Source organism: Choloepus didactylus, chromosome 11 (assembly GCF_015220235.1).
Source record: "Choloepus didactylus isolate mChoDid1 chromosome 11, mChoDid1.pri, whole genome shotgun sequence".
Taxonomy (NCBI): domain Eukaryota; kingdom Metazoa; phylum Chordata; class Mammalia; order Pilosa; family Megalonychidae; genus Choloepus; species Choloepus didactylus.
In genome coordinates, this window is record NC_051317.1 from 81,514,478 (window position 1) to 81,586,566 (window position 72,089).

The 72,089-nt window shown below is 41.1% G+C and overlaps 1 protein-coding gene and 1 pseudogene across 1 annotated transcript in view; one reads left to right on the plus strand and one right to left on the minus strand.

Moving 5' to 3' along the window:
- The window catches only part of LOC119506066, a 26,340-nt gene extending 14,835 nt beyond the window's left edge, over window positions 1-11,505 (minus strand). Inside the window, exon 1 of the mRNA XM_037798955.1 lies at window positions 11,372-11,505. Coding sequence (XP_037654883.1) covers window positions 11,372-11,505 — 134 coding nt within the window. The remainder of the gene's footprint in view (window positions 1-11,371) is intronic.
- A 27,914-nt stretch (window positions 11,506-39,419) lies between these two features.
- LOC119506067 lies at window positions 39,420-40,275 on the plus strand (annotated as a pseudogene).
- Window positions 40,276-72,089: the final 31,814 nt, after the last annotated feature.

Genomic DNA, 72,089 nt, shown 5'->3' on the forward strand with positions numbered 1-72,089 from the left:
AGGAAACTCTGGGTTACACCTCGTGAGTTTTCAAGAAGGGAGGTCTGCCTGGAGAGAAATGGGTTGAGTGACAGCTTCTGGTCATCCCAGGAAAGGTGGAGAGAGTAGGCTGGAGACAGAAGAAGGGACCAGAAAGGTGGCTGTGGCGGGGGACGCCATGGTGCCAGCCTTCAGGGAACCAATCCCACAAAAGAGCCTGCAAAGACCTGTTCTAGGGCTTGAGAATTTGGAGGATTTCCTTTTCTCTAGGCGTAGAGTTAACCCTGCAGAGGCATTTCAAAGGACAACTCCCACAGACCTAACCCCACCCTTGGCTGAACATTCTTCCCAATAAGTGGGTGATGGAGGTTCATGCCTGACAGTTTGCTCATGTTGAAATAGGGCTGCAACAGGGACTTTCCTCTTCTCTCCCAGTTTTGTTGCTTTCCTTTTTTTTTTTCTTCCCCTTAAGTAATTGCTGCAGCATGGGATGCCTGGAAGCAGCTCCTGATTGGATCCATTCCTGTCCTACCTGTAGAGGAGGGCAGGCAGAATCTACCAGGAAAGGAAGGAAGACTCTTACACAGGGCAAAAATTAGAACCTCAGCTGCTCTTGGGGCTGCTCTCAGGTCCCCACTGGTGCTGGCTGTGGTACACCCAGGACTGAGAGACTTGAGCTGCACTCTTGCCTCCTCCACTGGCCAAGCTCTGACCATGGAGGCTCATCTGAGAAACAGGGTGACAGCAGAATCGTGGGATTCTGGTGAGCAAGATACGACAGTGTTTTGCAAAGTGAAAACACCACCCCATTCAAACGTATAGTCTTATTTTTGCTGAATTTCTCTTTGTACCACCTCCCTGATTGCTCCAGAGACAGTAAATTGACAATTTTGGATTTTGTTCCCCTCTTGTTAGGGGCTTGTCATCCAGAAAATATCTTTTAAGAGACAACAATAAAATATTACATTGTTTTGTGACTGAAATGTCTCCTAGTCTATCTCTTAACCTTCAGAGAGATGGACTCTATGAAATTCAAAGACCCCTAAAGATAGTATCCAAAATTTCATAATTTCCTGTAGAAGTTTATACAAGTAAATAATTATTCCTCTAAGGTTAATTAAGAAGCTCTTAGTGTATCAGAACTTTCTGAATGGTGAAGATGGAGATTCAATGAACAACATTTTCCTACAACTACCTAGATTCTAAGGCTGGCTAAGAACTTATCAATCATTTTAATCCAAACTGCTCATTTTTTGGGACGTAAACTGAGGCCCAGAGTAGACCCAGGTCTAACCCCTGGCTGCATTCTATTCACATAGTTTTCTTTTTTTCATACCCATAGAAAGATGTTAAATCCTGGTTATAATTTTCCTTACCAGGCTAAAGACCTTTACCCTTTAAACACGTCCCTTATTTTTTATATTCAGTATCACTTCCTAAGCAGCAGGACCTTATCATTGTCCCACTAGTTTGGATCCACTACGACTACTCTATCATTTTCTGCTAATCTGACTTGCTTCCTGAATAGGTTCTTGTTTTCTTATTTCTAGGTAGTCTGTTTATTCTCCCTGCCATTGTACTATCTTGAGCTTCTTACTAATGAGCTTCATCCTGTTTTTGACAGACCATTCTCTAATTTGACAAGGTAAAATTGACCAGTGAATTAAACACATGTGAAACATCTCTAAATACAAACCCACTGTAGGGAAAGCTGTGAATGTCCTCCATTTCCTTGCAGATAATGACTTGGGAGGCAATTTTAATAGCTAGACCAATTCTGAATGGAGAGCTCTGTTTAAACTTTTTGTTCCAGAAATAGAAACAAAATACAGACATCCTGCCTCTTGACTTAGCTTCTTTTGTCATTTGAGGCTTTCAGAAGGAGGTTTTTATTTCTTTTCTTGACTCTCTCTCTTCTCTTCTGCAACTGGGGAGCACCCACAGCAAAACCAGGGTTCGAGTGATCCTTCCTCACTCACCCTCCACAGGCAGCCCCCCTGTGAGGCCCTCCATCAATCTCTTGATATCACATGGTTGTTTGAAGGTGCTGAGCCTTTATTTGAATCACCCACAGAATCGTGGATTTGTTATCTTGATTCCAAAGTGAGACATTCCATTCAACCAAATGGACTTTCCTTATTAACCCGGGGAGGGATTTAGGTGATTCAAGAATCTGGAATTGCATTTATAAGTTTTGTCTCACAGACTCATAGACTTTCAGAAGTGAAAAGACTTTTAAAAGTTATTTGGACTTGGGATTGATAACTTGGGGACTATGGAAAACTCCAGGGTCTACGGATAGATTCAGGGATTATGTCAATTGGGATGGGCTACATTATGCTACAGTAACAAAAAAAAAAACCCTCCAAAAGTCTGAGTGGCTGAAATAGAGGCTTATTTCTTACTTGTGCTTCATGATAATCTAAATTTGTCTGGGGATTTTTCTCCTGCATCATTGTCATCCTCTCTCCTGCACCTACACTGTTGGAGAAGAAATATTGTTGGCCTTAATGTAGAGGAAAAGAGAACACTGCTTTTAATTTTTCAACCCAGAAGTGATACACAGAACTTCCACTCTATTTCATTGACTGATGCCCAAATCCAACAGGGTTAAGAAACGTATTCCTCCTGCAAGGAGGGAAACTACACTGGAGAAATGTCTACAACAGGGTTCACATGCATATGAGTCTATTTCTGGGGAGTATTTTTGCGCCTTTCAGCTTATTCCTAAAAGGATCTTCAACCACCACTATTCACCCCACTTCCACAAGGTAAAGAACCAACGATTCTAGTCCAAACTCATTGTTTTACAGATGGGAGAATTTTTTTTTTTTTTAACAGATGCCAGATATTTACACAACTTGTCAAAACCCAAAGCATTCTTCTCAAATTTGCAGAAACCACAGTTAATTGGAAGCAGAACCAGCCCATGGATAGGCAGAGACCTCACTTCTAGGCACAGCCAAAGACTCCTGTCTCTGCTTAACCAGCTTTCCACATCCAAATTTTATTTAGAAAGGAAGAAGAGAGGTCATGAGAAGGGTCTTCATTTCCTGTAGGTTTCAAATCCCAAATGGAAGCTGGAAACTGGTAGAGGATCCTCCTTGGAAACTTTTTGAAAAATAACTCATTTGAAAATATTTCAATGCCAAGAAAAAGTGACCCCTGGTCTTTTTTCCCTTTCCCCTCAGCCCTCTTTGCTCTGGTCAGGTAACCTGGGCCTCTGTAGTATTCATCCAGCTTCCTCATGTCTCAACCGAGTTTCCCGTTGGGGCCCGACAAAAGGCATTATCCTGGAAGAACTGGTTTTTCCATCCCTTTTCATAACTCCATTTCCTTTTCGGAAGACCATGTGTTTTCCTTAATTCATTTCAACTCCCCATCCTGTCACCTCCCTTTTTGCCCCTACCTCCATCTCAGGCTGGAATATCACTTAGCTTCTCCACCAGCATAGTGCTGTTTCATTTCAGCCTTTTAAACAAACAAAAGTTTAGAAATCTCCTGCTCTGACCCTCTAAGCATAAGGACGCTTTCCTTGGATGCATCTCCAATTGTACTAGGATCCTGTGAGGAAACTGGTCAATTTATCTGCATCCTCAACTCTTATTTGTCTTCTTTCATTTTCTTAGCATTTTCCCTATCTGCCATCCCTTTTCTATGATGGCTGTGATAGGGGACCAGGAAAACCAGGCATTGTACAAAACCTAGAGATGATTGAACATTGAAACTGAAGGAAAATAAATGAAATTTAAAAATGAGGTGAGAGTTGATTGCAGGAGACCTAGAACCCAGAGACTCCAGCCTCAGTTTAAGGACCTATCAGTAGGAAAATGGATCTAGGTTTTGAGGGCCCCCAACAAGAAAAATAATTAAAAATTACAAATACATAGTTTGGTATCAAGCTAAATATTTATTTAGAAGTGAACTCAATTACAAGCGAATATTTATTTAGGATTCCCCATCCCGACCTTCACCTCAGGATGGCAAATATAAGGGAGAGAAAATTGGACTGGAAACAGACAGCAGTCTTAGCCAATTAATGTAAAAATATCTTACATTGGGCAAATTCTACAAAAAACACACAACCAAGGTCTTGAAAGGGGGCCCCAGCAAGCAAGGATATTAAGCTTCATTAGCTTCACAGTCCATCTCTGAGAATCAGGCTGCATTTGAGATTGATGTAGCCAAAATACTTGAAAGATAACTCAAGGAGCCAGCAGCCATGACCTACATCTGAGGCAAGGTCTTCTATGTACAAATTTTAAGAAATCCACATCAGTTTTTCACCACCTTTCCATTTCTCTCAGCCACCCACCACTTGATCCCACAAAAAGTTGACTGCTAATAGCTTAATGCTCTAATGCTCTGGGATTCTGATGATTTACATTTTGGCAAGAGGGGCCCCATTTGAAAGGGTCCTTCTCCAAAAAAGTGATTTTAGGTATCCCCTGCATTGAGAAGGGAGCAGATTTTTGCCATCTTCTCCAGTGTTCCTCCAATCACACTATGGGGCACTGGGGACAGGAAGATGAGGGTTAATGAATGTGCAATGCAGGGCCTTGGACAGCCAGTAGATGAATTAAGAGCGGGAGTCAGGGGATAAGGGAAGGACAAATTGTATTCTTTGCCTGATTAACTGATGCTTCCTCCCTACATTCTCAAACATTCTGATCCATCCTACATAGACCCCATTGCCACCCCAATCATAAGGTAAGACAAAGGGATGCCCTCTCTCATCTACACAAGAATGGATAAGAGTGGAAGAATTTTGTTGAATGAATTGTTCATTGAGATATTATGAAGAGGAAAAGGAATTAGTTCCTCAAAGCCAGCAAGGGGAAGTATGAAAGTTATGTTTGGGTTAAATGTGCATTAGAACCAATGATTCTTCCTAATTCATGGATTTTTTTTTTTTTCTAAATCTGATGTGGGACTTTGATTTTTATTCAAAATGGAAATCCCTTGGCACCTGCTCCTTGGAATTCTGTTTATCACCACTCTTCCTGTCCAACCTAGACCTGTGCTCTGATTAGGATGAAAAGGTACTGCTTGCCCCCCTCCCCCATCCATTCATGCACTCAAGCCCCTGTCCCTGCTCTGCCCCCACAGCCTGGTACAATATTATGGAGGATATGAATGCAGTTGTATTCCTGTGATCTGACCACCAAAGTCATGGCCACACTCCACCAACTAGCAACTTCCACACTTCATGAACTTTAGCATGTAGTCCTTCATAATGACAAGCATTTGGAATTCCCCTGTAAGCAGTTCATTAACTCAGTTAAAAACAATCTCTTTCTCCTAGGCAATGGAAAGAGATTTTGCCTCCACTCTAAATATAGACACTAATGAGAACGAAACTACAGGGCTGATAATAACACAACCGTGGATTCTTTTAAAGGTGCATGCAACAGGAAGAACCAATGGGAGTGCTCAGTGGAAGGGGCGGGTGGTGTCAGAGAGTCAAGAAAACACCCAGGTTCCAAAGCCAGAGGCATCATTTGACTGTAATCCTGTCTGGAAACTCTGGATGACTTCTAAATTAGGTTTGTTATTATTCTGGAAGAAAATCGCTTTTGTTCCTTTGGAAAAATAGTTTTATAAATTAGTGAAGTCAAACAATTAGTCTCTAAATTCTAAACTTTGAGGTACTTTGGTGGCTTATAAGAACACACATGTGCAGAGTGTATTAAAAAAATGATCTAAATCCTGGACTAAGGGTTGCTCAGGCTCAGCCATTGAGTGAAGGAAGGTGTCTTCCTTTCTTTTCCTGACACTTACCCAGCCTTGACATTAACTTGAACCAGCCTTTTGTGAGTTGCCAAGTCCTGTTAATTGCAAAGACTGCCAGATGAGGGTCCTTTCTTGTATCCTGGGATTGGAAACAAAATCAGAGGAGAGGGAGGATAAATAAGTCCTCCCAACAGAGAACAACAGAGCTATGAACTAGACCCACTCCCCACCACTTATCTCCATTAGACAGTTAAATTGAAGTCGCACTGAACCAACTGGTTGATTCATGCTGTCCAAATAAGGCTATAAAGACATGACCTGAGACAATCAGATGAAGATGGATGAACTTGACCCATGAATGTTCAGATGCTGGTTGGCCCTGCAGAGTGAAGACCTACCCAAGGCCTTAGGGTGGGTGTCAGCGGATGGGATTTTGAATACAAACTCTGCCACTCACTAGCTATGATACCCAATCCAATCACTGCATTGTTCTAGACTTCAGTTTCCTAACTTTCAAAGTAGGACCTATGGACTAGATGATTTTCAAGGTCTCTTGCAGTTCCAGCGTTCTGACTCTAAGCACCCACCGCCAGACAGGAGCCCAAATGAAGCATAAGATAATTCTCAAGGGAAAAAAAAGTTTCAGTACTATGATTTAAAGTGGTGAAAGGATTTCCCAAGGTCACATGCCAGTTGGTGGCAAAAATTAGATCTAGAACTCATGCTTCTAATTCCCAATCTAGGGAAAAAGCAGGATTGGATCAAAAATGATGAATGCCAGGTGGCACATGTGACATATTACCCTTAGCAGATATTACTTATCAGCTAGAGCCTCAGAATAAACTAGTACAGTACTCCAAACACTATTTTTTAAAAAGCATTGTGGAATTGTGACCCAGGCATTCTTTGAAATTTACTAACTTCTTGTTAAATCATACTTTGAAAGTTAACACTGTTATGTATATATGTTAAAGTTCACAAACTGAAAAATGCATTAAAAAAAAAAGCATTGGTACATGGCATGAAATACCAAAAAATATCATTGCCAATAGGTAATTAAAAACCTACCAAGTGCTAGATACTGTTCTAAATTCTTTACCTGTATAAACCCATTTCATCCTCATAACCTCCTTATGAAGCAGGTGCTAACAGAATTCACACTATTCAGGAGAAGATACAGATACAGGGACCCAGTAAAGAAGCAGAGGAGCCTGGATTTGAACCTAGGCCATCTGGCTCCAGGGCCGTGATCATCACCACCCTGCTGAACTGTTCACCCTCCTTGGGTAGGACTTATCCCACAGAACACCAGAGGCAGAGCTAGAGCCAATGGGAGGTGGGTGGTGGTGGGGGAGTGCAGTGTGGACATGTTGCAAACAGTTAAACTGGGTCAACATAAGAAAATAACTTTTTTTTTTTTTTTTTTTTGCATCTAAATTGTTCCAGTAATGGCATTGATGACCACTTACAATATTGAACACCCTATCATTGGAGCTATTCAAGCAGAATTGTTGAATTATCTGTTAGGGTTGCTGTGCAAGGCATTCCTGAATTGGATGCAGAATTGAGTGGGTTGGATGAGATCACCTCAACTTCCCATCTGACTGTAAAATTCAAGATTTCCTTGACTTAAACAGTACCAGCATAACTAGAAGGAACCCACAAGTGACATCCTTCCTGATTCTTTCTTTTTTGCCATCTCACTTAACCCCAGCCCTGTCAAGCAGAAAGAATGTCCAGGATTTGAATAAATCACACTTTTAAAAATAGACACTCAGTGAATGGCATATAAAACACAGCTCCCAAATGCAAGCAGTAATCTTAAAAAGACTAACTTTTATTCTACAGAGGCATTGTTCTTTAATTTAGTCTGAGTAGGGTTATTCTTCCTCTTATCATGGCATTTCTGAAAAAAGGAGCAAAAGTTATAACAGCAGTAAAAGATAGGTGAGTATATTAGTGGTTGATGATGTTGACAATGTCTTCAAACATTAACTCACTCTTTATCTCTCTTGGAGAATGGTATGCTTTGCAAGGCAAGTATCCTTTTCTGGAATGTGACCTTGGCCATTCCTAGCATCAGCAAAGAAAAATGCCATCCCTATGAGGTTACCATTTTACTGATGGGAAAGAGAATTAATGGCGGGTGCCAAATCATTTGAGATGAAAATTCACACATGTCAAATACTAAGGAATCTTCTAATTCTTTATGTGTTATGCCTCATTACAACAGCCTGACTTTCCAAGACTTTTACCTAAAAGACTCTTCTGTTCATCAGAAATGTCTGCAGTGTTGCACTCTGAGCCAAGGGCTCCCTATCACTTTTGCACAGCTCCTGTGACCTCCTGTTTTAGGCCAGAGCCTGACCCTTTCCTTGGACTAGCTCCAACCAGACTGTAGATTTACTTCCTGATGAAGGAACTTAAAAGGACAAAGCTCACAGAGGAGAAAATTGACCGTCCATGGCCACTAGGATCAACTTTAGTCCAAAATCTGCTACGGAACCAACATGTGTGACCTCGGGCAAATCACTTTAGACCTCTACCTCTCAGTCTCTGAGACTGAGGATAAAAGAAAATGCAGACATTTATGAAGGCTGACTAGTGACACAGCAGTTACAGAAACCCAAGGGCAGCCTAGTATTCATCCAGTGGTTTCCTTAAAGAGACAGTTTTGATGAATCCAGCACTTGCTATTGTTTATACAGGAAAGGTCAAGACCTGTCTTGTGGATTTAGTAAATAGGCCAAACTATTGAAACTAGACAGCTAATGTCCATTTGAATAACTATGAGAAAGTATGGTTCTGTCAAAAAAGTTTTATGCATTTTTAAAATATTTTTCCAAATGTATACCCTGGGGAAGTTATAACAAATGGATTTAAAAGGAGCTAGTAACCTGATACTTGACCAATATGTAAACTTAAATAATTAAATAGGGAGAAAAAATGTTGCTTTTAACGTTGGGTTTTAGATTTAAAAAAGGACATATAAGGAGGATTTTTAGAGAAACTTATCTCCTGATTAAGAAAAAAGTTATAAGTTAATATATGATAATAATAATAATAACAAGGAGGAGAAAGAGAAGAAGAAAAACAGGGACAAGAAGAAGGAAGACGTCTTAGCTAACATTCCAAACACTTACATGCACCCTCTCTGTTGTAAGCACTTTACACATATTAACTCATTTATTCTTCATGACAACCTTCTAAGGTAGCTAATGTAATCATCCTCATTTTACAGATAAGTAACCTGAGTTAGCCCCAACTGTCACCTTCTTGCCCTCATATATGCTAGTACCTCATTCTCAGTCCAGCCTGTAGCATGTGCCTTACACATCCTATGCGTGGCTGATTAAGGAACTGAGAGCAAGTTTGGGAGGCTTTTCAGGGTCATGCAGTTGGTAAAATCAGAACTTGACCCTAATCTCTGAAGTTTGAAAAATGTCTCTCCCATATTGGGACACCTTCCATTTAAGCCACAATAACATGCTAGGAAGTCCTTGTCTAAAGTCTTGCTGAAATTAGATGGACTCTAACGCACTTAGCTCAGTGACAAGGTCCCACATTCATCTTGGCAAGTCAGACAAATCTGAATGTGTGTCCAATCCTGGGCCCTGCTGTAAGTAGGACCTCAGGCCAAGGCCGGGGCCCTGGGCAAGGGGATGTGTTTCTTTTGACCCTCCCTGTCATTGTCCCTCCGTCTTTTCAAGTATCTAGTTACAATCAGCCCCTGAATCGTCCAGGTGCGTGTCCAGTTATTCTTAAGGATAACAGTAACCATCCAACATGAATCCCAAAGAGGTGACCTGGTAAAATGATATATTGACAAATTAGCACCATGGATAATATGTATTTTTAACATATTTTAGCAACTGAGCAAAGGCTGTCACCCCTTCTCTGGTTCTCTGAGCTACTCATGTTCTCAAATTTTGCACTCTTAGACTAATAAAAAAAAAAATAAAGCTCAAGTCTTGCCAAACTTTGTCCTTTGTTAAAGCCATTGGCTGACCACTGTACCCCTGTGACAGTCACTGTGACCGAGTGTTCACCTTGGGGTCAGAGAGTGCACGGGAGCAGCTACATAAACGCTAAAAGAGGGACTCAGTGTGAGGCTGTGATTTGACAGCAGGACACGGCAATTATCAAATCTTAAACAGTTTTATTCATTTAGATCAAATACTCTTCTTTATTTGGGCTTATTTACTACAAGTTCATTCTAACATGCAGTTGGGCTAATTTTGGAAACTAGGATTATTTCCCCTGGGCTTTATTTCCCACCAGCATTTAGATGGGTGAAATTCAAATAGTATTTTGAATTAGTTTCTTCTAGTTAGTTCCTGCTCCACCCCCATTTGTCTGTTCTGTTGCTTGGTTGTGAACATAGAATATGTACAATTGTTTAATCTTGCTTTTTATTTCTTGTAATTGTTGTTTCTACATAGACTTTTGGCAGACACTGTTTTTTGGCTAACCAGCCAGCCATTTCTTCTCTGGTGCTCACCTTCCACTACAGACTTGAAAAAGTGTTTTTAAGAGCCTTGGTACCAGGAGGGTCCATGTGCTGAATGGCCAAAAAAAACGTAAGAAGTCTACTGAGGGGCCCCGGGAGAGGATTTTATTTTCCAGATAAAACGGACAGAACTAATAGGAGGAGAGCTACTGAAACTACTCCCCCTTCCCCTTCATCTTGCCTGCAACAGTGATAACTGCCTGTGTGGGTCCTGTGTCTTGACACACCTACTCTGTTAATGCCTCTTTCCGCTCTGAATCTTCCCCTGCACCCTCCCTTGCTCATTCTGCAGCCCTTTCATTCTGATAACTAGCAGTCACCACAGAACAATGGGTTCTGTGGACTCTTGGGCCCACAAGCTGAAAGTATATAAATTCCATGGTCCAGTAAATTTGAGAAAACACTGCTTACTGAATCCCTCCTCTTGGAAATTCACCTTGCTCATTAGGATAATAGATAATTTTTTTGAATTTCAATTGACCCATTATTTCCCAACTGTGTATGACTACAGAGCACTTCTCCCTTGTTGATTCTGTATATGCAAGGTCTATACATCATACTTGAGGACTAATGTGCTAAAGACATCCTGGAGTGACTGATAATAGCCACTACTTCAGATTGTCTGATTTTGCACATTCTCTTCCACCCCCCACCCCCAAATCTGAAGACTAATCCCAAACTCCTTAGTCTGACTTTTTAAGGTCCTCTACAATATCCCCCCAATCTAGTTTTGCAGCCTCGTTTCCCATCGTTCTTCTATACAAATTCTCTGTTTTAATACAACTCTTCTGTTATTTTGTTGTCAAACTAGCTATGTTCACTTCTGCCTCCCTATTTATGTACATATTCTCTAGGAGGATTTTGATTTATTCAAGAACTGGGTGAAATGTCAGAAATTCTTAATTAGTCATTTCACAAATATTTACCAGGTATTTGCTTTAACACTGTATCTCTCAGGATGCTTTGCTGTAAGCAACAGAAATAGGCTCTGGCTAATTTAGGAAGAAAAGGAATTTATTGAAAGGCCTTTGGGTAACTCAAAGAATTTCTAGGGGTCCAGAGAATAAGGCTTGAAGACCACGCAGCTAGGAGCACTGCTATAAATCCCACAGCAGGATTCCTTCCATATCTTCATGGAAGTATCTTCACTGCTGCTGCCACCCTGAGCGCCACGCTGCAGCTTGCGCCAACATCATCAGCAACACTGCTCCTTGGATGCTGATGCCGGAAGCTACTGCTGCCCCTGGCGACTGGATGTAGATGTCACTGTGTCCAGCACTCATTGCCAGAATGGATTCTGCATGTTCCCTTCTTCACAAGACTGGTAGGTTCCAAGACCAGAATGAATGCATCTGAATCGTAGAACCTAGATCATATGTCCATGTTCTAACTAAAAGAGAGGCTGAGAAATCCAGTGTCTGGAAATTTCACCTTCTACAGGTAGAGGTGCTCTGTCTCGTAAGATGTGGAATTCTCCAAAGCAAGTTTCAGATGACAGGTTGTCAAACAAAATGACAGTTGTCCACTTTGGTTATGTGATGGATAACAGGGGCACATAAGAGAAGGTTGAATTCTTTTCCATACCCCATAGGAGTTTACAGTCTACCAAAGAGATGATATGATTAGAAAATAAGATAATATACAATAATATAATAAATTGGACTGCTTAATTAAAAATACAAAAATGACATTGAGCATAACCAACAGAGTTAGAGAAAAGTGTTTTTATACTTTACACCTCCAAGCCATTGCTCTCCCAGCAGATTTTCTCTAGGGAAAAATTTTTGTAAACAAAGCTCTGTTTCCACCTGGAATAGTTCCATGTATCCTCCCAGCTCCACTTTCCAAGTTTATCTACAAAAAGTTAAGCCCCTTGGTTGCCCAACAGGATGTGTGGTACTCAGACACTGAGCCATCTGCAAATACACACACACACACACACACACACACACACATATATATATATATATTTTATTTATTTATTTATTTTTTCATTAAGCAGAAATACCAGCTCCCTTTCCTTCCCCTGAGAAGATGGACAGATGTTAAAGCTGAAATATCCAAAAACAATGGCATGAACTTGGGAATGGATGTGGGTTCTTGACCTCAAGTCAGATAGGTCACGAATGTGCCCAGAGTCCTGGAAAATCCAGCAGCACTCTTCTGCATTGTGTGGTGACCCTGTTCCCTGGGGAAGGGCAGTATTAAGCTGCACTAGGGTAAAACTACTTTGCAGAGCCTAGAGTTGAATGCTTTTCCTATGCTATTCACTGCTGCATGGGGCATTTGGAACTCTGCTTCTGCAGTCAGCCAAAGGCCACTCCAGATAAAAGTGGGAGCTGTGAGGGCAGGGCTGGAAAATCCAAGACCAGGAGCCAAGGCCTCCACCCATAGCAGCCACCCAGCCCTAAGGGCTTGCTGCTTCTTCACCTTCCTTTTTGAGGCCATGTAGCTCTCTGCTTCATGTTCCTCACCTTTCTAGGAGTCCAGAAAGAGAATGGCAGTGAAAACAAAAATAGGGAGAAGGAATCGAGTGACAGCTTCACTCCTCCACAAAAGCCAGGGATTGTGCAATATGGTAGAAAAAACACTGACTCAATAGCTTTCTCTGGTTATTACCTGGATGACCTCTGACAAGTCACTCTTCCTTGGTATCATCATCAGTACAAGAGAATTATGTGAGACAACTAGTATGAAATTATGGCAACCATAGAAAGCAATAGCAATTTCTTACCTACAAATAGGCTAGTTCAAACACTGTTCTTCAGTCCTAAGTGGCACTTAGGAGTGATTACGGCTCTAGTTGCTGGTGATGGGCAGTCAGTGGCCTTTTGCTCTGGCTCCCGTTTGCTTCCATGAAGATTCTTAAGAACAAGTTCATCTGTACTCAGATTTGTGGGTGCAGCCAGAGCACGATCAGCAAGGGGAGCTCTCATCCAGGCTGGACATCCACCACACCTGCTCAGACCCTCTTCTGTCCACATCATACACACATAGTCTCACACCCACACTCCTCTGAGAAATGTATACAGTGTGATAATAAAGGAATGACTAATTTTTCAACAAGTGCAGTATAATGTTGAGCCAGAAGTTGAGATTCTGGAGCTAGATTTCCAGGTTTAGAAATCCTGACTCTGTAGCTTACTCATACAAAGGCACATAACATAACCTCTTATAGCATCGTCGTAAGGATTCGATAAATTAATACACACAATATACTTAAAACAGTATCTGGCACAGTTGGTGTTTAATAATATTAGCTAATATTTTTATTATTACTAGTATTTTTGTGCATTAAATGAGCACAATTGTGTTCATAGGATCAATAAAAAGCAGAAAGTGTTTTGTGTGCTAGGTGCTGTAAATACATGATTTCATTAAATCCTTACCTTGACCTTGGCTCAGCGCTATTACTCTGAGTCTGATACTCAGAGAGGTTAAGTAACATATCCCAGTGCTGAAAATGGGGAGCTGAAATTCAAAGCCAGGTCCTTCTGGGTCCAAATCCCCTCAATGCCATGTTTGCCTTCCCCTGGCAAACTGCTGCCATTACTCAAGATTCCTCTTGGGAATTTCCTTCAGAGCTTGATGACCTTGTTTAGAATTTCTGTAGCACTGGCAAAACTTCTTTTGAAAAATAGGTTATTGGAAATTTCAAAAGTCGTTTTTTGTCAAGGTGAATAATCCAACTGTGTATTAATGTTTGAGTCTAAAAATAAGATGTGATTGATGTCCTCGGTGGCTGGCAAACCAGCTCTGGAGACAATTAAAAAAAAAAAAAGGAAAGTTCTGAAGTGGTTTTGAAAAATTCAATACCAAAGGAAAACTGCATTTCCAACCCTCATTTGGTTACATTGGTTCCGATGTGCTTTTGTACATAGGGTTTATGACAGGTTGGTTGTTACTCTTTGTGAAAGACCATAGAGTAAGACTGTCATAGCGTAATTGAGTAAGGTTTGGGGCTTGTGGTAGGATATGGGCGTCACTGGCTCTTTGCCTGTCTTTCCACAGAGATGTCCTCCTCCATGGTTTCTGGAATATTCTTCTGTCTCCAGGTTCTACAAGGCCCAGGGCCATTTTGGAGAACGACATGATAGGGGAAGAGAAAGGACATGTGCTAGGTGATTGACACACGTTATTTCATTTACAACTTACAACAGCCTGTTTCAATGTTAGGAAACTGAGGCTAGGAATGGCTCAATAACCTGCTCCAGGTCACAGAGCTGTTCAAACAGAGCAGAGACAAAGCTGGCCCATGTCTCCAGATTCCCCTTCATCCCCGTCTTGCTGGAGCAACGCCCCAGCCACACCAGGCCAAAGCTCCTCCACGCGGGTGCCTTTAAAGGAACCTAGATTCGGAGGCAGAGCCATGTACACAGGGATGTAATTAAGTAATTACTGAAGCTATTCAGGGCAGGGCCAGGCCTTCTGGCCCATTTGTTCCTGACTCTAGAAACACCTAAGGTACCAAAGGATCATCCCCTTTCTGGAAGTGGTTTACTCAGAAGCCTGTGCTCCAATGAGATGGTTCGCTCGGCCACCACCTCCAGCAGCTAGGGCCCCTGCTTTGGAGGCTCTGTCCCCACACGCCACTCCTGAAGGAGTAGCTGCCTTTGAGAAGATATTAGTTGCACATGCCCTTGACAGGGTAGGACATGTTAACTTCAAACTCAGCCAAATTTGCAGATTACGCAGGGAACAATCACCTTCTTAGGTTCTATGTTTATCTTTTATTTTCCCCAGATGAATAGTCTACAGAGAAATGGGGAAATGGGTGTGTGGGGGAGGGAGATACAGAAACAAGGTAGGCAAGCTTGTTCTTTAATTGGAGAAATCACAATTACTCCAAGGAAAAATAGTTGTAGACAAGAATAAATGTTTGAAAAATGAAGCTCTCCAAACCACGGTAACCATTAACACTTTTTCCTCTATCCACAAAACCTCCAGATTCTGGACTTGTTCCATTCTACTGGTTCTCTTCACATTGTACCTATTATAATTCAGCTGTGAAAAGAAGGGCTTTGAAGTCCTGTTAATATGTAACTTCAGGAAAATTCAAGGTAAAGAAAAAAATTAAACTCCTAAACTGCTTTGGGGAACTTGGCTCTCTAAGGAGACACTATTTTAAAACCAAAAACAAGCCAGAGATTACCAAGATTAGGTTTCACTCTTGGCTTCCCAAATCTTGATCCCTAATCCATTAGAGCTAACTTTGTATTATCCTTCTTCTGTACAATTTGGGGCTTGGGTGGGTTGGTTTCTCTAGACAGAGGAAGAGTCAAGAGATGGTCAGGGGAAAGGTGTAGGGGACTCGTTTCACAAAGCTGCCAAAAATAAATTCAGGCCTGTAACAGCAGGTATGATACAAACTTGCGCCTACACGTAGAGTAATCATCTGCATGGGAAGTGGCTTATAGAGAGGATGACATTTAGATTTTGGCATCTCAGCAGTTATACTTTTGTTCTTGGAAAACTGCCCAAAGTACCCAAGTCATGCACAATGGCTTGCTTGCCATTCTAGTCATTTTGAGGGTGGGGGGACACTTTCCCTCTTAATCATGCAATACCAGAGGCCTACTTTCTGATCTGAAAGCAGCAAAACGGCTTGCCCTCCAAATATGTGAGTCAATAACAACAGCACCAACTTCTTGACACAGTATCCTTATTTAAATTCCAAATCCCAGCCTGCGGCAGATCACGTTTAACAAATTTTAAACCTCTTAAAATGAAGCCTGAAACAGAAATTCAATAGGCTCTTAATTGCATTTGCCTCAGAGGTAACAGCTAACAGTGCTCTGCCTTCACACGGCTCCAGTTAAAGCTGGTTCAGGCTGCAGCTCAGTCGTTTGTGATTCTGGGCCGAGGCGGAATTGCGGGTCAGCATGGTGTTGCTGTGAGAATGCTTTGTAGATATGATTAAAGTCCACCATCGGTTGATTCAAATAAGGGAGATTATAGTAGACCATCTGGGTGGGCCTGATTCAATCAGTCCAAAGGCCTTCAGAGCAGAGCTGATGAAGAAGAAATTCTATTTGTGGATAACAATTTCAGCTTGTGCCCAAGAGTTCCACCCTGCCCTTCCTGACAGCTGCCCTATAGATTTTGGAATTGCCTACCAACTCCTCAAATCACATAAGCCAATTACTTGCAATAAATCCCTTAATATATTTCTTCTGCTGATTCTGCTTCTCTGGGTGAACCCTGACTGATACAGATATGAAGCCTGGATTCTCCTGCAGGATGGAAGGATTTGTTGCTTCAGCTACTGGGATTGCTGTGACTGAAAAGAGTCATCCTGTCCAAGGTCATATTCCCTTCCCAGCGAAGCTTGTATCCAATTATTGGTTGCTGTGAGGGTATAAAGGCCTGGCCCCCTCACCTCCCATCTGAATAGCTGTGAAGCACCACCTCAGATTTAGAGCTCACCATAAGCTTGACCGAGGCCCTCACAGCTCAACTTCTCCCTTCCTTGCCTTCCCTTATGTAGGCTTTGATTCCAAGAGCACTGTTCAATAAATCTGTCTGTGAATCCCTGTCTGCTTCCCAGGAAACTCCACCTGCTCCAGGGACCTTGCCCATGATGTTCCTCTCAATTTCCTACATCTTTAACCTTCCCTTTGTACTCTTGTCTTTCCCCTCAGCATATATCGGTGCTCAAGGCTCCCCCATGTTTAAAACAAATGCAACCAAAAAACATTATAACCTCTCCTAAATTCAATGTCATCTCATGTTATGGCTGTTGTCCCGCCATCCACCCACACATCCAAATTTCTAGTACTACTAGGCTTCCACTACTAGGCTGACACTGTCTCCGCTTTGCCTCCCATTCATTCCTTGATACAACACAATTTGGCTTCAGCCACCATCACTCCACTGAAGTTCCACTGCTGATTTAGTCAAGGTTCTCTAGGGAAACAGAACCAACAGGAGATGTCTGTGAATAGTACCAGATATTATAAAAGTGTCTCATGCAACTGTGGTGATGCACAATCCAAATTCCATAGGGCAGTGTCCTAGTTTGCTAATGCTGCAGAATGCAAAACACCAGAGATGGATTGGCTTTTATAAAACGGGGGTTTATTTCACTACACAATTACAGTCTTAAGGCCACAAAGCGTCCAAGGTAACACATCAGCAATCGGGTACCCTCACAGGAGGATGGCCAATGGCCTCCGGAAAACCTCTGTTAGCTAGGAAGGCAGCTGGCAACTGCTCCAAAGCTCCAGCCTCAAAACGGCTTTCTCCCAGGACATTCCTCTCTAGCAAGCTTGCTCCTCTTCAAAACATCACTCCCAGCTGCACTCACTTTCCTCTTTGAGTCAGCTCATTTATATAGCTCCACCGATCAAGGCCCACCCCGAATGGGTGGGGCCACGCCTCCATGGGAACATCTCATCAAAATTATCACCGACAGCTGGGTGGGGCACACTCCAAGCAAATCCAACCGGCACCCAAAACGTCTGCCCCACACAAGACCACAAAGATAATGGCATTTGGGGGACACAATACATTCAAACTGGCACAGGCAGGCTGCAAGCTGGCAACTCTGATGAAGGTTTTCAATGAATTTCCAGGAGAAGCTAGCTGACTGAAGTAGAGATGAAGGGTCTCTCTGATTCTCTCCTCTGATTGCTAATGTCATCACTCCTCCTTTTAAAGCCTTCAACTGATTGGATTAAATGTCTCTTGTTGTGAAACATACTCCCCTCAGTTGATTGTAGATGTAATCAGCCGTAAATGCAATCAACTTACTGATAATTTAAATCCACGAAATGTCTTTGCAGTAACAGGCCAGTGCTTGCCTGACCAGACAACTGGGCACAATTACCTGGCCAAGCTGACACATGAACCTAACCATCACAACTACTAAGGTCATGAGTGACTGCATATTTATCAGAATCCCATGAGAACTCTTCAGCCCTCCCCATATGTGGTTTGGCAGTTGAAAGTGTGACTGTTTTCCTCCTTTTTGAAACTATTGCCCTGCTCCAACAGCCTCCATGATCCTCTTCTGCCCTGGATTTCCATGAATCTCTCTGGTTACTCCTTTTCAGTCTTCTTCATGGACTCCGTTTAACAGCTGTTGAAGCCTCTTCTCATTCAACACTTCTTTTAGGGCAATTTGACCATGCCCATAGCTTCAACTATCATTTATGTGCTGATGATTTCCCAAATCCATGTTTCTAACCCCTACATCTGTCCTGGGCTCTAAACTCTACATTTTCAACTATTGAACATTTTCCTCTACCTTGTTTAACACTGATCGCACTCCCACTCCCACTCACACACATGCTCCTCCTTTCTAAACTCGTAGTACCACACCATTCTGCCAATCAGCCAAACCTAGGATCATCCTCAACTCTTCTCTACCACCCTCCTTCTCTCTCTGTCTTCCCACACAGCCAACTGGTCACCAGGCCTTGTGGTTTCTTCCTGTTTAACAGTGTATTCTAAAGAGTAGCCCTTCTTCTCCTATCTTACTATTTTCTTTCAGATCTTCACTATCTCACGTATTTCACAGAATGATGAACAGTACCACCCTTAGAGCTGAGCAACCTGGACTCCACAGTTAGAGGGCCCTGCTTCATCCTTTATTTGGTCAAATCCCTAACTGTGAGGCAAGGAATCCATGGGGACAAAGGGACATTGCTACCAGGGGCCCACACACTCCATATTTTAGTACCCAGGACTGTAGATTTCCTGTCCAAATGGCCCAAGCCTACTTCCAGAGCCTGTGAAGTTCTCTCTCCTGGGTCCATCCTCTCAAGAGTATATCTTCATCACTGGTGTACATACCCCTAAACATGGGGATGAACAAGAAGTGGCTCTTTTCATGGAGGGAGGGATGTGGATGGAGGTTGGACATACAGACTGGATTGTCCACATACAAACCTGCAAAATTCCTTGTGGTGCCGGAAGGAGCTAGGCTGTTGGAAGGGGTGAACTCTGGGCCTAGAAGCCTCTGATTGTTCTCTTTCCCCCAGACCCAAAAATGCTGGGGGAAGAGTGTTGATTATGGAGTGTCTAATAGATGCCAAGTACCAAGCTAAATGATGGGGAAATGGAAGATGAACTGGACACACTGCCCTCAAGAAGAATCACTGCTGCTCAGAAACAGACAAGAAGGAAAACCATTATGAAACTACATGAAGGCTGTTTTAATGAAAGCATGCTTACAGAGTTGTGTGAGCAGTGAGAAGCAAGAGTCAAGCTCTGCCAGGTAACATGGGAAACCTTCCCACTTATGATAACATTTGAACTGAAACTTAGAGCTTGAGAATAAGTTTGCCAAGCTCAAGGAAGCCTTTGTAAGCAAAGAAAACAGCAAGTGTACAAGGATTCATGGGTAGCTGAGTGAGTGGGAGCATGGGGAGATGTGGCTAGAAAGGTAGCTGGCACTGTCATGACAGACCTTGTGCCTCTTGCCAAGGAGCTTGTACTTTATCCCAAGGACAGTGGGATTTAAAGCAGGAAGTGACATGATCTTCAGCCATTATTTCTTCTAATATTCTTTCTGCTCCTGTCTCTCTTTTTTCTCTGTCTGGGATTCCCATAATATGCATATTGGTATGATTTCCTGTCAACATTCTTCACTCCAAGGGAGAAGCTGCTCCCCCAAACTCCAGTCATTGGTTGATGTCCTGCTCCAAACCCAGGAGACCCCTTGAAATAACAATGCTGCCATTTGCCCACTGACCAGCCAGACCCTGCTATTGCCCCCCCCACCCCATATCAACCCCTCCTTGGAGGCTGACATTGTCATCCATGCAACTGAGTTTTTTACATCCTTTGGATATAATGTTTGGTTATTGTTTACCTAAAAAGTTGTCTTAACTCCTAATCTCAAGTTCTGCTTATTTCCAACTTATTACCATCTCCAAACTGACCAGCAAAGGAGATTAAACACATGGTGTATGACCTATAACTAAGGTGAACATATAATTTGTCATCCAAATCATTATACTTTTGAGCCCAAAAGGGCACAGTAAGAGTTATTTGGATTTGCGGTCACCCAACACAGAGGCCAAAGAGCATTGGTCATTTCTTTGGGTGAAACAGAAGTGAGACCAGGAAAGAAACTTCCTTCTTTGTCCCATTATTGGCCGCCATGAGCTGTGGTTATGTCGCCTTCAGCTGTAGACATGTCTATCCCAATTTTAGTTTGTTCTCATCAGCTCAGTCTGTTGTTGTGGTTCACCCAGACAAGCATCCCATCACCAAAAGGGAGAAAAAAGAAATGTGTTCCACTTCCTGGAATGCCCAAGGCAAGGAGTAGCTCCTGGCTGCCCTGCCACGGAGCTCTGCTTCACAGGGTACCAATGCGGTATGTGGGTGGGAGGGGAGGCAGCTATATTTTGCGGGTCGTTGTCATTCTTATTTGACAACTGTTTGGGGTTTTAGAAACTCTTGGCATCGGGTTATAACACTCCACCCACCTACTCTTGGTAACCACCATTTGTCCTCCCTATAAGAAGTGCCAACTCTGAGATGAGGCAAGGCCATGCTCAGCAGCCCTGGCTGGCTTCTGCTTTGGCACTTGAAGGGCCTTCTCTTGATCTGGTCAGACCCAGAGCTTCCTGTGGTCCTCGGAATCAAACACTTGTGAGGGGTTTCGGTGTCAGCATGCCAACTCCCCAGAGACTGGCAATAGAAATAAGAACTTCCTTCTGCTTTTAAAAAGTATATTGAATGTTGAAATGATCTTTAGTCATGTGAATTATTGTGAGAACCAGTGGATTTGCATAAGAGAGACTGAACACATTTCTTCTGGCATTTGATAGTGTATTGCCCTTTGATTTCACCATCACATATGGCCTTGAGCCAGCCCACCACATGAATCTCCTATGAGTAAGGGTGAAAGAGAAAAAATAACCAGGCTCCTTTTGACCTATAAGCATGACAAAGATTGTGGAGGAAGGGGTACAAAAGTGATCACTGAGGGGCTCAAAAATATCCTTTAATGAGTTCCCCTGTATTTTTGCCTCTGCCTCAACATGGAGAATTATCTGTATTTTTTGGTTAACTCTTCCTACATGCAGTAATCACTGGTCTCCTGCTGTGTGCCAGCAGTTTCCAACCCACATAATTACCCTACGAACAGGCACTATTGCCCTAATCATTATAAACTTGGGCTCTCAAGCACAGAGATCTTCAAACAGTTCCCCAAGGTCACACAATGATTAAGTGGTGAGGCAGAGTCAGGATTCAGAGCCAGGTCTCTTGGCTTTGAAAGCTGTGCCTTCAATGCTGCACAATATTCCTCCCAAAGTTATGCGACGGACTTCCGGCACTACACAAAAATACAGCTCTTCATACAGTCCCTCCGTTATAATAAATGTCATTCCAGACAGAATAGACAAGGATAAAATCTCTAACTCCACCCTTTTAAAAAAATGTGCATTTCTTTACTCTGGCAGCAGGGATCACGGAGAAAGTGGAAGTGTCCAAACTGAATCATAGAGATGTGATAGAATAAGTAAAAGACACCCCAAATCTTCTTGTTTTTATGATTTTATTTTATCACTTGATTATTATTGGGTTTCTTGGGACCCCAAACATGCTTAATTTTTATCCCAGAAATTTCAGGAAAGTTTTATTCAGGAAAATGGCCTCAGAATGCATTTAACAGAATGAAAAATTTCAATTCATCATCCAAATTTCTCCATTTACTTCAAAAACAAATCTTACTTTAGGCAAAGTTGATATATAGGTGTTTGACATTACAGAAATCATAAAACAAAGTGTTAAGTCTGGAGTCGGGAACTTTCCCTACAGAATACACCTGCTTTATATAATTACCCTGTGTTAACGTGAGATCGTGCAGCCCTGAAATGCTATAAATAGCTTGTCCAGAGGGAAATGTGGGAAGCAGTGCTCAGAGCTACTGCAGCATGGTCAAAAATCCTTAAAAGTTTGGTGAAAGGAAAGAGAAAGGGGAAGAAAGAGAGGGGGATAGCCTTGGGAAGGAGATTCCAGGAGATTCCAGGAGATTTCCCGGCTTTCCCCTCCCTGGGCCAGCCCAGGTCACTTGGCCAGTTCCTGCCAAAAGTTTTCAACCCAGTGAATTGAGAAAAGGACTTTTCAGTTCTAGTCTGTGGGAATGTGGCCCTGATTTTATAACTGTAGTCAGTAGAACAAAGGGATTGGCTTTTTGAAAATTTGCTTTTCAGATACCATTACTGCAAAGCACCTATTTAAATGGCTCACCAGTGGAGCTCCTAAAACTTTGTTTTTTGTTTGTTTTTGTTTGTTTGTTTGTTTTTATTAAACAATGGCTTCTTGGTGAACAATGCACCCAAACTCTCTCCCATAACTGGAACCAAGGTCAGCACCCTCTGTGTTTGGAACACAAAGCCCTGGTTGAAGACTGCTGTTCCAATTCTCCATGGACAGTGGCCCATTGACAGAAAGTATTGGCCAAGAGTAGGAAGTATGGCAGAGGGTCAGGGTTCAAATCCTACTTCACCCCATGAGCAGATTACTTAAACTCTCTAAACCTTCATTTCCCCATCTGTAAAACGAAGATGTTAATTGTACTAATATTTGATTTGCTGGGAGGATTAAGTGGAAAAAAAAATGCATGTAAAGTACCTGGCATGGGGAAAGTAATAACCATATTTTTGACTCAGAAAAATACTAAACAGAAGACTTCTACTGTCTGCTGAGTGAATGTGGTAGTGCATGAGGCAGACTCCAAAGAGATCTGATTGGTTTTGTTGCTTGTCTCTTTCTCTACCTTCTCACAGAAAAGCAGTCACTACTAATGCACATGCTTGAAAGAAGCTGGCACAGGAGAACTCCAGCCATGACTGAGCAGGAAGCTACAAACAGCTCTCCCTGTGCATTCTGCTAAACTCAAGCTTTGACCAGGACAATAGCTCCACCCACTACTTGTCACCTCCTCAGAAGAACACATCTTTTTCTAAGTAATCTGCCAGCTAAACTATAAACCCAGGGCCTTTTTCTTAAAACATACAGATTTTTATGACTATTAAAAAAATATCTAAGATCTGTAAATGCAATTATTTATACCCTTGTAACAGTGTGTGCCAGATGAACACAAAGACTGCTGGTTTTGTTTGTTTTACTCTTACTGGGACACCCAGTGTTGTTGCTTTCAGTTGTTAGCAACTAGTTATTTTACAAATAACCAGTTATTAGAATTGAACCTGTTTGGTTTATTTTACACAAACACACACACATACACACACATGCATACACAAAAGTTGTATATGTAAATGAAATCTGAATGTCCCCTCCATGGGTAAACATGAGGAGCTGTTGCAGTTGGAATATTTGTTTTGATGGCAAAGTTATAGTTGTGTGATCTGGGGCAGAATATTTAGCTTCTCTGGATCTCAGATTTCTGAAATATAAAGAAGTAGACATAATCAGGCCCACAGATGTGTTTTATTTGGCCAATGGTGTTTTCAAAATATGTGAATGTGAATGACTTTTCTGAGTGTTCACTTTCCAGTTCCCACAGTCTGAACCGCCCCTAATATCATCCAGCTGACTTGCTTTTCCCATTTGTTTCACTTGCTGTGCACCTGAAAGCATTTGGGTTTGCAGACTCTGGATGAAATGAGGCAGAGGGCTTCCTCTAGCTAAGAGAAGAATCTGCTACACTGATTCTTATTGAGTTGCTGACTTGTTTAATCTGTTTGTCAGGAGAGTAAATAAACCCTTATTTGTCTACTGTCAGGCTTGTGGATTTATTAGGAACAACTGAAGCATGGCTCAGACAGAAAAAAAAAAAAATCATCACACTCTGATAGGAAATTGAAGTTAAGTCTCTTCACAAATATTTTTGCAGATCCCTGTTCTGTAACTCTAGATTCTCATCTGCAAGGTAGTGCATATTTCAGATAGGCAACAACTGCCTCTCCTTTTATAGATTATGTATCTGAAACTATCCCCAGAGTTACTGCTTGTCTTTCTTCCTTTGTCTTTGGCTCTCTTATTAAAGATATTGGGCATATACCCCTGACAATTTAAGCCCTGAATGTGACAAATAGAGATTTAAGTTTTAGGATTAAACCATCATGATCCCACAAAGGGATAAACTGAATTTCAGCTGGTTTGGGGTTGGAGCCAAAAGAAATTGAGTCAGACCCTCTTCTCAAGTAAAGGCTCATGGGCTCCAGCTAGACCTGAGCAGGGTAGAGAGGCCTCCAGGTGAAGAGACTTTAGTTAAAGAACTCATTGCCCCTCTTGCTGAGCCGAGATTAGTGGCTCTACCCTCCAAAAGTACATATTTTATTGACCCAATTGAAATTCCATGCTGAGAAGCACCATCTTTCTCACTTTGGTCTCAGAAGCTATACATTTGAAGCAATGAGTTCAAGTTTGCTCTCGTCACTGAACTTCTTTAAAATTAGGGACAAGCACCTCAACTTTCTTGGCTCAAATCTCATTCACCGCCCAGAACTGATAATGGCCTGGATTCGTGCACAGGATCACTGGAGGATCTTATTACAATGCCAATTCCTATTCCGTGGGTGCGAAGTGGAGCCTGAGATTCTGCATCTTGATTGCTTTCAGCTGATGCCGATGCTCCCGGTCCACGGACCAGATTTTGAGGAGCAAGAACATAGAGAGCTTTGTGCATTTCAATTAAATATTTATTTGCCTCTAAATGCCAAATTCTGTGCTAAGTGCTGGGAATAGAAAGATATATGAGATGCAGTCACTTTCCTCAAAAAGCTCACCACCTAAAGGAAGAGGCAGATACATGAATATCTAACCATAATTTACACAGTAATTTCTGTTACAATATGAACTATCCCTTGAGAGTCAAAGAAGAGAGTGAGAAATTGAATTATAATTTACAATCAATGTACATATACTCCTCTCTCTGGATTTTTTTTTTTAATTCTGTGTATGCTCCAAGATGAAAAACAGACCTATAACATAGTACCCAGATTACACCTCCCTTAAATTGATAGATTCAAGGGCTTAAGCTTTGGACAAATTGCATATAAGCAGAAGCTTTCATTATTGCTCAAGTATAATTTTTAAAAAGGTGACAACATGACTCTTGTACAAACATAAAATGAACATGTGTCAAATACTTCATCCAACTAACACTGATTCAAAGAGCATTTGAGAAGCTACGTATTTATAGTCAATGTTAAGATAGCTGGGTTAGATACAAAACTGAGTAATGTCCAACAAGGCCATAAACTGAGTTTTTGGGCTATCTTTTCTATCGGACAGACATTATTTGCATCTATGCCAGATAAATATCTACCAGGTTGCATCTACTCCTTGAGAGTTGCAAAATAGCCGAGACAATAAAAAGTAAAGCCCTACACTGAATAAACATTTGATCATCTCTTTTGCCTATTTTCAAGTTTCAGACAATTTTCCTGATTGTACACTCAGCACTCAGAAAATTATCCTGAGAAAGGAGAGGACCCCTCACCCCCACCCACACACATAGCTTTACCTCAACCACCTGTAAAGGTGGTACTCCTCTACTTTTCCTGATTGCATCTCATTCCCAGATAAATCATCTACAGTAATAGATGTCCTTCATTGAGGCACTAGGCTATGTTTTAAGTACATTATCTTTCTCAAACATCACAGCAGCCCTCAAAGTAAGTGACTTGCCCAAAGACACTCAACCAGTGGCAGAGCCAGACTTCAAACACAACAATAGTATTACAAACACAGTAAGTATTTAATGAACAAATGTGAGAAGATAATGCTGGACAAGAGTAGGTTGTTTTTGTGACAAATGTGACTTGAAAGCTTTTTGTCACAGTAGCTATAGTTTCCAGCATTAGAATCAGTCCACTAGGTAAAGGCTTTGTTTTCATATCCATGTTAGAGAGAAAAGAATAGTTGATAAAGTGAGTGGGGAAGCATGGAGCAAGCAAGGCCCTACTGGACAGGCCCCAGAACCTTCTGCTGCAGGGGGACCTGGTTTAACAGGTGTTCAGTATAGGGCCTGGATCAGCAGGAGTCTCGGCAGGGCTGGGGCGGGGTCTGCCTGCACATCCCTCCACTTCCAGCTGTTCCCTGGCTCCTGGCAGGGTCCCTGGTCCAGCCCTGCTGCTACCACCAAACCCATTTCTCAGGGCTGGGATGAATAATCTAAGCAAGAATGATGCTGTCTTCAAGGGACGCACTGTCTGGTCACTACCCAGCCACCCCCTCAGGTCCATGCCCCCAAGGCCCTATCACACAGGCTGTTCTGCTCTGAGAGTGGGTAAAGATAAATCCTAAAAGATGGACAAATCCTGGGAAGGCAGATTTCAGGATGTGCCGGTTTGGATGTATTATGTCCCCCAAAACGCCATGTTCTTTCATGCAGTCTTGTGGGGGCAGACGTATTAGTGTTGATTGGGTTGGAATCCTTTGATTGAGGGTTTCCATGGAGATATGAGTCAATCAACTATGGGTGAACCGGTTGATTGAATTATTTCCATGGAGGTATGGACTCTGCCCATTCAGGGTAGGTCTTGATTTCACTGGAGCCCTATAAAAGAGCTCTCAGAGCAGCTGAGAGTGACATTTTGGAGAGCTGCAGCAGTTTAGAGAGACATTTTGGAGACGGCCTTTGAAAGCAGTCTTTTGCTGACACTTTGGAGATGCTAGCCCAGTGTCTGAGAAGCTAAGAGAGGACAAAATGCCCCAAAAGCAACATTTTGAAGAATGTGCTGGAGCTGAGAGAGGAGCTGGAACTCAACCCAGGATCAGCAGATGCCAGCCACGTGCCTTCCCAGCTAACAGAGGTTTTCTGGACACTATTGGTCTTCCTTTGGTGAAGGTATACTTGTGTGAATGCCTTAATTTGGACACTTTCATGGCCTTCAAACTATAAATTTGTAACCAAATAAAACCCCTTTATAAAAGCCAATCCATTTCTGGTATTTTGCGTAACAGCACCATTAGCAAACCGGAACACAGGGGAAGAAGGCAGTCTCTATCACAGCAGTGTGGCACCACCACAGGGACTCAGGGGCACCCATTCCAGTAGTCACTTCTGTTATTAGAGTCCCCTTGGGCACTTGTTAAAATGCATCCTCCCAGACCCCACCCCAGATTTACTGAATCAGAAACTCTGGGGTAGAACCCAGGAACCCTCAATTTTGAACAACCTCTCCTGGGGATTCAGTCAGTCTGAAAACATTTCGCCTTAGATCATGCGTTCTCACCTAGGTTTCACATTAAAATTACCAGAGTGAGGGGGTGATTTTAATGTGAAACCTAAAAACTGCATGCCCTGGCCTGGGATTCAGTATTTATTTTTAAGTTTCCTGGGAGAGTCTAAAGTAAAGCCAGGGTGGAACTCATGGTTCTAGAATTCAGCACTAAGAAGTGTGAGAAAACTTAAATGTGCATTCAAATCACCTGGGGATCTTGTGGAAATACAGATTTTGATCCAGTAGGTCTGGGGTAAGGCCAGAGATTCTGCGTTTCTAAAAAGCTCCCGGATGGTGTAGATACTGCTGGTCTTTGATTGCACTTTGAGTGAAAAAGTTCATCATCACTGATTCTTTGGTTATTCTTTTTATTTGGCATTTATGGTATTGTCAGGCACTTCTGAACCCTTATGATTATAACCCAGATCTCACTCAGCCTCCTTTAGCTAGGATTTAAAAGCTAGGAGCTCTCTGTTAAAGCAGTCAGCTATTAAAACTTCATGGCCTTTAACAAAATACAGGTTGATAGGAGGTATTAAGAAACACTGTATGGTATAATTAAAACTACACTGCAATTGTCAACACCCATGAGTCAAGTACACTGTGTGAAGTGACAGTTGGGATCACAGTTTGTTCCCTTGCTGGAAAACCCAGGCCCTGAGGCTTTCCTAAGCCATCTCCCAAGCCTGAGGGCCTTACCATCAGCTACAAGCAGCAAAAGCCAGCCACTCAACCGGAAATCTGGACGACTCTGCTATGGCTTCTGCCCTAGTCTTTATATGTAACAGGAGTGCTGGCTTTCTACTGGGCCTTCCTTGCGGACTTTGGGGATAGCTTTAAGCAGAGGTTGGGTACTCCCATTTCTTTTTAATGATCTCAACTACTCTGATAAAAACAAGCCTTGGTTTGTGAGTATTGCAGAAAAAGTCCAGCTTGATCAAGGGTTCTGCCTGGGAGCACTGGGAAACAAAAAAGCATTTAAAATCAAAGGGAACTACTGTAGCATCCCAGCTCTGTGAATTTAAACCTATGCAATACAATATGGTAAGTACTAGCAATGTGTGGCTATTTAAATATGAATTAAAATTAAATAAAATTAAAAATTTAGTTTCTCAGTAGTGTTAGCTACATCTTAAGTACTCAATCGCTTCCCAAAGCTAGTGGCTGCCACACTAGACAGGGCAGATGTAGAACATTTCCAACACTGCAGAAAGTTCTATTGGATAGCCCTGCCACTACAAATCACTTAACCTCTTTAGAGCCTCAATTTGCTCATCCGTGAAGAGTGAGGCCATTGGACTAGATAGTACCTAATGTTCTTTCCTCCTCTGAAATTTTTGGGACATATAGAATATGTTTCTGTTTCACTTTGAAGCTCTAGAATATGACTGGTTTACTAGTGATTAGACAAGAAAATGGCCAGAGAATAAGGACAACAGAAGTTTAGCCACCCAACAAGCTAGAGACACGCCTCAGGGAAAGAGATGTTGGCTTTGGCATGTGCAGGCTCTGGCTGCCCTAAAGTTGTGCCTGGCCTCTCAGCCCTGTGGCAATATTCCCCTTCCAAACTCTTCCCCAGTCTCAAAATATTTATTCAGCTCTTTGAGCCTGTTCTCTGCTAAGGGAAAGTTGGCAAATCTGAGTAATTAAATACCATTGCATTGTAGCGTTGATGCCTAAAGGGTCCAAAGCCATAACTTAGCCTGCTGCCAGACAGGAGCATAAGCTAGGATTCACCAGAGCTCAGAGCAAGCCTTGATCTATCACTAACCAGCCATGTAACCTTGGGCACATCACCCAGTGGGGCACAATTTACTCTTGTGTACATCTATGTAAGTCTATGGACTCTAAGGACATTCCCAACCAACCATAGGCCCATGGGGACATTGCATTTAGAGAAAGAAATTTGCATTGTCCATGGAAGGGATTAGTAAAACTGTCCCTGGAGAAATGGGGAGGGTCTCCAGGAAGAGGGGCATTCCCCCTTCCAGAGCCTTAGGCTGGGTAGAACAGAACAAGCCGGCCTTGTTACTGATTGAGCTGGGCCTGCGGATGAGTCATACTGAAGAAAAGGAGTGTCTGGGCGCCCGCCTTCCCTGTCTGCTTAATGGAACTCCTTATATGGCACTTGTTTTTCTGACAGGTGATATGTACCTGGGCATGAAGCTTATTTTAAGTCAGTTGTTCAGGTGGCATTCAGAGAATGTTTGTTTTGCTTTGTTTTGTTCACAAAATATCATCTCACAGGTAACAGTCTTCTCACTGGGATCTTTTATCTGGACATGACCAACTCCCATAGCTCCTACTACCAGAGAAGTCGCTCAGATTCAGGGCTCAAAGCTAGAAGCATAGAGTCCTTCCCCCCTCCCAAAAATAGAGGGCACCACGTGGGTGGCGTTGCAGACAGCTGAAGCCCTACTGTAGCCAATGGCTTTGTGTTCCGCCCAAGCCAAGATTATATGGAAACATGGAAGTCGTACACATGGCGTTCTCTGCCTCTTCTCCCTCTTCTCGTGGCACATGAAGCCTTGTGTCCAAGCTGGGTGGGGCAAGGATAACTGGGGTCAGCACTGCACTGCCCAGTCAGGGTAACTCACTCTGCTCACAGACCAAACACGGACTCTTCAGTCTCCCACATCCCAACTTAAACAATACGAGCCCATCTCAATCTCAAGTACAAGATGCCCAGACCCCTGGCAATAGAGACTGTTCACCCACCTGCCTGAACTTGGAGTTTCCCAATACCATGTGTGAGTGCCAGTTGTGTGCCAGGTGCCACGTTAAGTGCTTTACACACCTTGTCTCTAAATCTTGCAACCACCCTGCAAAGTTGTTTTTATTAATTCCCTACTTTTACAGATGCAGAGAGTGAGGGTCAAAATGACTTGCCCAAGGCCACCCACACAGCTAAGTGGCTTTGCTGAGACTAGAACCAGTTGTGTGAGACTTCAGTACCCATGCCTTATGCCCAAAAGACTGGAACCCTCCCAATAGTTAACGAATATAAGTTCCTGCCATTGGGAAGTTTCATGAAAGGATAAAAAAAGGGGGGGATATAGTTTCCTATTGCTGCTATAATAAATTAATAAATTACCACAAACTTGCTGGCTTAAAACAACACAATTTCATTCTCTGACAGTTCTAGAAGCCAGAAGTCTGAAGTCAGTTTCACTGAACTAAAGTCAAGGTGTCCACAGAGCTGGTTCTAAGAGAAAATTCCTTTCTTTCTTTTCCCAGCTTCTGGAGGCCACGTCAGTTCCTTGGCTCAAGACCCCTTCCTTGCCACACTCCAACCTCTTGCTTCAGTTGTACGCCTCCTACTTCTTCCTTTGACTTTCTTGCCTCCCTTGTAAAGAATCCTTGTGATTAGGGTATATCTGGATAATCCAGGTTAATCTCCTCACCTCCAGATCCTTAACTTAATCACAGCTGCACAGTCCCTTTTGCTATATAAGGTAACACAGTCACAGATGCCTTGGATTAGGATGTGGATGTTTTTGGGAGACCATTTCTCAGCCTATCATGGGAGATTTCTCATTTATCTTGAAAACTAGGAATAGGTGTTGAAAATACGTTTGGGTTTCTGCTCCACCTCTGCTCAGCCCATTCCCCTTCCTCTACGGTGGGGAGCAGGTCTGCAGCGATCCCAGTGATCATAAGGAGGTAAGAGAAGACCCCAGGACAGAGGCTTTGAATACATGCACCCCCAAGCACTTCCCCTGCCAAAGGGATGGGTGGCAGCAGAGTAAGAGGTCTGTATCATCAAACAGCTGGTGGCCTGAGGATTGCTTTGTCCACCTGGGCAAGACCTCTTACACAGAGAAGCCCCTCATGCCCTCCAAACTGCCCCCCACACTCAAACTTAGCCAGGAAAAGACACACCTGTTTTCTTTAACTATCTAGCATCCCTCTGCACTTGGAAAGTGCCCAGTTTCCTTCCACGGTCTACACAAGGCCTTGCATGATGAGCTTTCTGCCCACATTTCCCACCTTGACTTATGCCACTGCCCTCTTCATTTACTGCATTCCAGTCACACCCATAAGGTTGACAAAAGGGAAGCTCATAATTTTAGCAGAACCAGCCATTGCTTAATTAGTGGCTTAATTAGTCAACTCATTTTAGGGTCATGGTTTCCACAATGCATACTGTCTCTTTGAAAACAGAAAGGTTATCTTAGCAACCAAGTGTGCTATGAAAGTTAAAACAAAAACAAAAACAAAACAAAACAAACAAACCCGAAACTAAACTAGTGACTAAACCATGAAACTAAACTAAAATGCTGTGTGGTGGGAGAGTGGTTAGTCTTTTCCACACTTTACATATGGGCAGACAGTCTCAGAAAAAGAAAAGCCAAACAACTTTTAAACAGTCCCAAGACTAGGACCCTTCTCTCTATGTGCTGTGTCTGAAAGGGCTTGAGGATGAACGGATAAGGTACCTTGTAAAGGGAGAGAGCAAACAGAGAGGTCCATAAAATGATAAGCAGCACAAATTGAGGTCGTTAATTGGATGTTAATTGGCCATAATTCAAAACAACAACAACAATAAAAAGCTATCACTGCAGCACTCAGCCTGGTTAAAGGCACTAAAAACCAGAGGGCAAGAATTTCCAGGGATCCCAGCCTACTTGGCCTACTACTTTCTGTCCCTATGTCCCCTGCACCCCTCATCTCCTTCCCCGCAATTTACCTGCACCTCTCCCCTCCCCCAGCTCCACATTCAAGGAAAAGGGGGAGGGGGAGGTGCCAGAAGCCACCTCCTCTCTGTGCCCCACCCCTCCCTCATGGTCCTTCTCTGGTGATTCACTAACCCCGGCCAGGTATTCCCCCAATGCCAGAAGCTGGAGGGCAGGGACCTAGAGCTTCCTCCAGGATTTGCGATGGGGCGAGTCTTCCAAACACATTGCAGGGATGTCAGAATGCAAACTTTTAAACTCTTGGGCAGCCACCAACTCTTATGTATGTATAGTTTTTGTTTGTGTGTTTGCTTGTTTCCAAGGTAACAGATCATAGAGGGAAGCAGGACTCTGCTCTCTGACAGACCGGCTCTAACACTACCTGCCATCTTGACAGATCACTTAACCTTTCTGAGCCTGAGTTAGCTCAGCAGTATAACTGGAATACCTACCTTTAAGGGATCATAAAGAGAAGTAGTTAAGATAATGTGTAATTTAGAGGAGTTTCTCGATTAACTATGGTTATCATTGGGTTCACCTGCCCACCATCTTAAATACAGTAATATTCACGAGATATTTGTTCAACAATTGAATGAATGATACATAAAAGCAAGACATATCATTGTATTCATACTGTACACATAACTCAGAGCTCTGGAACCCACCTGGCATTCTACTTTCTCTTCTTAGGGACAAATTTAATCTTCAGAACCCACAAACAGTGTCTGAGGTGGTGTGAGGACTATGGTTCAGCAGGAATGAATCACTAAGCCTCAGAGGATCCAGAACCCCTTTTCCTGACCATGTCACAACCATTAATAGGTTTCAAACAGTAATTTAAAAAAACAGTATAGAATGGAAATGCCACTAGTAAGGATAAGTATAATCTCAAACTTTCTTTCCATTTTATTTATTTATGGGAATTTATTTATGTGAATTCATATATATGCATGTGCATACTATACTAAACTTAATGTACCATGTAGTTCCTACTCTTGGCTATAATTCAAAAATTTTGAAAGACACTGTTCTTTATATGAGGCTTCATAGTCTTTGCCAACTATTTATAGAACAATAGCTACTATTAAGTGTCCATTTTCATTACTCTTTGTGGTTGTGTGTTTTCACAGGAGGAAAATAGCAACACTGAGAATGAATATGAGAACCCAGAGGCTGGGGAAGGCTTATGGGCTCAAGCTGCCTGCCTGGGTCACCCCATCATTTCCTCAGGGTGCAAAGTTGATCCTACATTTTGACCAATGGAATAGTAGAAATGATTGATGCTTGGGGAGTTTAGGTCAGCGGGGATATGTCAGTGGCTGTTTGCTGGTGCTGCCACTGCCCACACACATGGCAAAGGTTGAACTTCAGAGAAAGATCACAGAACTCAATGTCCTCTTATGTTTTTTGCCCTGCCAACCATGGCTCCAACTCAGCCACCTGGCACCTCCTGCGCTGTGTGGGGAGCACTCACTCTGCACTAGGAGAGACTCAAAGCAGAAAAAAAGAAACTTGTGGGGAACAAAGAAACAAGCACACATCCTGTGCTTACCACCTCCTTGCAGGGAATTAATGCAGGTAATGTCAACAATTATTCCTCTGGTACCTCAACTTATAGGTCAGTACTCAAGGTGTTTTGAAAGAGACAGAATCTAAGGGAAAACAGAGAGAAATTATGAAGAGCGCCTTCTTTGGGTGATAGTGTGGTGTTGTAGAAAGAACATTGGACCAGGAATTAGAGGCTTAGATAGTCTGAGCTCTATCACTAACTCAAAGCGCCACCTTAGCACACCATAATATCTCTGGGATTCAGCCTTCTCATCTATAAAATGTGAAGTTAGTGTAGGTGATGGGCAAAAGGGAAAAGAGGTGGAGCCTCTCATTTCTTAGACCAAAGAAACTGTTCATTGAAAACTTGACTAAAAGGTACAAAATAGAAAAACCCATCAAAATAAGGCAACTCTATCTGAAGCAAATGGGAGAGTCTAAGCCCCATCTACATTCCATCTGTGGTAGGCAGAATTCCAAGACTGCAGCCAAGACTCCAGCCCCAGTGTGCATACACCTTCTCCCAGTTATTCAATCAAGCACTAATCCAGGTACTGCTGTGAAGGGACTTTGGAGAGGTAATTAAGGTCCCAAATTGGTTGAACCAAAACTGAGGAAATTATCCAGATGGGCCTGACTTAATCACATGAGTTCTGCCTGAGATCTGAAGCATTGCTGCCTTAGAGATGAAGGGGGCCACGTGGCAAGGAATATGGGCAATCTCTAGAAGCAGAGAATGGTCCCTGGCTGAGAGCCAGCAAGAAAACAGGGACCTTGTGCTGCAGCTGCAAAAAGAATGAGCTTGGAAGTGGATTTTCCCCAGAGTCTCTAGAGGAGAACTTAGACTGGCCAACCCCAATTTCATCCTTGTGATACTCTGAGCAGAGTCCAGCCATGCCACACCAGACTGCTGACCTACAGAATTATGGGCTAATAAATAGATGCTGTTTTAAGTTGTGGCCATTTATTATGCAGCAGTGGAAAACTAATACAATCCCCAAATCCTGTGGTGGCTGGCAAGGACCTGCACAAAATGGCATGTTCTGAGAAGCCCTATGGAGGCCACTGAACTGGATTGGCTCTGTCATCTCTCCTGGCTCCAAGTTTCTACATTATCCCATCTGACTGCATCCTGAGGTCAGGTTTATGGAAGCCATTCTTGAAGCTGTAAGCTTTAGGAAGTCTTCATTTTCTTTTTAACTAGTGATGTGGGGACCATCAGAAGTAAGTAGGAATTGCTAACAAATAGCTTTGTAAACATGGAGCAGGAAAATAAATATTTTTTAGAGAGGGGTACTCTGATGATATTGAAAATTTATTGGACTCAGTAGAACCAAATTCCCTATCATTCATAGAGAGGGAGCTGACTAGATGAGGTAAGTTTACCTTCTATCTAAGAATCTGATCTGAGAATGTCAAAGTCTCCTTTTTGCTCCTCATCATCCCAAAATGAAATGGCAAGTGGCATTGATCCCAAAAACTCCCATTACAGAGAAGACATCCCATTCAGAGGAGCAGTCAGCCCACCTAGGCCATTCACAGCAAGTAAAGAATGAGAAGAACTTGCCCAAGGAAGCTGGTGGATTCCATCTGTATCCATCCATTGGATTGTTCCCTTTGAGTGTTCTCTGTTGCAAAGAGGAAATCCATGGGTAACTTACCAGTGTTCCAATGAAAACAGGAATATTGTCTGTGAAAAACTTCATAACTTAGAAAAATAGTTATGACCTCCAAGACCCTAGTTATCCCAGTCGTTTCAGTGCTCCCTCAGTGGAATTACTTTCTCAACATAATGGAGTCAGAGAAACTTGGATTTGAATCTTAGCTCTGCCATTTGGTGGCTGTGTCTTGGGTAGGTTGTTCAACTTCGTTGAGCCTCAGTCCCCTCATCTACAGGGATGGATAATAGTGACAACCTCATAGAGTTCTACTGAAAATTACATAAGATAACATACGTAAAATGTCTCATGCAGTCTTCAATACATGTCAATAATAGTAGTAGTAGTCAGTTTATTTTTATTGTCATTTATCCCCTTAACAGATTTCATATGTAAGCTCTATTGGAATCAGTTCTTTCCTTCTGGGAAATTTGTTGAGGTTTCTAGAGAAGCCTCATCATCCCACCTGCTGGCCTGATGCTCATAACTGCAGAATTTATGGAATTCTGACTACAGGCATACCTTGTTTTATTGTGCTTCATTTTATTGCACTTTAAAGGTATTGAGTTTTTTAACAAATTGAAGGTTTGTAACAACCCCATGTCAAGCAAGTCTATCAGCCCATTTTTTCAACAGCATGTGCTCACTTCATGTCTCTGTGTTAAATTTTAGTAATTCTTGCAATATCTCAGACTTTTTCATTATTATTATGTCTGTTATGGTAACCTGTAACCTGTGATCTTTGATGTTATGATTGTAATTGTAGCTATATATAAGATGAACTCATATAAGATAGCAAACTTAATCAACAAATGTCATATCTGTACTGACTGCTCTACTGACTGGTCATTCCCCCATCTCTCTCCCTCTCCTCAGGTCTCCCTATCCCCTGAGACACATCATTGAAATTAGGCCAATCAATAATCTTACAATGGCCTCTAAGTGTTCAAGTGAAAGAAAGAGTTGAACATCTCTCATTTTAAATCAAAAGCTAGAAATGATTAAGTTTAGTGAGGAAGCCATGTCAAAGGCCTAGAAAAGCCAAAAGCTAGGCCTCTTGTGCCAAACAGTTAGCCAAGTTGAGAATGCAAAGGAAAAATTCTTGAAGGAAACTAAAAGTGCTGCTCCAGTGAACACATGAATGATAAGAAAGTGAAATAGCTTTATTTGCTGATATGGAGAAATTTTAGTGGTCTGGATAGGAGATCAAACCCACCACAATATTCCCTTAAGCCAAAGCCTAATCCAGAGCAATGCCCTAGCTCTCTTCAATTTATGAAAGCTGAGGAAGGTGAGGAAGCTGCAGAAGAAAAGTTTGAAGCTAGTAGAGCTTAGGTCATGAAGTTTAAGGAAAGAAGCCATCTCCATAACATAAAAATGCAAGGTAAAGCAGCAAGTGCTAATATAGAAGCTGTAGCAATTTATCCAGAAGATCTGACCCAGATAATTGATGAAGGTAATGACATTAAACAACAGATTTTGAATGTAGATGAAGCAGTCTTCCATTAGAAGAGATGCCACATTGGAATTTTATATTTGGAGATGAGGTCATTGCCTGACTTCAAAGCATCAGAGAACAGGCTGTCTTTCTTGCCAAGGGCTAGTGCAGCTGGTGACTTTAAGTTAAAGCTAATGCTCGCTTACCATTCTGAAAATTCTAGGGCCCTTAAGAATTATGCTGAATCTATTGTGCTTGTGCTCTATAAATGGAACAACAAAGTCTGGATGACTGAACATCTGTTTACAACAAGATTTACTGAATATTTTAAGCCCATTGCTGAGACCTACTGCTCAGAAAAAGAAGATTCCTTTCAAAATATTACTGCTCATTGACAATGCATCTGGTCACCAAAGAGCCCTGATGGAGATGTACAGCAAGATTACTGTTGTTTTCATGACTGCTAATACAATATCCATTCTGTAGCCCATGGATCAAGGAGTCATTTCAACTTTCAAGTCTTTTATTATTTAAGAAATACATTTCATACAGCTATAGCTACCATAGAGAGTGATTCTTCTGATGAACTGGGCAAAGGAAATTGAAAACCTTCTGGAATGGATTCACCATTCTAGATGCCATTAAGAACAGTCATTATTCATGGGAGGAGATCAAAATAGCAACATTAACAGGAGTTTGGAAGAAATTGATTCCAACCTTCATGGATGACTTTGAGAGGTTCAAGACTTCAGTGGAGGGACTAACTGCAGATGTGGTAGAAATAGAAATAGAGTCTGAATATATGACTGAATTGCTGCAATCCCATGATAAAACTAACAAATTAGGAGTTGCTTTTTATGGATAAGCAAAAAACATGGTTTCTTCCTAGAGTGGACAGTGATGGTGGTTAATTGTACAAGTATAAGAAAGTTTTTACATGAATGAAAACAAATGTATGTCACTATTAAAAAGTGTTAAAAATGGGATAGTATAAGAGAAAATATAATTAATGCAAACTAGGGTCTATAGTTAACAGTAACATTGTAAAATTATTTCATCAATTGTAAAAAAGCAATATACCAAAGCTAAATGTCAAAAAGAGGGGGGATATAAGGAAGAGGTATGGGATTTTTTTTTCTCTTCTTCTCTCTTTTTGGAAGAAATGGAAATGTTCTCATGTAGATTGTGGTAGTGAATACATAACTATGTGATTATACCAGGAGCCATTGACTGTACACTTAGGATGGATTATATGTTGTATGAATAAAACTTTTTTTTAAAAAGTGGTTTCTTAAGATGGGATCTACTTCTGGTGAAGATGCTGTGAACATTGTTGAAATGTCAACAAAGGATTTAGAATATTTACAAAAACTTAGTTGATAAACCAGTGGAAGGATTTGAGAGGACTGACTCCAATCTTGGAATAAGTTCTACTATGAATAAAATGCTATCAAACAGCATCGCATGCTACCAAGAAATGTTTTATGAAAGGACTGAGTCAACTGATGTGCCAAACTTCATTGTTGTCTTATTTTTACAAATTGCCAGTCACCCCAGCCTTCAGCCACCACCACCCTAATCAGCCAGCAGCCATCAACATCAAAGCAAGACCCTCCACCAGCAAAAAGATTATGGCTTGCTGAAGGCTCAGATGATGTCAACATTTTCAGCTACAAAGTATTTCTTAATTAAGGGATGTACATTGTGTGGAGTTTTTTTTACATAATGCTATTGCACACTTAATAGGCTACAGTATAGTGTAAACATAACTTTTATATGCACTTGGAAACCAAAAATTTATGTGACTCACTTTATTGTATATTTGCTTTAATGCAGTGGTCTGGAACTGAACCCTCAGTATTTCCAAAGAATGCCTGGCTCTATATACACAGCCAGGTTCCTCCTAGTAACTGAAATCAATAACCTGCAAGAAGTATCCCTAATTCTCTAGGGGTTTCTATTCTTACTTTAAAAAGAAATGCCAAAATATTCACAGCAGCGTTAGTCACAATATTCACAATAGCCAAAATATGGAGACATCTGGAGTATCCATTAACAGATGAATGGATAAACAAAATGTTGTATATGCATGCAATGGAATATTATTCAGCCATAAAAAGGAATGGAGTTCTGACATATACTACAACATGGATGAGCCTAAAAAACATTATGCTGAGTGAAATAAGCCAGATGCCAAAGGACAAATATTACATGATCACACTTATATGAAATATCTAGAATAAGCAAATTCACAGAGACAGAAAATAGATAATGGGCTCCCAAGGGCTGGAGGGAGAGAGGAATGGAGAAGTATTACTTAATGGCCTCAGAATTTCTGATTGGGGCAATGAAAAAGTTTTGGTAATGGATGATGGCGATGGTAGCACAACATTGTAAATGTAATTCATGGCAGTGAATGGTACACTCAAAAATGGCTTAAATGGCAACTTTTATGTTATATAGAAATGCTACCACAATACAATTTTTTAAAAAAATATGCAGAGTTGTCGTTGTGGGCTGCGGCGGCCGATGCCACCTTGGGGTCTGCGAGTAATGGGGCGCTCTCGGCCGGCTCCCCTCCACCCTGGGGTCGAGCCGCGGAGGAGCGCGGGTGCGGGTGGGTCGCCGCGGCCCCGCGGGGGTCCAGAGGCTGCCGGAGAGGATCCGGGCGGCTGCGTTCCGGACTGGCGGAGCTGGGAAACGGCTGCAGGTTGTTAGCAAAAGATGGATCGCTTGGCAAACAGTGAAGCAAATACTAGACTTATAAATACAGTGGAAAACTGTTTTGGAGCTGCTGGTCAACCCTTAACCATACCTGGAAGGGTTCTTATTGGAGAAGGAGTATTGACTAAATTGTGCAGAAAAAAAGCGTAAAGCAAGGCAATTTTTCTTATTTAATGATATTCTTGTATATAACAATATTGTCATCCAGAAGAAAAAATATAACAAACGACATATTATTCCCTTAGAAAATGTCACTATTGATTCTATCAAAGATGAGGGAGACTTAAGAAATGGATGGCTTATCAAGACACCAACTAAATCATTTGCAATTTATGCTGCCACTGCCACTGAGAAATCAGAATGGGCGAATCACATAAATAAATGTGTTACTGATTTACTCTCCAAAAGTGGGAAGACACCCAGTAATGAACACGCTGCTGTCTGGGTTCCTGACTCTGAAGCAATTGTATGTATGCATTGTCAGAAAGCAAAATTTACATCTGTTAACAGTCGTCACTATTGCCGCAAATGTGGTTTTGTTGTCTGTGGGCCCTGCTCTGAAAAGAGATTTCTTCTTCCCAGCCAGTCGTCCAAGCCTGTGAGAATTTGTGACTTCTGCTATGCCCTGCTTTCTACTGGGGACTTGGCTGCCTGCCAGCCTAACAGATCGGACTCTTATCTCCAATCATTGAAGTCTCCTTTAAATGATGTATCTGACAACGACGATGATGATGATAGCAGCAGACACATTTTGAAATATTTAATTGGGTATGACTGTCTGAGAAATCTGCTTTGGGGGAAAAGTAAAATTCTGAGCTCTCTCTCTCAATTTTGCTCTAGCCATGAATTTGCCTGAGAAATTTTTAACCTACCTGCCTCAATATATTCTACAGAAAGTAGGGCCTCCTGCCTCCTCCCTCCCCGACTCTTCCACAGGGATAGACTATTGCAAATGTATCAGGTAAATTCGTGGTTTCTTATTCTTGTTTATTTCTAGATTATGTTCTTGGAAGATTAGGATGTTTATTTAACAGATTGTGTATGACCTTGTTTTTGTTTGTTATATGAAAAAACTAAAAGCGAAGAATGGTGAAAAAAGGAGTACAGTGTGGTTAATTAATAGTATTAGCTTTTTTCCTAACCATCTTATAGTTAAGACACCAGTAACAAAAATACATGATTTGGGAATACTTTGTTTGGCTTATTCATATACTGAATGGTGCCTTATAATAATAGCACTGTTGTATGAAATAAGCCCTTAGCTTTTCACTTTCTGGTTTGTTCACAAGATATATTGGTGCTCTTCGTGGTGATAAAATGAGTGTTTATGAATGGGTGTAATTAAGAAATACTTCTCATCTGACCGCTACAAATAAATTTAGAGATATCTTCATTCTATAAGAATAAATATTTTTCCATAAAACAATTGTTTATATATTTTACATTTTCTAGATACCAAATTATAATTGTCAAATATATGTATTTTAAATTAATAATAGGTTGCTATTCTTAGGAATTAGGTTTGAAATTTATCAAATAATTTTGAAATGTCATATTGTATTAGCTTCTAATTTTAGTGAGAAACTTTTAGATATAAATTCATCTGCTTTAACATTATTTCTAGAATGAAAAATCTTCTCGTAAAACCTTTGAAAATAATCTCTTAAAAAAAAATAATCCCATGATAGAACACAGGATATACTTAGGTTTGAAGATCTGGAAGAAATAATGTGTAAGAATGGTAAAGGCAGAAAATGTCTTTAGACCCTAAAGTTTGACTAGATTTCAATTTGTGGAAGTTTTGTCTATTTCAGTGTGAAAGTATCTTGAATTTACAAATATAGTGTTATATTTTATAAAGTTGTGTAAAGTCCCAGACAATATTTCTATTTTTGTAAAACAATAATTTGTTTAATCTGTTTCTGAAATCTTTTTGTAATCTATGGAAATAGAGTAGCAATTGGTATATCTAAATTGTGGATTTTGTTGAGTCAGTTTAGATTGCTTTTGAGGAGTGGTAAGTTTTCACTGCTTTTGAGACAACCATTAGGTTGAAAGTATATTTATCACATAAAACATGATGCATTGTGCACTACTCTCTCCATTTGTATGTTGCAAATAACTTTCTTGATTCTTTTTAAAAAAATCTTTAATTCTGGAAATATTGCAAATGTCATGAGAGTTTGACTCAATAACTTGGGATGGAGGATTGGCTCTTTGGTATCTTATTATCTGATTAAGGCACTAATTTTACTTTACTGTTAAATTTTGAAAGCATTTGAGATATACAAATCTCCCTGTAGGAAGTGTGAAAGAAAGGCACACCAGGGATTGTTTTTAATTGTTTGTTTTTTGTTATTTGAAAATATCAGATGGACTTTTGTTTCTAAGCAATATATATATAAAATCCGTCAACATCTGAAAAGGACCATGAAACCTGAGACGTGCTAATGGAGACTTGCTGATGCATAGGAACCCAGCAAATTCAGGCATCAAGGGAAGTATTCTGAGATAACTTCTCATTGTTGACCTCTATTGACTCTGCTTTTACAATAAAAATATTTTACAACTTAAAAAAAAAGATATGCAGAAATATATAAGCAAAATGGTGTAATAAAAGTTTAAGTACTTAATAAGTAAATCATGAATTTCTGTGCTAATCTTTGGGTAATCTTTGGGTATGTTGTTATTATTGTTATTGTTGCTATTACTATGAGAGGCAGCAGATTAATGGGATTACATGTTTAATAAGTATTTTTGTGGTTAGAGATTTGTGGTTGCCTAGGACAGGGAGTGGGAATGAGGTGTGACTGTAAACGGGCATGAGGGTTTTTCAGGGGGTGATAAAAGTATTCTAAAATTAGATTGTCCTGATGATTGCAAAACTTTGTAAAGGTACTAAAAATAGTTGAATTGTACACTTAAAATAGGTGCATTTTATGGAATGTAGGTAGATGAAGCTGTTAATTTTAAAAAGATTGAATAGAAGTTTGTGTTTGAAACATAGGAGATATTGGACAGGAAATAATACAAGAGAAAACTAATATGTTAAGCCCGAGTCATAGACAAGCTCTCTCTTCCTCTCCCTTGCTTCCTCCTTCTGAAAGCAGAGTCTGAAGGGGCTAGGACCTGAGCTCAGAGCTAATCTAGGTATTTCAGACACATATCAGCTAGAGAAAGAACTTACAAGGATCCTCAAGTCACGCCTTAAATTTAACTACCCTCACCACAGAGTTGATCTTGGTTAGCAACTGGGAAGTGCACCAGGGGAAGAGATAGAAACCATGGGGAAATATATAACGTAGTAATATAAATAGGTAGCTCATCCATTAACTTTCACTTATTCACTACTCAGACCTAAGTAATGTCTCTCAGATTGAAAAACTGTATATCTTCAGGTTTCCAAGGACATAATGAGTGCAGAAATTATGCTGTGTTTACCACAATCAGTACACAGCACTCAAGCTTGAAGGTTCTAAGTCAGCGTGACCCCAGGATGGGCAATATAAGCATTACCTGAGAACTCGTTAGAAATACAAATTCTGAGGCCCCTCCTCAAACCTACAGAATGAGAAACTGGTGGTGGGGCACACTAGTTTGTGTTTTAACCAGGCCTCCAGGTGATTATCTGCACACTAATTTTTGAGAGCCACTGTTCTAAATCACAGCCGTTATATATACCAACCTCACCTGGGAAACGATGACTCCTCAAGACAAGAGCTACTGCCTTGTGAAGGCGGAAGTTAGGATGGTAAATATGGGGCATGAGTGTAGCCACTTCCATCTTCCTCATCCATGCCAGACATCACTAAGTGATCACTGCTTTCTTTCACAGTGAGCCAGGGTGATGGGGGCTTGGGCTAGTCTTTTTGCTTTGAAGTCGGGGAAGAGACAGCTTTACTGGGTGCCCTGCACTAACAGGGAAATGGGCAGGGAAGGCCAGAGCAGATTAGAAATTGTGACAGGTCTGAATTTGGCAGAGAGAAAGAGCCTAATAAAGTCCTGCCGAATTCCTAAGATCTGGATGACACATAGGAAATTCAAGATTTCCTGTCTGCCCCACCTGGGAGATATGTACTAAAATTCTGGTGGACTACACAAGATGTGGGATCCAAACAAATGAATTCACAAAGTGCCATGACCTCAAATCCAGAATCAGTGGCAAAATGCCAGGTATCAATATGAGGTCCTGTAAGTCCAGGTGGGATCAGCCACATCTGGTGGAAACCATTGCAAGTTGCCCAGTGAGCAGATATGATAAGGCACATCTCAATAGATATCAGAGATGATCCCAAGGACAGCTCTGACCAAGGTTCCCTCTTCCAACTGCCATGTTTAAGAACAGCTTGTCCCCATACCCAGAAGCCATTTAGAGGAGGGGAGGAAAGGTAGAAGAGAATTTCCTTGAAGAGAGAGGTACACCCCTGATACAGAGTTTGAACTCTTATTTAACCCAACATTTACCCAAAAGAGATAGTTGTAAACTGGAAATACTGGGTTATTTTTGAGAAAGTGAGCTACAGAGATCAGTTAAGATAAGTTATAGAAAGCAAAGTTACATTTGGTTTGCAAACATCTGAAATATAACTGTTCATAAAACTATCTATTGAAACATTATTGATTTCAGATTTTTTTGTCCTTAGGTGGGTCACTCCTGATCCAGGTAAAACAAATTAGGGGGTGGGAGTGGGGAGTGGGAGGCAGAAGCAAAGGTTGGCCTGGGCCTTGGAGAATTGACCAGCTCCAGGTTTCAACACTGGGTGCCCTTGTCCCATTTCAGAATCTTTCCCCTTCAGCCTAAACTGTTCCAACAGTTCATGCCATTTGGCCCAGTCACACACTCACAGCTGGTAACTAGAGAAGGTGAACATGTGTTTCCAACATTCACTTTTCATAGAATCATTAGGTCAAAGATCATCTGGTCAAACCCTGTCATTTTACAGATGAGGAAACCAAGGTCAAAGAAGCTAATAGGCTTGCTAGCTGTGGACAAACCTGGAACTAGAATCCAAATCACTCCAATTCCAAACCCACTGCTCTTTCTGCCACACTGAACTGTTCATAAACCAGAAATGATCTATTCTACACACTGTAGCCATATATCAAACCCACAGATTCCAAATAACATATTTCTTTAAAGCAACCATTTACGTTTGCTTCCAAGTTTGTTTTGAGAGATGTTAAGAGTCGTCTCCTGATAGAGAGCTATTCTGAGAGAAGCTCACACAAAGCCTCCATGATCTATGGCTGCCAAAGTTAGCTCCTTCTCAGCTGTACCAGCACATCGGAGGCTGTGAGACAGCCAAGCTGTCTTTGTTGCTGTATTAAGAGAAGTGTCAGAGCCTGGAATTCTGCAATCCAAAAGAGCCTTCTGGATGGCAGCTGCCTTCTCAGAGTCTTTGAAAGACCACCCTGGTTTGACTGAAGGAGGACTCTGCATGACTTTCAAAGAGGGCCAGAATCTATGAGGATGTGGGCAGATCTTATACTGGGATAGGATTTTGGTGACAATTTGGAGTACATCTTATTCTATCACCTCCAGAATTTTGTTTTAATTTGTATTAGGAAGAAAAATGGAAATCAAAGAAGTTATCCAGATAATTTAATCCAAAAACACAGGTTTGCTTCAGTTTCCTGGAATGACTCATTCATGCATCTGTTCAGATGCATGTATTTCTGGTTACTGTGAAATGACTCTCATGTGAGCTGTGCTTGGCTCAGGGTACGGGTTTGGAAGCCTACCTGTAACTCTCATGGTAAGCGACCTGAGTCTTCCCAGTTGCCACAAAGAGAGGTCCACCAATCATCCTTTGTAATAGAGAAAGAATGTGAGAACCATCTCCCTAAATTGCATTTTCAGTAAAGATTGTGTGGGTATGTGTGTGTGTGTGTGTATGTGTGTTGCGGTTTATATGCTTTTCATTTCTTCTGCATGTACAGGGTTTCCTCCTCTCCATCACAAAAACAGCTGGCAGAATGAACAAATGTGGATAACTTGTGCATTTTACTCTCAGGATAAGTGCTTGCCTCCTATGAACTATAACACCAGAGAGGCAAATAAATTCAATAGAGTTTAGCCTAAGTCTTGCAGTTATCAGCTATTAACTATTTAATTTGTGATTATTTTTATACAGAGGCAACATGTACCTAGCTCTGGGGTAAATGGTGATTCTAAAGATCTCTTTGCTATCACTTAATATGCTTCAGCATTTCCAGAACTTGAGGAGAGTAGTTGGACAATGTTACATCTGCCTAATGATAAAGTTTGCAGATAATTCAACTTGAAAGTTCTCCAGCAAAAGCTGATATTGCCTTGCAATGCCTAGCATTTCAATCTGAAATCTCAGATCGGTCTGAATAAAACTATGAAACTGTACTCTCCTCTTATCTAGAAATGAAAAGAATAAAACACACACATACACATATTCTTCCTTTCAGCTCTCCTACTGCCTAAACCTTTACTCTACCTGTCAGTGCTGGGTGGCAAGTTTTCGTCTTCCTGTCATCTTACTCTGAGTCATTGGAAGCCTCTTTGGGAAGGTTGGTCCCAGCTGGAGGTTGCAGGCAGATATATGGTATATGGTTGTTCTAGAGGGCTGGTTTCCTAGAAGTCCCCATATCTGTTCACTTGTGTTGTCCTTCCATATGCAATGTGGAAGCCAAGATTTCTTGTGGGTATTATGGAGCAGCTGTCAGCTCACAGCCTTTGGCAGATAGGCTCCTTGGCATATTTGTGCCCGGGTGAGCTGTGTCCTTAGAACAGATAGTATCATGGTAGAGAAGAAATAAGAAAAGGATATCAGGGCCAAACCTCCAATGGTGAAGGTCTCACACTACCATGTGCACTGCTGGTAAATAACTCGGTGCATTTTATGGAAAGAGGAACATTTATTTCTAAAAATTCTACCTGATTTTCATGGAGGACATTATTACTGATATCACTAAACTTTTTGTTTGTTTGCTCTTTTGATTTTTGCTGATTCTTCGTATGGGAACTATGCACTTGAGGAATTTTAGGGCTAAAAAAGATCTTCGCTTCCATCTAGTTGAGCCCTCTCATTTTAAGGAAAATGAAAAGTCCAGGAGGCTAAGTGATTTTCTTAAGCTTCCAGAGAGGAAGAGCTGTGGTTAGAACTAATTGAACCCTGTACGGATAATTCCTTTAAAAAAAAATTAATTGTTAGTTGTGATGGTTAGGTTCATATATCAACTTGGCCAGGTGATAGTACCCAGATGTCTGGTCAAGAAAGCACTGGCCTAACCTTTACTGCAAGGATGTTTGTGGCTGCTTAATAAACCAGAAGGCTGGTTTATTAAATCATCAGTCAATTGACTGCACCTGTGACTGATGACATCAATGAAAGGCGTGTCTTCCACAATGAGAGAATTGAATCAGCTGGATTTAATCCAATCAGTTGAAGACTTCTAAGTGAGACAGATAAAGGACCTCCACTTCTTCTTCTTCTTTGGATGACCAGTGAAGCGTTTCCTGAGGAGTACATCGAAGTTGCCTGTTCCTTTCCTGAGAAGTTCATCGAACATGTACACCAGAGTTGCCAGTTTGCTGCCTGAGGAATTCGTCCAACATCTTCACTGGAGTTGCCAGTCTGCTGCCTGCCTTGTGGAATTTGGACTCGTGCATCCCCACAATTGCATGAGACACTTTCATAAATCTTATATTTATAGATATCTCTTGTTGATTCTGTTTCCCTAGAGAACCCTAACTAATACATTAATAAAGCAATACGTGCTTGTTTTTAAATAGATAGGTAGAAAGAGAGAGAATACAATAGCATAAAATTGAGGAAGTTTATCACAGTGGTTAACAGCACACGCTTTTGGGTTAAGCCAACCTGATTTCAAGTCTCAGTTCTGCCATGTATCAATCACATGCCCTTGAGTAATTTACCAGACCCTGCCTAGCCTCAGTTTCCTCATCGATAAAAAAAAATTGGTAATAATAGTATAGCAGACAGTTGCCAATCTTACTCTCCCCTTTCTTATTTGTAACAGAATTCTGATTCTAGTGACAAGGGTGAGGGGACAATTTACCTGGCCTAGGGTACTTAACGGGGCCTGGGACAACCATGAAGTTATAAAATCCTTTATAAAGGGTGGGGGCTTGAAAATGATTTTCCTCTGGCTTAAACCTGCTCTCATGACCCTAACTCTGATTTTATTCAGTTATCCACCTTTCTCCTCCATATGCCTCAGGGGAAATGGTGGACCTTAATTTACCTTAATCGACCTGACAGCCCACCATGATGGTCACATTCTCCTTGCAATGGTTGGTTTAGGTAGGAGCACATGAAGCAATTGTCTGTGCACTGTGTGCATTGTTTTGAGATGTGAGGGGACTTCTGGGAAAGGTTCGTAGTAAGAGAAACATTAGAGAAGAGACTGAAGTTTGTCCTGTGTGGATGTGAAGCAACTACCATCTTGGGGCCAGAAGGGAAGCTTTTTTAATGACCAGCTGCCATGTGGATGATAGTACAGCAAAAAGACAGGGCTATGAGATGCTGATGTGCCTGAACTTATCACTCTTGGAAGCACTCTATTATGGAATTTCTTAAAATATAAGGCAATAAACCTCATTGTTTAAGCCAGTTTTCTGCTAACTGAATGTATCCAAAATGACACAGTAGTACTTACCATAAAAGGTTATTGTGACTAGTAGATGATAAATTCAGAAAGGGAAATAATATATGCCAAGCAAAAGAAAGTATTCATTAAGTATTAGTTGACAATTTTGCTGCATTACTATTATTAGAGGAAAATATCTCCCACATTTCCCTATCCTATTCCCCAGTGACAAAATATTGTTAATAATTTCTTGTGTATCCTTATGTCAATTTTTTAAAAAACTAATGGAAGATACTCTGCAAATTGTTTTTCAGTGCCAAGATATTTCAAAAGAGATATGTTGATACCCATAGTAACTTGCCAACCCAGTTGGAAATTACCTCTAATCCCCAAGAGTTTACTTCCTTAATAATCTTCCAAAGATTTGGAAATATTGCCTTCCAGCTGAGAACATTTGGTTTCTCAAAATCCTCCTTTTAAATGCAGAAAACAATGTGTTTAGCAATGTCAAAGGATATAAATAAACAGCATAAACTTCCCTAGTACATATTAATGGCCAGATCCTAAGAGAGCCAGGGCCTGGCCAACTCGATGGAGGATTTTTGTTGGGAGTACATTTTACAGTATCTGTGGAAGCAGAGCGGCTGCTGCTGTATGGGACTATGGCAATGACTTGATCTGTTTCCAAGGGCAAGTAGCCCCAGTCAAAAGACCAGCAGGACATAGGCTGGGCTCTCTAAGGTCCGTGAACTGCTCCCTGCGGTAGCCAAATGGGCCTCAGAAATCAACCAAAGTTCAGGTAACTCAAGAGGAAATTGCCACACAGGGAAGGAAGCAGACAGGACAGACCATCAGCCAAAATTTCCTCTAGAAATGATGTCAGAGAAGGTTTCCAGCTGATGAACAAGATTCCAAAAAGTGAGGATCCATCCAGAAAGATTTTCACAGTTCTCTTTCTTCTCTTGGAATTTATAATAACTTCTCTCTGAGCTTTATGGGCCATAGAAGCATAGAAATTCTTTTACACTGAAAAGAGTAAAGGAAGTGATTTAAAACATACCAAGAAGTCAAACCTGTCCAGAAACTTTCTGTTTCTAAAATGTGGTCTGGCACTTTAATTGGTAAAATCTATTTGGGTAGCAGTGTGGTATGGTGTGACTTTGGAGTTAAGCCAATGGTTCTTCTAGGCTGCATTTTTGAATCATACAAGAAGCTTTGATAAAAATGTTCATGTCAGGGCCCTATCTTGGGCTACCAATTAAATCAGAATCTCTGGGACTGGGGTCTCGGCATATGTAGGTATGTAGGTGTTAAGTTTTCTAAGTTTCCTGAGTCTATTGTATAGCCAGGGTGAGAATTTACTGAGTTAGGCCCAGAATTAAATCTTGGCTCCCCTAACTTCTAAACTGTGTTTCCTCTCCATACCTCAATTTCCTTGTCTGCAAAGTGAGTATTGCAATAATAGAAAAGATTAAGTGGTATACTGCACGTAAAGGATTTAGGCTAAAACTCAGTAGATCACATCAGGCCTGTCCCTTCTATATATGACTGTTCACTGCAATCCCTTGCAGAGTGACATTTTCATGGACAGAAAGAACAGTAGGTGCAGCAGAGCACTGGGGAAGTTCATTGGGAAGAGAAGGTGCTACTTTCTCTTATCTTGCCATCAATTGAGCTTGTGAATTCCTGAAAGAAAGCAAGTATTTGAAATAGCCACTTAAAAATGAGTCCATTAGAAAGGATTCCATATTGAGGGGAAAAAAACCATCTCCATCTCTTTTTCCTGCTAGCAGTCATACAGGAAGATGATAAAAGGGCTACTGCACCCTGCTGTGGACATTGGCTAACCTTTCACAAATGTCCACAGGCAGTAAACAGCAACAGTGTTGACCCTCAACATGAAAGAGAGAGAAAAGCCGGAAGGACCAGTGTTCACCTGGCACCAAACATAGCCAGTGAGATGCTGCTGCCAACAGATTCCTATTTCCATGAGGTTATAACTTTGTACATCTGTCTCCACTGCTGCAGCATGGGGTCCCCAGAAACCAGGGGCTACATCTTAGCAATAGCTACCATTATTGAATGCCTACCAAGTATCAGCATATGTATCTTATCTCATTCTCTCCTCATAACATTTAAGGGAGGCACCATTATGCCCCACGGTGAAGAGGAGAAGCCTAAAACTTAGGAAGATGAAGAACTTGCCCAAGTTCACATAAACTCTGACAATGGCCAGTTTTGAACCCAAGTCTGTCTCTGGCTGTAAAGAGTTTATAGCTCAGGTCTAAAATAATGCCTGGCACCTAGTATACTCTGTTTACTGAATGAATGGAGTTTGGGTGTTTTTTTTTTTCCCAGAAGAAAAGCAAAAGTACTGAAAGTCAGAATCTCATATCATCCTTATAATCTACACCAATGTCTATTGATTTCTTCTGAACCACAGTCAGGAATAAATCTGCCTGGGCAGCAGCATGTGGTGGGAACTGCAAGGGGTCTACCCAGGGTTGCTACAGATTATTTTTAATTTACCTGGAAAAGATAGACTTAGGCATCCACAATTTTATTCAAAATATAAGGATAAAATTGATACTTATGCTCTTGTCTTATTCTAAAACTACATTCTCTTCCTTTTTAGTTTTTACACTGATTAGATGCCTTTGGCTCATTAGATATTTTGCATGAGTACACTTAAATAGCATTTTATGTGTTTAGGTGAAACAAATACTTAACAGGATGACAGACGACGAAAGGAGTAGGGTCCCACTCCTTAGGTAGTTGTGTCCCTGGCTTCTATATCACAAGTCTCTTCCAGTTTATTTGGGTATGCTTGTGTAATTCACCAGCATTTGAAACTTAGGAAAGTTATTTAAACCCTCGGAACTTAAGATTCCTCATCTGTAATAGGGGGATAATAATATCTGTTTCTATGGGATGCTCTAAAGATGAAGTATAATCACACATATAAAGTATCTGGCACATAATGTTTGCCACTATCTGACGGATATTATTATTTGCATAATATCTCAATTTTTCTGCTTCTTGTGCACCTGTCTTATCTCCCCAACTTGACTATAAGCCCCTGAGATGGACATGATGCATAATACATCTTGCATTTTCCTATAAGTCTAGTCAGAAATATGGTTCATCCTTGGGCAGGGTTCAAGGCTGGGCTCAAATCCTAGGGTGAACTTGGCCTTCTCTCAAATTCTTATCCACACAGACTCAAATTAGAATGAGTATTCAGGGAAGATTTAAAGGGGGAAAAGAAGTCACAAACGGCAGCTGGAGGCATGCCCATGACAGGGTAGAGAACCCCTTGTGGACTTCTGAGTTGCAGGGATGGAAGAAACATTTGTTAATTCCAGTCTTCTTTAGTACTTCAAACAGCGCACCTTACTTTTCTTTTTGCTACCTCTGCAATTCCATCTTTGAGGTTAAGTCAGCTCTACAATGGAGAGAGGGCAGGGGGAGGAAGCTGGCTGCAATCCATGAACATAGACAAACTTATAATGTTTACCTTTGAAAGGTCCCTGGGAAGTATGTAGTCAAGCCTCCTGATTTAGAACTAAGACTCCAAGCCAAGAACTGATGTACTTATGGTCGCACAATCAACTAGTGACAGGGATAGAACCTGAACCCTAACTGCCAACTCCCAATTCTCACTCTTTTGACTTTACAAAGTGAGTAGGGGAAGAGTCTATGGACTGGCATGCAGTGCTGGGAAAAGTCAAGAGGCTGCCCAGGAGTGGGAGGGTGAGGGCAGTGGATGAAGAAGCCAAGTGCAAGCTTGCCTGGATGCTTCACAAGTCATTCCAGTCTGTCCCTCCTGAGTCTGTGATTTCCTCTACATACACCAAGTCAGGTAAAGGACCATTCAGCCGGTTGCTGGGTTTCCAGGAAGATGTAGTCTGACCACAGGACCTCGGCTTCATGACTAACAAGCATGCACTGACTTGACCAACCACAGACAAGAAAGCCTAAGAATCCAAGTTTTCAGAAATTGGGACCCTCCTCTTTCCATATAATCAAATCTAGGTAGAAAATAATGGTTTTCAAAGTCTGGTCTTCCCTTAATCAGGAAAGGATATTCATGGTGTCAACGGTCATATTATTAGTCTTCTTTACAGATTGATAGCAAGAAAAGGAAAAAAAGAGGACCAAATTACTTAAGTGAAAACGTGAAATTAATAACTTCATGAATCTGAAAAGCAATAACTGTATAGATTATCCAGAAGAAAAGGAAGATTTCTTTCCTTAAGCTTCAAATACTTAAGTCATTTCATTATGAAATTGTGTCAAATTTAATCTGCCTCAGGTAGTCCCAGAATAGCCTTCCTTGGTAACCTGTGCCTATCTTAAATGAGTCTTACTCTGACACATTTCCTCCTATTAGCTAACTTAAATTTCTCAAGCTAGTTCACATCCAACATTTCCTTCTCTTGAGGAATGGGTGGATGGTAGGTTGTCACCTTCCATCCTGGTGTCATTTTCTCTGGAGCATGCTGCCTTGTGTACGAAACATCAACCTCCTGATGAGCTATGCTTGAAGGTACCTGAAAACCAAGTCTAAGGCTATAGACTTGGCTGACCCCGAACTGCCGCTGCGATTTGGGCATGACTGTCAGTGCTTGAGAGGGGCACGTACATCCAGGATGAGGCCATTGTCAGGACCTGGTGGATCTTGAAAGCTGCTTGTTCTTCTGTTTTTCCTGCAGGACCACCTTGCATGAATGCGCTTGTATTTTTGTTTATCTTCTGGCGCCAGGACTATCAAACTTTGCAGCATGATTGATTTATGTTGCAAGATCAACAACACACCCAGTGAAGCTGGCATTGACGCCTGAATCAATCCATCATGTGTGAACTCTATGCCTTGGCATCCAATTACTAGATGGTATTAGAATCATCCAGTGAAAGATCAGCTTGTGCAGTGGTCTCGAATACTCTGAGACAGACCCACTGTCAGCCCACTTGGTCTGTTCCTTCTGGAGTAGGATGGTAGAAATTTTCTCTCAAAGTATGTTTTCCTAGCACAGTGGTATTCTTTGGTAGATAAGAAAGAAATGCATCCAGAATTAGGGACCTAGTTCTTTTAGCTAACGGAATTTTCATAACCTCAAGAACAGGCAGATTGTTTGGATCTGAGACCAAACTCTTTAAATAGGAGATTTTAAGTTCTTATAGATACTTTTACTTAGGTTCATTTTTGACAGGCAATTTTGCTGTGCTTTGAATTTAAGATCTTCCTTGTGTTTTCTTTCCACAGATTACATCAATATTAGTCACTTACTCTATATGAGGTCTATTGTGTATAGTTTTAAAAACAAAAGTATATCTTTTTGAATCAGAATCTCAGTATTTGAAGCAAGGGCTCTGTCTCCGTGCAAGGGGACAAAGAGCATGGGTGATGGGTGGGGAATTGTGGGGGTGGGGGAAGGAGGTAGTGTGGGAGAGAGCTATAAACTCACAGTGTCTTCATTTCCCCTTACAGTGTGTTTTGCTTTCATCCTCTATTTTGAAACTACTAGTAATTTTACCCTGTTGCACCTCAAAAATGATTTTTTTTCCCAGTTAAATCAGCACTTTCTTTAATTGTCCAAAGTTTATTCTCTTTCAGGCTTCAAAAGAGTGTCTTGGTGAAGCTGTGTACACACTGCATGAATCCTTCCAATGTTATAGACTTGTTCTTTTACCAGATTTCCCAGTGTGTGAACTTTCCTGACTGACATTTTGGGTTTCAAAGGCTAATTTTTATTCAGCAACCCTTAGGATGCCATTGACACTGAGCTCCTTCCATGAGCCCTCAACATATTCTCACCTGTCTCTTCACGTTGCATAGAAATAAATGGAGGTTTTGGAGTCTTAGTCAAACCTCCACAGACCACATGATGCCTTGGAGCATCATTTTTCTTTAGTGTAGATGTCCTCCATCTCCAACTGGATTTGGGAGATAAACCCATCTTCCCAAATCCTGAGAACATAATCTAGTTCTTCTACCTCTTTGAATGCTTGACCTCAAGCTCAGAGTCCAGGTGCAATGCTAAGATGCTATTTAAACCAAATGTTTTCTGGACTCGGATTGCATTCTCCTCTCTCTAATACTATATGTTTAAATTGCAAATCTGAAACATCCAGAAACATCCTCTTCAGAAAAATGATCAAAGATCCAGTATATTATAGTTGGGGAGGAACCTAAACAGTCAACTGGTCTATCCCCTTATCTTATAAGTAAGAACACTTAAGTCTTTCTGAAAGGAATTTGAATAAAGTCTCCAGTGAGAGTACGTGGAAATGGCTATTCACCTTTGAAACTTAAGTACTTGGCAAAAACATGGGGGTGAAAAAAAATGTACAACTTTTCCATGTTCCGAGGGATAGTTTTAAGACCTCACTGAATCATAACAAAAATAAATAAATACCATTATTCGTATGGATGGGATTATTCTTCCTAGGATCTTGAAGTGGAATGTTATTAGGGGAGAATTTTTTTCCCCATGTTTTAATTTGAGAGCTAATAGTATCTCTACGATTGGAGGGGAGGAAACAAACTATCCCTCAGGACATGCATAGCACTATAAAGTTGACTAAACACAGCTTCACTTAAAGAATTGCTTTGCTTATAAAATCAAGTATGTGATAAGCCTAGCAATGAACCTGGGAAATTCTGCCCTTTTAAACTCGATAAAATGGATTGGGGGAAGAAATGGCTTGATTATCTGCTTAGCTAACTAATGGACCCCAGAACCAGACCTTACAGGGAGGATTCAGGACAGAGTTCCGAATTGTACTCTGTGTTCCATAATGAGAAACAATGTAATTTTTTTAAACCTCTAAGAATGTCAGTAGTTTTAAAATGCATTCTAGTTAGCAGCCATATAAACCGACACTAACATTTTGGAATGCAATTTAGAAATATGTATCAAGAGCCCTAAAAATAGTCATGCAAACTGAGTCAGCAATTCCACCTTTGGGAATCCATTCTTAGGAAATTAAGGGAATATAAAACAAAGTTTTAAGCACAAAGTTATTCATGACAGCATATTTTATAGTAGCCAAAAACTAGAAACAATCTCAGTGTCCACTGATAGGGGAATGTTAGTAAATTGTGGTATAAGCACTCAATGGCTATTATTAAATATTATGTTTATAAGCTTTTTAATGACGTGAAATGTTTATGGTGAAACATTGAGTAAAAAGAGCAGGATGCAAAATAAATACATTCATGAAATTTATGTGTGTGCATATAATATATGCATATATGTGTATATACACACATGTGCATATATGAGCATATGTATGCATCTGTATGTATATGCATATGTGTGCATATGTATTCATCTGCGTATATATGCATATGTGTGCATCTGCATATATATGCATATGGGTGTGTATGTGCGTGCATATGCATATATACATATATGTATATATGTCAAGTCCAAACAGTGCATGTTCACACAAAGATATTTGAAGAAAATACAATAAAGAGTAAAAAGTATTTATCTCTGTGTGGTGGGATTCCTTTAATCTTTATTTTCTCTATGCATTTCTAAGTTTTCTAAATATTCTACCATTAGAATGTGATACTTTTACAAATATAAAATAATTTTAACTTTAACAATCAAGCAAAAAATAAACTTTGGTGAATGCTTAAAGTTTGCAAATGTGAGTCCACAGTTACTTTATGCCTCTGTATTCTGCATTTATTTTATTGAATAGTTGAATGAAGGACAATCTCTGTGTTTGATTTTCAGAATCCATTTGAAACTAGCCCCTGGGAATTACAGGGAATCAGGGAAGATGTTAGTGAAAAAGGTGTTGTTCATTTAGCTATGACAACTGCCAACATGCCTGGAATAGCAAATCGGATTGTCCGGTGCTGGGAGCAGACTATGCTGTCTACCTGAGCAAATGAGACATAGTATTATCAGGAAAGTTATTGTTTCAGTTCATTAAACACTGACAAGCAGCTACTGTGCATCAGTTAGGCTGGACTGGTGGCTGCTGAGACTATAGGGATGAGTAGACATGATTTTAACCCTCAAGAAGTGTGTGATTACATAGGTGAGACAGACCTACATGGGTTATATAATTCAACATAGATGTGCTAAGGGCTGTGGGGGAAGCACTGGGGAAATGTTGTAGGAATGCAGCAAAGTAAGAAACAAATTCTGATGCTCTTAGATGGTGGTGTTTTTGTCCATGCCTAGATATCTAGAAAAAATAATCTACTTTATTCAGGGGACTATTTCTGTCCAGTCCATAGAATTGAATATTCTGCACTAGCAGCCATAAGAATCTTTTGTTGTTCTGGTGTTCTCTGACATATATGTGATGTCTTCTAGGTTCTAACAGTAATTCCCTTAATATTCACATATATCCTCCATAAAGTGCTATTAGAAAGTTTGGGAGCCTTTCCTTTTATCACCACTTAAAGGTCAAGCGCAAGAGGATGACAGTGATGGCCTCTGTTGAGTCATTTTACTTCTCATTGCTGTATTTCTGTCTGTAAAGTGGGAAAAGCAACATTCTCTGAGCTCAGATTTGGATCCCAGAAATGTTCGAACACTTAAGTCAAGGAACTTTACTAAGGCAATTAGTTTACAAAATTGATTAAACAGCTTCTAAGTTTTGATTAAAAACAAACAAACAAACAAACAAACAAAAGACAGGGGTTGGGGTCTGGGGAAAAGAACCAGAAGGCTGTTCTAACCAACCCCTGTCCCCATCTTGAAACCCTGACTCTCCCTGTTCCTCTGGCCTTGGAAAGAGTAGGAGGGCATCTCTGGGAAGCTGATTTTTATCCTTCCAGGGATCAGGAGAATAATAATAAAAGCTGACAAGACCTAGACCTTCTTTTCCTTCTTTCCCCTCTTTCCCCATCCTTCCACGTTAGACAAGTTTGGGGGTAAACACGAAGGAAAGAAAGTCTCTAGTCCCTTAAAGAGCTGACGTTCTAATAAGACAAATCCTACTGTTTTGCCTAATGAAGGCTCGTAAACCTGTATCCACAAGTACAACAGTGCATGGTGTTCTAAGACACCCAAGTGTTAAATATTTATGGACAGGGCTAATGAGAGTTAGCCCATAAAGACGTTAGGAAAAGAGCTGGGTTTGAGCAGAGGCAATACATCGTGTTTATATTAAGTGGAAGTGAAAAAGGGTTTATTCAAGTTTGATTCAAAATCAAAGATTCTAAAGGTCCAGCCTGGTTTCAAGTGAAGCCAAGTTCTGTCATTTTAATGATACATTTTAGGAAATAGTGGGAAAATGGAGTAAAAAAGGAGATCTTTGGTCAGTATAAACACAAGTAAGATTGCAATGCTTGAACATGGTTCACTATGTCAAAATCTGCCCTAAATATTTTAATTTTTTGTGTGCTTGAGAGTCTGGGTGGTCTGGGATTGTAAAGTGGCCTCTGGAAATACAAGTTCCCTGTTCTGTTTCTCAGGGCTCTGAGCAATTGCTCACCAGCCATGTTCCATGGACTACATAATCACTAGATAAACCATGGTGATACTGCAGAGTAATTACTTTAAAACAGCTTAATTAATTTTAGTCTGATGTTTTGCTAAAAGCACACCCTTAGAAAAATCACATGAAAGACTCAGAAGAAATTAGAGGCGTATTTGATGAAGCCACAGTTCTCAGAAAGCCATCAAGCCACTGATCCTGAAGCTTCTCTTACCCTAAACCCCACCCCAAACCAGTTTTTTTTTTTTTTTTTAGCTTGGGATTCATCCACCAAAGCAGTGAAACCTGCCCAGCCCAGGAGCTAACACAGCGTTATGGAAGAAGGTTTAATGCACAGGAAATCGCAGTGAACAAACACTGAGCCTGCACTGTGCCTACAAAAACAGTCACACTTGAGGATCACTCCCAGCTCAAAAAGGACCAGGAATTTTTACCAAGACACCAACATCAGCAATTGTTTTATTTCTAGATCTTCACTTCCTGCCCAGGACCCCACTCCAGTGTCTTCTTTTAATTCCTCCTCACACCCTGCATCTAAGCAAGGGAAGCACTTCCATTTCTTCCCCAGGGTAATTTGATTTCCCTCTCCTGTTTCTCTTGTTCTCACTGTACCTAAGACTGCTGTTTTCTAGTAAGTCATGCTTGCAAGCCTGGAGGCCTGCTTTCTATTCTCCTGAGAAAGATAGATGCTTTTCTTTGTGGTTCTCTTCCCCAGAAGAATTCTATTATCCCCGCCTAGGACTGGAAGGCAAAACCAGAACCCCAACAAGCTCTCTGGGCTGCCCTTTGGTAGGATATGAAATAAGGTGATAAGTGAGTGTGCAAAACAATGTAGCTGTTAATTAAAGTTGCAGAATATCTTAGCAGAGAGAGGGCAAACCTCATCTGTAGATGTGGGCTTGGCTTTCTTTAAATTATATTTTAATGGTTAAGTCTAAAGTGAGTTTTTCACATTTTCTATACTTCCAGTAAAACCATCAGAACCATTAACACCCAAAGCAAAGGACAGCTAATAAAATCAGAAACAACTAATTTTGTCCCTACTTATATTGAAAAAGCTAATCATTGACTTAAATTGTGCCTTACTACAAGTGTCAGTAAGAAAAGTATTGTTTGAGCCCAGGTACCTAGTGTGAAATTTCGTCAACAAAATTGCACTGAACTTCTCCCATATTCAGGGAACTATGTTTGAAGCTGAAATGTAGAATTCAGATGTAGTTGCAGAAATCCACACACTAATGTTTATTAAGAAGCTAGTGGTTTTAGCATAGCTTGATTGTTTAATGCTAAACTTTAGCTAGCACTTAGCTAGAGGAGTTCAAACAGGACTGGTTTTGTCAGTTTGCTAGTGGCTAGTGCAGAATTTGATCATAAAGGGACACTGGACATGTAGTGGTGCCCCTCCTTTCTTCCATATGTTTCCTTGACATTTAGTTCTAAGGAATAATGATTTTTTTTAGCATAATCCCCTATTTCAGAGCTAACACAAAATATGGAGCACATAAAATTATGGAACTAATATGGCAATCCCAACTTGTGGTTAGAACTCCTACTGAGAGGAATTATGATTATAAGAAATCCGTAATTTCCACAAAGTTCCAATCTTTTAATTGCCCCTTGCCTCATTTGTGGAGGCTAAAGAGGTAGGGAATATTCCTGGGTAGGATTCCTTCTGGCCTCTGCTTTCTGATCTTTCCAGAGGCTGTTCGGGCTCCCTTATCTCCCCTGGGGACTCATCTGTGGGATTTGAACTTAAGCCTTTTCAAGACTGTTGGGCATATTTTTCTTCTGGGACAAGTAAGTCTTCAGCCTTGTGTTTGGCTTCCTGATTTATTATGAAATCCAAACCTTAACAAAGATGAAGGTCCAAACTTTGCATCATCATTTTCCCTGCCCTCTATTTCCTTCTCTGAAAACAGTCACTCCTCTTCTCCACGTTCTTGAAGATTCTCTCTCTTTTGAACATCCATAGAGCTCTACACTGGACCTTCACCGTGGTGCTTTCTGTGGCCAAAATCCAAACACACTGGACATAAACCCCAAAATCAGCTTGCTACTTCAAGCCTACTCTACACGAATAATGAAGACCTCCTTTCAGTAGGTGTACAGCATTAACCACACACCACAGAATAAGAACACCTACCTGACCAAAACTAGACAGCCTGATGCAGGTTCTTTAGGCTGATGTGCTAGTTCATGCTGTCCCACCTTTCCCAAGTGGGATGTCAGCTGCAAATGTGTTCCAACTCAAATGCTCCAGTGAGAAGCCTGCTCTCAAATCACTTGCTTTAACCCATTTTTGTATTCCAGTCCATTGTCTCTGGATTCTTGAAACTGCCATCTTTTCTACCCATGCTCTTGCTCCCATCATCTTTCTGTTCTTTATAATTGATGCACAGCCCTATCTTTCTGTGACACACTGGCTCAACCAGATAATTCGGCTGCTTCTTCCCCAGCCACACTGCTTAGGTAATGACTATCTTGCATTTCCTGATCTCCAGGACCCCCTGGGTCAGTGCCACCCTCTGGGCCAAACAGATTTCTCCCTGACCCAGCATATGAGACTTGGAGTTAAAAAAAATGCATAAGAATTTAGAAATGAACAGTTGGGGTTCTCCTAGCACAATTAGCATCAGGCAACTAGTCAGTTGAGCAGCCTTCTATCAGATCAAAGATCTATCAGAGCAGAGAAAAGCCTTCTAGCATAAGGACTCAGCACGCCCTGGGCAGGAGGTAGTGTTCTTTACAGAGGGAATGGCAAGGATCAGTTAAGCGAGTGAGTTGTTTAAGTGGAGGTCAGTTGAAGAATCCTTTTCTGTAATCCTCAGTTTCTTTATAATATTCAGCAGGACTTACCTTCTTATTTATCAAAATAAAATTTTAAAAGGAAAGAAGGAAGGGGAAAAGAACAACAGAAAAAAAGAAAAATACATCAAGATTTATGTTAAACAATCAATTTAATTTCATGACATTCCTTGGAGAAGCAGCAAATTCAGGGTTGTGGCTTCTTCAGAAATTGTTCTACTCACCTATGACCCAGAACACCTTTTGAAACTTATCAGCAACCTTGGGAAAGGCTTTTTGTCTAATGCAAAAAAAAAAAAAAAAAACAGACATTAAACACAAACAATTTAAATTCAAACCCTAAAGCAGATGGAACATGAATAATAAATATCATATTCTACTAGTAGCTCAGTAATAGCATGTTATTGCACCAATCCATAGTGATAATTGCTACCTGGTACATTATTCCTTCATCTATTTGAAAACTTGGAAGAAACACTGTGCAGCTCAGTGTGGAGGCTTTGCAAGTCTAAAGCTCTTTCTGCTGTTGTTTGAATGATGCCAGCCACAAGCATGTTTAAACACCACTGTTGCTAGCTGACTGCCAATGTGCTTTCACTAGCAAGTGTGGGCAAAGATATTTTTTAAAAACTGACAATGATTGCTGCCAAACCATGAAATCAGCTGCTACATCTTAATCTATCTACTCTTTAAACATAAACACACACACAAACCAAAAAAAAAGAAGTCTGTCCATATTCGTTGAATCCGTGCAAAAATCCTTCTTATTACAAGGATATTTAACTCAGGGCCTTAATAAGGAACCCCTGGTGGGGAGCTCAGACCTAAAATCAAAGCATGAAGTGATCTCTGCACTCCCCTTCCTTCCATACCCAGATGAATCTGAGGGCTTGAGAGGAGACCCTCTCAGTGCCCGGGAAAATTCATCAACTATCCAAAGGGCCTTTATCATTGGAGTTTTTTGCTTTGGAGGTTTTGTTTTTTAGCAGAGAAATGGGGTGGTTTAGAGATGCAGAAAGCCAAATCTGTGAATACTTAATGTGATTATAGATACTAAAAAGTATACATAAATCATGTACATGAGTATGCTACTTTCTGCCTCCATTCCTAGCTCAGAACTAGATTATTCATTGTTTGACAGTGACAAAAAATTGCCTTCCTATTCTTTGTCATCGTGTTTCAGCTTTCACCAATACTTTATAGGACAGCAGCTCAGTAGGTGAAGTACAGTGTAGTAGGTAAGAGCAGGCTGCCTGGGTTCAAATCCCAACTCTACCACTCAGTAAGTCTAACCCCTCTGTGCCCCAGGTTCCTCAACTGAATATAAAGCACATAAAGGAAAAATGCTGGTGCATAGGAAATGTTCAAGAAATATTGGCTACAATGATTAATTAACTACAACTTGCTACTCTTTGCATATGAATGACACCATGACCCAAGTAGTAAAATAGAGAAATAGCCTTTCTTCAAAATCAGGTATATTATATTAGGACATGGTATTATAACCTGGAGCCATCAAAGTTATCTCCTCAGTAGTAATGCAAACTCACCACAGGTGGAGAGGATTTTGCAGTTCCTCAGCATCTTCGTGGCCAAGCAGAAAATATCATGAGGTAGAAATCAAGAAACCTATATTGTAGAAGTCTAGCTCTGTTCTTAAATAAACCGCATGATTTTCCCTCTCTGGACTTCAATGTTTTCATATATGTAATGAGAAGATTGATCTAGCAGTGCTGTCTGCTAGAACTTTCTGCTCTGATGGAACTATTCTGATCCCACACTGTCCAGTATGGTAGCCACTAAGCACATGTAGCTATTGAGCACTAAAATATGGCAAGTGCAACAGGGGAAGAATTTTTAATTTTCATTTTATTTATTTTTAATTAATTTTGATTTAAAAGTTTATATAGTCACCTATGGTTAGTGACAGCACAGGTAGAGTATTTTCTAAGATCTTTTCTGGTTTCAGCATTCTGTGATTCACAGAGCTCCTTTAGGTAAAAATGTGGGAAACAAAGCACTTAAAGATGACCTTAGAGCTAATCCAGTCTTTAGGGTCTGTGTACTCTGGAAGGCAATTAAAAGTAAAGGCAAAGAGACTTTTAAGAAGATCACAGATCTTGAGAAATTAGGACTGGTCCTGCCTGGAGGCAGAGGAGTAATCTAATGACTCCCTGATATTTTCCAAGCCTTTAGTTGTACCAGGTCTGAAATATCTCACTTTCTGAAAAACAACCTATATTCTGAAAAAAAGCCTATAATACCTGAACTGTACTATGGATTAATTTATTTAATGCATTACAACATCTTGTGAGATAGAGGTATTATTATTCCTGATTCAAAGATGAAGAATGGGAGGCACAAAAATGTTAAGTAACTTCCCCCAGGCAATCCAGCTAGAAAAGAGGAATCAGGTTATAAAGCTAGACAATTAACTCCAGAACATTACTAAGTAAAAAAACAACCAAACAAACAAAAAGTCTTAAGGAAGGATAATACACATACAGAACAGATCTCAAATCCAAAGTGTACAGCTTGATGAATTTTCACCAAACTAACACACCCGTATCATTTCCAGAATATTACCAGCATCCCAGATGCCCTCATCATGACCCCTTTCAGTCACTGCTCATTCCAACCCACCTCTGGACTAGGGATAACCACTATGCCAGTTTCTAACACCATAAATTAGCAGAGCCCATATCTTTAACCACTATGTTATACATCCCTGGAAAGCAGTATAAGAAGATCACATCCTTGTAACCAAAAGAACAAAAGCAAACACACACTACAAGAGCAACAGCTATTTGGTAAACTCAGTTCCATCAATAGTGAAAATGGGCAATTCATAGCTAGAAGGGCTACTCATTCATTCAGCACATATTTACTGACCATCCACTCTATGGCAAGCACTCTGTTATGCACTGGGTATTCAACATTGAGCAAAATGCTGCCCCATACCAATTTTAGTCCTTGATTCAGCTTATCAACCAATAGGTGGCTTTGGGTGCAGGAAGGCTTGCTCAATGGTCTTGGCGGTGACCAACAGCCTCAGTGGTGGTGCCGATGGTAGAGTTGAGCCAGAGAAGAGTTGCCCTGGCTCTGTTCCCTAGTATTTTAAAAGAATGCCCTTCGAGTCTCCTGGAATTTTGGAAAGGTGACAATGAGAGCTCTTTGCACACAAGATAACTTTACAAACAATTTCTAAATGCTGTCTTTATAAGCAGTAACTTAAGAAAATCTGCAGACCTAATGTAACCAGAGAGATTACAACATGAGATGGGAGATGTGGGAATATTGCACAGTTGGGGAAAAAAAGAAAGGCCGCCAGGGAACCCCACCCCAGCTGGTGAGGAATGATTGTTCTCTACCAAGAAACAAATGGGCAACTCTCACTAATATTTTCCAGCAAGAAAAAGGCTGACGCAAGACAGTGAAGGGTCGAGGGGTATTTCCAAACATATTCTGGGATATCCAAAAGCAAAAGGACCAAAGGCAGTGAAAAAACAACTCCTATGCGCTACTGAGAGTTGAGCTACTTCCATCATTGTGACACAGACATGTCCAAGTTTGCCTGAGGAGACTTCAGAAACTGCTCTCCTGTGGAAGTCAAGTCTTAAACACACCCAAGTCTTGCTTTCTCCAAAGTCGACTTGATCTTCCCCTTGCATGTGCTAATATGGCCCTGGGGAATTGTGCAACCTACCAACACACCATAAGGTCAACTGTTTAGACATTGTTGGGTTTTGTTTTTTTTTTTAAATGCTGAGAAAACAGTCTGGGAGCCCTGCAGGAACAGTGCCATCACTGTGTTTTTCTTATCCAAGCTTGGTTCTCACACCAGCTGGAGTTCTTGCATCTACTTTACAATGAAGATATACTGTGGGAACAACTGAAATTGCATCTCGAGGGAGGTGAAAGAGTGCATTATCTCCTGTTTCCCAACTCCATGCTCTCCGACCAGTCTCACCCATCCTTGCATCAAATGCACATGGCTAATGGAGCACGGCCAGCCTATTTATTGTAAAGAACATATGGGAGTAAGCAGTAAACAAGACTTCTAACCATGGAAGACTGACTGGAGCTGTGCAAAAAGGCTTGCAGGGAAACGCAAGTCCAGAGAGGGCAAGCAGTGTGTAATGAACCGAGACTGGCCCCAGGTTCTTTCCTGTAAATGAGCGGCAGGCAGCTTTGTGGTGCCAACAAGGAGCAGCCAGTCTTAAGAAAGGAGTTCAGGAAGTTCTGATGCAATGAAAAGTCTGAGCAAGAGAAAAGTGCCATCTCCAATCATAAGAGGTCTGGACATCCAAATTCATAGCCCCCATCTTTCCTCACCATGACCTCAGATTGAATGCAGTGGGTCCTGGCAATCTTCCCACTCATGGGAAGATTGTCCCTTTGATACACCATAGTATGAAAACTGATAAACTTTGGTGTATGTGGGACACACCCAAGGCTCCTCTGTAAAAAGCAAAGGCCTACACAATAACTTCCCAGGAATCCTTGCACTCCTGGTGGGGAAGGCCCAGAGCCACAAACTTTACTGGCTCTGTCTCTGTGGCTGGGGGATAGGCTAGTGCTGCAAGAGGCTGTCCTCTTGGTTTGCCCTTCCTACCATCAAAGTCTCTCTGCCCTGAATCCTGCTCTGTTTCTCAAGGGAGTCAGAGGCTACACTCTTCCATTTATTCATTCATTCAGCAAATATCTATCTGGCACTTACTATTGGTCAAGCACTGTTCTAGGTGCTGGGGATCCAGTAATGCACAAGACATTCTAATGAGGAAAAAAGATAAGAGACAAATAAGAAAGTTAAACACACAATTTAATACCAGGCTGATAAGTGACATGCAGAAAAATAAACTAAGATCCTTAGAGATTTATTGTAGATAAAGTAGTCAGAAACAGTCCCTCTCAGAAGACGGCACTTGAGCAGAGACTGAATGACGTGATCAAACCATGTGGACAATCGGGGGAAGAATGGTCCAGGTAGTGGAAACAGCCAGGGATAAAGGCAGTGAGGTGGGGACACACTTAGCATCCAGAAGGATCACCAGTATGGCTGGAATACAATAAGCTGGTGGGGGAGGGGTTAATAATGAAAGATAATTTCAGAGAGGCAGACACATTCCTGATCACTTAGGACTCTGATAAGAACTTTGCATTTTATTCTAGGGTGACTGCAAGCTCTTTGAGGAGAGCTGAGAACCAGCTTGATTGCAAAGCCTTGTGACTCTTGAGTGGCCTTGCTCAATAATAGGGCTGAAAATCAAAGTTCTAGCTGGAGAACAGTCTATGAGAATAGTCAGCAGGAAAAGACATCATGGCCACACCAGCACCAATGGCTCAAAGCTCAGACTGGCAAGACCAGGAGGATTCTTTGATACAGTTTCCTATTCTCTGCCTCTCTCTTTAGAAGGGCCCAGTTGCTACTGTTGGGATAGGGAGTAATGATGGCACATCCGAGCTGAGCCCCAATGGCCCCAGGTGGCCCAGGCCTGCCTCCCTGGTTCCGACACCTGTGCTCCCCACACGTACCCCAGGCCCTCATCACAGTGACTGTGATCCTGCTCGACTGCTAGGCCTCTATGCCCGGAACGTGCTCTTGCTCCCATGGAGTGTGGCACTCTCTTTCTTGTGTGCCTGAGGAAACATCCACTCATCCTTCAAGAGTCAGTTTAAAAGTATGTCCCCTGTGAGGATCTACAATGCTTCTGTTAACGTGTGTTGCACAATATTGAAGTATAAACAGGTGGTCACGCATATGAATAAATAATCCAGACTTGAGAAAATGTACCTATTTCAAAAGATGTTGCTGTGTGGGAGAGACAACACCCTGTGGCAGTGAGGTAGGTACCCCTACCCCCCCCCCACCACACCCCCACCCCCAAGCCCCTACCAAGCAGAAGAGAGGCTCCTGGTATCATTCACCCAGCAACAGGTAAGAGGAGGCAAACCAGAGACTAGAGGGGGAAAAGATTCTCTGTAGCTGGCATGGGGATGGGGGGAAATTAGATTAAAGACCCAGGCATGGAGAGGCCTGAATTGCTTCCGCCAGATGGGACTGAGCTGGCCCTGGACAGTGGGTAGACAGGGAGCTGGCCCAGCAAGCACATATGTCTCTGGCTTGTGTGCCAGTTGTGTCCTTGCTTAGACTGAGATGGTGAAAAGGGACACCGTTTCTGCTCCTCTACAGCCATGACTGGGGGTGAGGTTCTGTCAATGAGTGAGGCACAGAGAAACTGCTGCTTGGTTTGTAACAACAGCAACAGCAGTGTGCGGTCGCAGTTGATTCGTCTGGGGGGGGGGGGGGCGGCCGGTTGCTGAACCCTCGGCTCTCGGCATTGCTCGGAGGGTACCGGCGGCGGGGGCTCTTTCCCGGAGGCGAGGGCGAGGCGGGGGACTGGGCCCGGTCCCCGGCGGAGGCGTGCAAAATATGGAGGGCGGCGAAAAAGGAACAGGCGGGACACGTTTCTTTTAGGGTGAAGAAGCCAAGAGAGTTTATTAGGGGAGAGTACAAGCTTATATCGGGCGGTTTAGAGGGCGGGGTAGCTGTAGAGGTTAAAGGCTTGGATTGGTTCTGAGAGGGCGCGGAGGTTGTTTGAAAAGGGGCGGGAGTTGTTCCGGTAACGGGGAGTGGGCGGGCAAGGTAAAGGGGGCGGTTTTTTCCGGCAAGCTTCCCCTGACGGTTATACTTTGGGGTGAGGAAATGGGGCCTGCATTCGGCTCCACTTTCTCAGGCCCGGGGGGGCCGTGGAGGGCGCTACCACCCGTGCCCCACTACCTTTCCTAGGGGCTGATCAGTTCCCCTGGCCCAGGCCCACCAAGTTGGAACTCGATAACAGTGTCCCGCAGCAGTGTACGGAGAGGGTCCTCTTTCTGGGGTATGCAGCCTCCAATCCACCATTCATGGATTCCTTGGTCTGTAGGGAAACTGAGTTCTGGATTTTCTAAAAAGAGGTAAGAGCACCTAGTACTATCTAACACTTTGGACACAAATGACCTCGAGATTCTTGGGCATTTCAGGAGGAGGGAATGTGGAAAGTTAGACTTCCCCCTCTGATAGATAAATGGAGATTTAGAGCTGTTCAACTTTAGGGTACTGATGTGGGTAACATGATCAGTAACCACATTACAAGGCTGCACCACCAGCTCTGTAAATTTTGGCTTTTCTGCCTCATTCCTCAAGAACAGAGAAAGTGTTTCAGCCACCTTTTTTTCTCCTGCACCAAACGAGTGCCAAACACATAGGAGATGCTCATTAGATGGGCACTGAATGAACAAATGAGTGGATGAAGGAGGAACTGAAAAGGAGATGAAGGAGAGGAGAGGAAAGAGGAAGGAAGCCAGGTAGAACTGGCCATACATGAAGGGCATGTGATCAGGCCAAATGGTTGTGTGCTTTCCAACACTTTCTTGAGCACCTGTAAAGGCAGGTGTTTCACTTGTAAACCAAGAATCAACTTTGATTTTACCAGTGTAGGACTTTCTACAGCATTGACAGAGGAAATGTTTGCCAACCTGTTATACCAGTATAGAAATAGCTCCACAGTATACGGGTGGACAGTGATCCGCTAAAGGAAGTGTGTTTCTATTGAGTGAGTTATGTCAGACAAATGAGCTGCCTTGAATTGCCAATAGCCTTCCCTCAGGAGGAAGAGAGCAAACACAGCCTAACAAATGGCAATCCGTTGCTCCTCATGGCCAGATGGAGATCAGAATCCAAGAAGCACCTTGTGCAGGATCACAGTTGCCAAAATCCAGGAAGGCAACTGAATTCTGAACTTCCCATTGACTCCATTCAGCAGTTGAAAAGACCATGATTTTTTTGATAACTAGGAAAAACACTGGATTTCAAGTCAAAAGACATAGATTTGAGTTCTGGCTCTGCCACCATTTGATTGTGTGATATTGAGCAAGTCACTTCACTACTCTGAACCTCAGTATCCTCACCTGTCATGAGATAATAATATTTACCTTGGAGTATTGTGAAATAACTTTATAAAGTAGAGAACATAATATGAATATGTCATTTTTATAATACATCTCTGTTATTAGAATTATAATGGGATAAACCAATATGTTTATAACTTGTTTATTGTTCTTACTAAGAATGCAAACCTGGAAAATCATTGGTCTCTATGCCAACATAGTATTTTAATCAACCTGCCTTGAAATTGTTCAGGTGTTTTTTTTAATGTCACTGAGCAGAGTTATGGCAAACGATGAAGTCCTTGGAGGACACATGAAGCTTGTGAGAACAAAAAATATTTTTATAAGTCATTGTCTTGCATTTTGCTTTCCAAATCCCACCTCAAAATACTGGTTCCTTATGTCCATTTAGACCTGGCAAAATCATCTGGCCAGAAGAAAAGTTCTTCTAGGCATAACAACCAGGTCAGAAACTATAAATACAAAGATGGAGAGACTTGATGAAAAAAATTCTAAATGTAAACAACAGAAAAAAAAGAAACAAATCATAAACACAATTGAAAGATACAGACTGGAGTAAAGTGCAGCATATGGAAAAGAAAAAGTGTTAAATTCCTTAATTTATAAAAAATCTTAAGAAAATTTATAAACAATCCAGTGGGGGAAAAATGACCAAATGGCACATAAAGATAATTCATAAGAGAGGAAATGCAAATGAGCAATAGGCATATGGAAAAATGCCTAATCTCCCTAGAAATTAAAGGAATGCAAACTAAAACAAGGCGCTATTTTTCACTTATCAGATTGGCAAAGGTTTAAAAGAATGCTAGTAGCCATTGTTGGCAAGGGTGTAGGAAGTGGGGACTCTCATGAACTGTTGGTGGGAATTAATTTTTGGTACAGTCATTCTGGATGTGCCTATATTTGGCAATACCTATAAAAATCTAAAATATGCAAATCTTTGACTCAACTATTCTACATCTAGGAATTCACTCTGAAGAAATCATCAGGTAAATGCACAAGATGTATATACAAAATTAATCCTCATAGAGTTATTTATTAGGGAAACTTGGAAGCAACTTAAATATCCAGGGGATTAATTGAATAAATGATGGAACATACATTCAATGGAACATTAAAAACATTGGTGCAGTCCTGGTTGTTAACATGAAAAAATATATATCCATAATTAGGTGATTAGATACATTCCAAAACAGTAAAATTGATCAACCTGGTTATTGCTGGTGGGTGGGATTGGAGGTAATAATCACTTTCTATTTTTTTCAATTTATTATTATTATTACAAGCATGTAATAATAATAATATTATTATTATTAATAATAATAAATTATTATTACAAGCATGTAATAATGACTTCTATCCTAAAAGGGATAAAAGCTATTTCCAAAATAGTTATTTTTTAAAGAAATATAGCTATTCTCACAAAACTCATTTCACAAAACAACATTTTAAACCCATAATCATCCTTTTTTTTTTTTTTTTTGTCCCCAATCCTTCCCTAGGAGTTTTTCCTTCCTTTTTCTGTTATTTGTCTACTGCTAGGGCAGATCTCAGCTGCAAATCAAAGAACCTAATTTCATGGAATATGCTTTTCACACGAGTTGCTGGTATTTTCTCTGCCTTTTGCCAGCCTATGTCTGAGGTAACTGAGGACCTGGGCCTGGGGTTACTTTATTCAAAAACAGCAATGTAATTCCATTTAAAAAACCGGTCAATTCTGTGAAAAATATACTCAGGACAAGAGAGTTTATTTGATAGAGCAAAGCAAACAGAGCATGTTGTTTAAGCACCTGGGTTCTAGAGCAAGACTTGGTGTATTTAAATTCTGACACTTCTACTTACTAGCTCTATAATTTTGGCAAATCATTAAGCCTCAGTTTCCCCATCTACAAAAATATAACATCTTCATAGGGTTGTTGTGAAGAGTAAAAGAGAAATCACGTGCAAAGCACCTAGTGCAGTGTCTGACCTGTGGTTAACCCTCAAGTATGTTAGTCATTAATAGTATCACTTGTCTTAGTTATCTGATGTTGTGCAATTTCAGTTTCTGGGCATGGCATAGCTGGGCCCTCTGGTTCAGGGTCTCTCAGGAGACTGGAATTCAGGTGTCAGTTGGGGCTGCAGTCATCTTAAGGCTCAATGAGGGAAGCGTCCACTTCCAAGCTCATTCAAGTGGTTGCTGAACCGAGAGCCTCAGTTCCTCACTGGGGTTGCCCCAGTTCCTTGCCATGTGGGCCTCTCTCTACAAGGCAGCTCTCAACATGGTAGCTGCCTTCCTCAGAATAAGCAGGCAAGAGGGCCAGGAGGAGTGCCAGCATGAGGGAGGGCGCAAGCAAGATGGAAATCACACAATCTTGGATGTGACAGTCCATCATTTTGCCATATCTATTCCCGAGAATCAAATCTCTAGTTCCAGCCCACACCCAAGGGATAAATACAAGGAGCTGGGGATCACTGAAGACCATGGTAAGAAGACTACCACCTCATTATCCCAGCTCTTCCAGGGAAAAACTGACTTTTGAGAATTATATTATGTGGATTTTGGAGACTTTTGTAAACCCAGGCAAATTGCTAAGTGTAGATTGGAGTTAATGGATCATTCTATCTGAATTATTTATCTATGTGAACATGGTGATAGGGCAGTCCACAGAGCGGCACCACCATAAGGGAAAGCTGGGTGCTACAGAAGTTTTCTTTGGTATTTATATTGCAAAAGCAATAGGGTTTTGTCAGTTTGTTCTCCAAATAAAACTCAACAAACTCTGCTCTCTCAGATATTCTTTAGCCAATTTATAAAGGAATGAACACCACTCTGGCTCTCTGGATTATCTGCTTAGGACAGAGAAAAGTAGTTGTGCATTCAGAGCCCATCTAAGCCACAGCCTGCCTCTTACTGTCTTCAGGTTCCCAATTGTCCTGGGGATGTTGTTTTATCTTCACAATTCACCCCAGGCTGGAAATAGTCCTATTTTCTTTACTCCTCAAAGCATCAGAGAGATTTTCTGTTACTTGATTCCACAGAGCAATTTAATTCTTCCTGGGTCTTCCAGTTCTCTTTTCAGATCATAGCTGGAGACTTCTCCTTAAACTAGCAAACAAACAAATAAACAAACAAACAAAAAAGCAATTCTTTCCCTGAAAGAATTCTATCCTTCTATCCTCTGAGTAGGGCAGCCAGCTTTAAAAACTGTGTGATGTTCTTTCTCATCACACAGATTTTATCTTAATTTTAAGTATTCTTCTTCCTTTCACAGTGACCTAAATAATTAGAGATATATGTACCCTGTTTATGAACTGGAAAATATTCATCCTGCTGCCCAGTTGACTTATTAGATTCAATACATTCCTAATCAAAATCCCAGCAGGATTCTTTAAAATATAAATTGACAGGCAGTTTCTAAAATATATATGGAAATACAAAGACTAAAATAATCAAGATAATCTTTAAAGAAGAAACAAAGTTGGAGAACGTAAACTACCAGATTTCAGGACTTGCTACAAACTAATCCACTGTAATTAAGATGATGTGGTATTGTCACTATGATAGACTAGAGGATCAGTGGAATGGAATAGAGAGGTCAGAAATAGATCCACACACATACAGACTCTTGATTCTCAACAGAGGGACCAGTAAAAAAAATCACAGAGGAAAGGAAGGCCTTTAAAAACGGTTGTGGAAACTTAACCCAAAGAAAGCAGCAGGAAGGAAATAACAATGATCAGAGTGGAGATAAATGAAATAGAAAAAAAGAAAGAAAGAAAGAAGATACAGAAAATCAACAAAATCAAAAGTTGGTTCTTTGAAAAGATCAATAAAATCAACAAACCTTTTGCTCAACTGACAAAGCAAAAAAGAAAGAG